The sequence below is a fragment of the Ciconia boyciana genome, chromosome 2 (assembly GCF_034638445.1).
Source record: "Ciconia boyciana chromosome 2, ASM3463844v1, whole genome shotgun sequence".
Classification (NCBI taxonomy): domain Eukaryota; kingdom Metazoa; phylum Chordata; class Aves; order Ciconiiformes; family Ciconiidae; genus Ciconia; species Ciconia boyciana.
Window position 1 is genome coordinate 42,519,553 of NC_132935.1, and position 72,089 is coordinate 42,591,641.

The 72,089-nt window shown below is 41.3% G+C and overlaps 1 protein-coding gene and 1 long non-coding RNA gene across 2 annotated transcripts; both read left to right on the forward strand.

The window, feature by feature from the left end:
- Positions 1 to 32,556: 32,556 nt before the first annotated feature.
- On the forward strand, positions 32,557 to 52,110 carry BPNT2 (3'(2'), 5'-bisphosphate nucleotidase 2). Its single transcript, XM_072852451.1, has 5 exons — positions 32,557 to 33,136; positions 45,185 to 45,344; positions 46,277 to 46,372; positions 48,230 to 48,391; positions 49,842 to 52,110. Exons 1-5 carry the CDS (start codon positions 32,750 to 32,752, stop codon positions 50,111 to 50,113), a joined length of 1,077 nt encoding a protein of 358 aa, XP_072708552.1. The 5' UTR covers positions 32,557 to 32,749; the 3' UTR covers positions 50,114 to 52,110.
- LOC140647631 (uncharacterized) lies at positions 33,772 to 40,160 on the forward strand. The gene is made up of 4 exons (XR_012040879.1): positions 33,772 to 35,411; positions 36,116 to 36,229; positions 39,567 to 39,752; positions 39,925 to 40,160. It is a non-coding gene; the product is annotated as an uncharacterized lncRNA (long non-coding RNA).
- Positions 52,111 to 72,089: the final 19,979 nt, after the last annotated feature.

Below are 72,089 nucleotides of genomic sequence, written 5' to 3' on the forward strand. Positions count from 1 at the left end.
CATGGCTTTATCATCCCGTGTGAGCAGCAGCCCTTCACCACCACCAAGTAAAGGACACTCACTGCCGGCGCACTGCGCACGTGGAAATTGGACAGGGAACTTCATGTGTGACAGATGAGATGGGGTTTTCTCACCAGCACTACAAGCAAAGCCATGGATGTCTTTATCAGATCTGACCTTAGTCTCTCAGAAAAGGGAATGAGAATTGCAAGACATCTGGACAACAGATGTGAAATGCAACCCACCCTTGTCACCGCATTTGTACCGTTATAAACTGAGCAAAGCTCAGGGGCATAAATCATCATAGTAAATGACTACAGAAAGTGAAGGATAACCGGGACTCAGGCAATCCAGCTCCAGATGGGCAAGCAGACATACACGATCAGAGTAATCAGACAAGCAAGAGGAGGTAGGAGTGAATCTGAAAATTAACATACAAGAAGGAAAAATTTGTTACTGTAATAAGAAGTAAATTGCGATTAGTAATATCTATTTTAGTACCTTTGGACAAAAGTGGTAGTTATTCACACTGTTTGTACTTTTGTGTGTTTCTTGGCTTCTTGCTTCCCCTGGTGGCATAGGTGCAAAAATCTTGTGACATGAGCTTTCTTTGAGGATGCTCAGAAATTCATGCAGTGACATGGGTGGGAGGTAGAGCTGTTGCCTGTCGCACGGGGGTCGCTCGGAGTGAGGAGAGATTCACCAATGGAGCATGGGGAATTGTAGCAAATCAGCAAGCAAAACTGAACACAGAGTAAAACTTAGGACCTGAAATAGGAGGGCATTTCTAACCTCACTGGGTTGGAAATCCTGGCCTTTTGTTTCTTTTAGGTAGGCACACAAGCCACAGTAAGAAAACAATACCCCATCTTTCTAGCTGCTATTTAACCATGCATAGAGGGCTCTGCTTCAAAGAGATAACGATGGAAACAGGAGATAAAAGATGGATAACACAAAATGCATCAATGAACTCCAGCTGACTCAAATTTTCCACACAGCACTTTTTCACTGATTTAGAATGCTTTTATTTTTAATTTATCAGATTGGCTTGGCCTCCCAAGAACTGAAACAGAACTTCAAAACAAGTTAAAATGCTTCAGTTTGACACTTTGAATTTTTTTCACTTTTTTCATTCTGAAATACTTTGCTTAATTTTTTTTTTGCTTAGAATTGGGTAGACATCAAGATAATTTCAGGAAACACAAGCCCCTATTATTCCTGCCATTCTAAAGTGACCTGAAAATTCAGGGTTTGTTTTCAAAATTCAGAAACTGAATTTTGTTTTGTCTTGGGTGAGAACACTTTAAAAGCTTTCCTTTCAGTTAACTTCACTTTTTTTTTCTTTTTTTTTCTTTTTTTTTTAAATTTAAGTTAAGCTATGGAACTGAAAACTCAATTGCTTACAGAACCACAAACTAAGATGACCGTGCTTTAGTACCCTACAAATCAGCGGTAGCAGCCCATCAGTGTTGATTGCTTTGCAGGCATCACAGAAGAAATTAGCTTTCAGGAGAGCTTAGAAGGACAGCAATGCAGTGACTACCGGGATTTTGGCATGGGAAAGCATGAGAGAAATGGATGGAGGTTTTCATGGAGGGCAGGATCATCAGGAAATCAGAGAAAAGGCTGATTATTTTTACTCTGGAGAAAGGGATTGCATCAAGCTGAACTGCCACGGACTTGGTAACAGGAGATAAATGGATTATCGGGGCCTGTCTCTATACAGTATCTCTGTTCCCTAATAGCCTGTGTGTGTTGTCACTGATACCTGCCCTTCTGAGGAAGACAAGATCTTGAAAGGACTTGAAATTAATAAGTCCGTAGATACTATTTAAGAAGATGAATATAGTTTTGGTAACTCTTATAATAACTTGATGCAGGTATATGCAGGAAAATACACAGTTTAAGTACAACCACAGCTTTTGCAGCTGTGTGATCAAGTGTGGTTACTCACAGTGAAAAAGCAGCCAAGTCCTGTTGTATGACACCAGTGAAAGTAAAGCTTCATTCTTTGCACACAGGCTACTTCACAGGGTGATGGCTGAACATCCTAGTGAATTTGGCTTCTCCAGCTTCTCAGGAGACCTTCTGGCTGAGGTAGGAAGGGCTGCTGTAACTTGTAAAAACTGTTTTTTGTGCTGCCTGGCAGTTTATTTTGAAGCCTTTCCTAAGGACAGCTGGGTCCATCACAAATAGCTGCTGCAGTGGAAGAGGGCAGAGGTAGCTCCTCTCGCCGCTGTGCTTACTGCTGCCGCAAGTGCAGTGGCTGATCTGGCTGCAGCAAGTGGGGTTGTCTTCTCTTGAGAAGGAACAAACCACGAGGCAGAAATCAGAGAAAGCAAAAGTAATGACTGAGCAATGTGTTGTGCTAGAATAGCCTAGAGCTGAGCTCCATCACCATCGATGCCTTCACTAAGTGCCCTTGGAGCCTCCAACTGAAAATGTATGAACATAGACCGTGTGAAATGTGGTATTTTTATGATTCTTCAGGAGGAGATGGTGTGGAAATTAAGAAATAGGAATTAGTGAAGGAAGGATAATTTAATCTGCCCATCATCTGAAAATGCAGCATCAGTTAAATATTACTAATATTTTAGATTGTTCTCTGGGTTGAAAGGCAATCATTTATGGATTATCACTTGTGCACTAAAAGACTATTCTGAAGAAAATAAGACTACACGTAAGATAGTAAGGAGGAGGACTGGTCTTACAGGCTATATTCTTACTTAATAGCGTTTAGGTCTGGGAAACACTGAAAATATTATTTTTAAAAAACTGCATCCCACACCTGTTTCTGAATTCTGTGGTCTGTGATCCTGGATCCTCAGGTGATGCAAAGGACACCATAGAACTGGACACAGGTGTTGTAGGATGTGGTAAGGTACTAAAATCCTATTGTACTGCCTGAAATCAATGCTCCCTGAGAGAGAGGGGCTGTACAACATCACACCTTTGCTCTGCTCCAGTTAGGATTAAAAGCATTTTCATTATGGGTACTTCTTCCCTTAGAATGACAGGTAGCAGAGCATGAAATACCACCTGGGACAAATATGCTGCCCTGGACAGTGACAGTAAGCAGACAGACTGTGTATTTCTATAACATTAAGAAATATGTTGAAGAACAGCTTCAGGACGGGAATCTTGGTGAAGCTGTCCAGGGACTTCAGCAGATATCGGCTCACACACCGGCAGACGTAGCTTTGTGCTGTGCGTTCTCTTGATCACCTAAAATAGAGGCTACATTCTATAATGGATCTTTTCTTGAACAAACCTCCGATTTCTAAAACAATGGCCTAACCAGCTTGAAAAGAGCCCAGTACAGAAATAAGATTCATCGTCTTAAAGATCATTTTCAAGAAGAGAGTTACTGAGTTTATAAGTATAGTCTGGTTAGAGTCACTAGATGTATCTACCTTTATTTTCTTTTGTGAGGCTGGATTTTTGTTAGAGCTGTTTTAGACCAAGTCCATGTGATACAACACTGACTCTGGTCGAGACCATGACATGTGCCTGTCTATAGGCTGCTGCTCACTTTTTGCAGGGGAGAGGGAAGCCTGAAAGTTCCTTTTTTATCACACAGTTGAATTTTTGTTGATAACCTGAAATATTATTGTTATGATCCTCTCCAAATAGAAAAATCACTTACAGAAACCATTTCATCTTTAGCTGGGACCACATTAATAGCCCTCTCAGTCCTCTCCTTTAGGATTGTATTACAGATACAAGCATGTGGCAGGCAAAAAGTAGTTCCTGGGATGGGGACACGGATTACAGGAAGAACAGTGTACATGAGTGTGCGTGGGAAGAATTGGGTAAAAGAGCTGCACTGCAGCTCAAGGAGGTGTGTACTGAAGTTAAATTCAGCTGGTAACTCAAAGACTTGTTTGACAAGACAGCTCTGGACGTGTTCCTCGCTTTGGGGCTAATCACTGCAGAGAGTTTAGCAATGTTTGTGGCCATATCCTATAAGGTACCTATTTACAAAACTTTATAAATAGAAGATTTATGGGGCAGGGTTACAGGGACCATTGCTCCTTCATTAGCACTAATGCAGAGCGTGCTCCCCATCCATTCGGGAAGGAGCAGCTGTGATCCTCTGCGGCCTTGTTCATCCCCATTCTGTGGCCATGTGCCCGGTCCTGACCCCCTGGCAGAGCTTCAGGGCAAATGGTCTCACAGATCAACTGCTGAAAGAGAGAATGCAGGACCAACACCATAATCTGGACTTGGACCAGATCCTGGTCTCGTGATGTCCATGCAGTTACTTCAGACTTACTCATGAAGGAGAAGTTCCCGGAGGTGTGCAGTTGTACTGTTAGCTGCAAAATGGACAACACATACAGCAATCTCTTGGACAGAAGTGTCTCGCATAAGCATGTGTGATCCTGGAAGGGCTGTATGGAGGGTAGAGCAGTGGGGGGGAAGAGAGAGAAGAATTGGCAACAAATACTGATTTATTAACAGCTGATTTATTAACCTCATTGTGCTTTTCAGTTTGCCAAGCAGGAACATGTTTCTATCTTTATGCTTTCATTTACAAACCTATTGTTGAATAATTAATATCTTAAAGGAGTGCCATATTAAAAATATTACATTTGTATAAAGTCTTCAAGATAAGTCTGTTGTGTTTTGGATGTCAGAATATGGTAGTCAGCAATTCTGCAACTGCTGTAGCTACAAATGTATGCAATTGAAACAATTACTGTTTTTTATTACAGTAACAGAAGCTTAGACTTATTTTAGCAGGCATACTTTTGGTTTTAATTTTAATTAGTCTGGAAAAATTATCATTAGCGTACTAGGATTTCTTGCTGTTTATTAAATGTAAATAAATTATCAGGTATATAGAAAGAATCTCTTCCTCCTCACAAACAATGCTAAAATGATGAGCAAATCTGAAATGCAAGCTAAATAAGGCCCTAATGCAAAAAAGCCTAGGCTTCAAAGTTCTGCTTCTCAGAGAATTACTAACAGCATTTTATCCTCCTTGTCACACGCAGTTCTGTATTTCTGTTGTCTTTAACCCATGAGTTGGATTATTGAAGCCCTTCCATGTGCAAGCAAATGTTTACACTCATTGCTAATCAAAAAAGCACTTCAACATGTTCCAAGATCCCACAGAAGAGATGAGGTTTCAAGGTTCCTATGTCTGCAGAGTTCAATGCACTGGAAATAAATCCTACATCAGTTGGGTGTATATCCCCTGAAACAGCTGTATGCATTTATTTTACAGAAGAACCTTTGATTGACCCAAGTTATGGACACAATTACAAGGTAGGTAGTAGGGACCAATTCAGATAAACTACTGAATATATCAGCCTCTTTGATGACCTGGTCAAGAAATGCTGTTTCAACTCTTTCAAAAGCTATGGAATCAACAATATAATGACTAGAATCAATCCTGAAATGGAAAATATGTCCAGGTCCTAATCACTTTAGTCCTTGCTTTGAAGGAGGCTAACAAATAATTTTTAAAATGTGATCCAGCACTGAAGAACTGAGCTCCCCAGTGTTCTCCATGGGTCATGGAGCCACCTCTCAGCTCTGCCAGCTGGTGGGCATGTGCTCGTGGCGCTGAAGAAACAGATAGCAAAGCCTCCTGTCAGGGCAGATGCCTCTTGCACCCACTGCTCCCCCGTAGGAGGTGGAGGACTGGACTCAGTGCCTCCCTTGCACCCGCAGTGTCCTCCAAGAGACTTTTTCCCTTTCGCAGGGGGGTGGATCTGAGGGTGGTGCAGGGATGCCCTGGAGCAGTGGGAGCAGCAGGAGTTGCTCGGCCCTGGCTCCCGGTGGGCAGACACCCCACGGTGCCCTTTATTGATCCATCTCAGTCCTGTTCGAATGTAATCCACTGGCAAGAGCAGCAGGGCACACGCTCCTCTTCTCTCCTCGCCTTGTCTCAACTCCCCTCGCCTCTACCATGAAGGCACTGGGGCTGCATTGCACCTCTGGCAACCCAGGAGTCACAGCTCAGCCGCCCACCGGTAAAAATAAATCTGCACCTACAACAACAGAGTCACAAAGGACTGACAGGATCACAAAGGCAGGAACAGGCGTGATTTTGTTCTCCTTTCTTTGGGAAATACAATGTAAAAGGAATTGTTCATCGCACAGAAGAGAGAAGTCTTGCTGGCGGTGACTACGAGATTGCTTTGGCCCCTTCTAAACACGTGTGATAACCTCAGAGGGCTGCAGGTTCAGAGAGATTTACAGGGCCCCTTTGCAGGGCTCGAGAGGCAGCTCCGGGGTAGCTATCACGTAGCCATTTCCAAAACCTGAGCAGCAGCATCCCCCACTGTCCCTTTCCGGCAACCCAGGTTTAGAGGCAAAACACGCTCCCTTGGGCAGAGCCGCCGAGCCGGCCGGGACCGAGCTGCTTCCAGGACTCGCATCCCTCTTTCTGCAAAACACCACACTGAGCCGTCTGCTTTGATCCCTTTGCACTGAGCCAGCCCGGACTGCTTTGCTCTCTAGTGGGCAGTGCAGGGAAAAAAATACAAAGGCACAAGACTAAATCCTGTCTGCACAGGGCCTAGGTGGTTTCCTCTTTTCTTTTTTTTTTTTTTTCCCCTCCCCTCTCTAAATTATGTCAGGGAAATATGACCTTTTTTAAGAAGTGCCGATATCTTTGTGTCCAAAGCTACTCGGAAGAAATCCTTGCTGCGTATTTGGGATTCAGATAATACAAGACAGCGTTAGGATTGCCAACTGACACGAACAAAAAAGGGGGACTTTGCCTCTTTATTAAGGGATCAGGTCAAAGACCTAAAAATTGTGATCCTTGTGACCTTGCCAGGGTGTCTGCTTACCTTTGTAGAAGCAGAGCTTCAACAAGTGCACAATTAAGACTGCAAAATTTGGAGTGGTATTTTCCTCCAGACACACATTTTCTCCCAAACACAGGTGCATGTTTCCTATCTGGGGCCATCCTTGTGCATCATGGAAACATTTCATCTAGTTAGAGTAGTGTTCAAAGTGTTGAAAGGTGAGCAGCAGAGTCTGTTACACACCTGAGCTTCTTGTCTTCTCAGCCTTCGTGGATTTTTTTCAATTGCCAAGCCCTGAAAACCCTTTTTCTGTCTTTCTCCTTTTCTTGTCTGGTTGGCTTTCACTCCCCTCTTCATAGGTCTGTTTTCTCTTTCTGTTTGGTTGGTTTTTGTTTCCCTGAGAAGGGCCTGCAAACCTTTCCATGCAATAGTATTATTAGTTAGGCAAAGCCATGATAAACCTGAATCAACTCTTCTTTTAATCAAAGCTAAAAGAAGCTTTGATTAAAAGCTCATTCTACCTTCTTGCCTCTGACAAGCTCTCCAGTTGTTCAAGGCATAGGAGTGAGTCTACCTTGCTTTCTGGAGTGACTGCAGGCAAAGCTACAGGCACCTACAATGAAAATGTAGAAGCTAACAGGTGGCAAGGGACTACCTGGAGTAGTAAGCTACTGTTTGCCAGATTTCTACCTTAGCTCTTAAAAGCAGAGCACTTGGATTGGTTTGCATTATCCACATTTTCATAGAATCATAGAATCATTAAGGTTGGAAAAGACCTCTAAGATCATCTAGTCCAACCGTCAACCCAACACCTCCATGCCTACTAAACCACGTCCCGAGGTGCCACGTTTCCCACCCCAAATTAGACTCCGTGAAGCTCTGATGAACTAGGATCTCAGCTAAACTTTTCTGAAGGTGACAGCTACTGACAGGACAGCCCAGCTGAGCAATTTTTAAGGGGATCATCACACAAAGTGCGATGGCAAACTTGCACCAGCCTTACTCTGAACTTTTGCAGAGCTGCAGACTGATGGGTGACCTTGCTTGCCCTTTCAGAGGATTTTAGTCCACAGACAGAATGAAGTCCTTTCTTAAAAGATGCAAATGCACAGGACCTTCTCTGAAAAGGACCAACTGTTTCTTGCTTCTCAACACAATTTTCACGTGAGGGTGTGACACAGTTAATTGGAGGAGGCTATTCAGCCTGGAGCATGAGCTCCAAGGGATGCTGGGAAAGGAGAGCAAGGAAAGGCTTGCCAACTTCTTTCTGCCAGGATTTCTTCTGCTCTCCTGAGAAATACTTCTGTGGATATCCCTTTGGCAGCAGTACCACCTTCTGAGGTGGGAGGCTTTTCTTTTGAAATCTGTCTTTTCCTATGTGATGTCTCGTAGGTATTTTGTTTGATTCAGCACATGCCTAATGCACTTGACAAAAAATATTTAATTTTTTCCTCATAATGTATCATTCTGGGGGAAAAGAACCCACAAACACACAACAGATCTAATGCCAGGAAGAGGCACTATTTGGAATCTGTTTCTGCTGGATCCTGTGTCTACAGTGGAGAGGGTTATGTCTCAGCATGGGAATTTCCAGCTGAGAGAAGGAAAGCCACTGCTTATGCAGAAGCAAGCACTGGCCTGCTTTTTGCAGACATAGTAGACACTGCAGCAGATTTTTTTTCTACTCCCGGTGAGGAGAAGACCCTATACATTCCAGCCTCAGCTTTACATCAGAAACTACCCTCATGCACGAGACAAGTTGTCACAGTGTTTGTGGACCTGACATAACTCTGCTGTTTTGGCTTCCACCATTGTATCTCCCCCTGCTCCCTGGAGGAGGACGAACAGAGAGAGTGCTGCATCCTGAAGTGCTTCAGCCTAACACTCCCTATCTGCTTCTCCTGCATGGCCACTTTGCTCTTCCAAATGCAGCTCTAGAAAGCAAAAGCATGTGCCGCAAAGTGACTTCTTGGAGGTGAAAAACAAGCAATGTAATGAGTTGTAATGTCATGTTTTGTTGACTTCTGTATGTCAACAGCTTTAGCTGAATTTTCACATAGACAATACATGGAGATAAAGGCCAGAACTTTTATATGACATTGCTTGTCACGGAAGTTTTAGAAATGTAGGGGGAAAAATCCCTATTTTTTATTTTATATACTGCACTTACTCTTTTTATTCTTACAAGCTATTGAAAGATGTTCAAACAGTCTCATTTTTCATTTGAACAACACACCTCTTCATAGTGCTGTTATGTGTAACATCAGATCAGGTTTTACTCTCACATAGATTATTATAGTAGATAGCATAGATCATCAGAGAGTAGATAGTAGATTATCTGCATTAATTGTGTTAAGACCTGTGAAAGGAATTTGCATTTAGTACTTCAGCCGAAGGATAAAGATCAAATCTATCTATTGAACTCAGTGGTCAGCAGATTTAATTCACCATGTTCAAAAAAGAAAAGGTATATGAGAAAGGCATATTCTATCTTGTCTACTACAATGCATATTTTAGGAGGTGAAAAGATAAATAATCCATCCCCGCCCCAAAAAAATAAGAGATTAGAGAAAAAAAGATTCAACTTCTAGAGCAATGGGGCTTTTAATAGCCAAATAAATTTCCCTATATTATTCCCATTCAATAAGCCACTTTGTCTGACACTCTGCCTCTACCCAGTACAAATATGGGATTCTTCCAGGGAAAATTAAACAAACCAAAAACTTGTTGTGCAGCTGTGTTTGCTATGCTTCCCATGTTGTGCTATGGAAGATGTAGAATTCCTCTCTAATCCAGAACTTTCCACTTACATCCAAAAACATACAGAGTATTGTTACCTGACAATCTACAGGAGCTTCTCTCATGCACAGAAAAACCTGTGACAACAGACAGAGTGGTTGGCAACTCTGCTTCAAAGTCAAGAAAGACTACGATTAAGATTCCCTGTGCAGCCTTCATGAAGCTTTTTTCTGTGCACTTTTTATGACATTGTCTGTCATTACATGCTCATATACACTTCTTTTCACAGGGCATGAGTGCACTCTGTGCCTCGGATGAGCAGTGATCACTGACAGAGGAGTTACTTCGTGTTTTGCACTTCCCACATTGCTCAGCATGCATCCCACATTTACTGCATCACAGCAAATCAGGTGGCATCTCTTCTCTAAATATTTGTTGTGGCTTAGCCCCAGTCGGCAATCAAGCACCATGCAGCCGCTTGCTGACCCTCTCCCCCGGTGGGATGGGGGAGAGAATCCGAAGAGCAAAAGTAAGAAAACTCATGGGTTGAGATAAGAACAGTTTAATAATTGAAACAACAACAAAATAATAATAATAATAAATTGTAATGAGAAGGAAAACAACAAGAGAGCGAGAGAGGAACAAAACCTAAGGGGAAAAAAAAAAACAGTGATACAACTGCTCACCACCCGCCGACCGACCCCCAGCCAGTCCCCGAGCAGCAACCACTGCCCCCCGGCCAACTCCCCCCAGTTTCTATACTGAGCATGACAGCATATAGTATGGAATAGCCCTTTGGCCAGTTGGGGTCAGCTGTCCTGGCTGTGCCCCTCCCAGTTTCTTGTGCACCTGGCAGAGCACAGGAAGCTGAAAAGTCCTTGACCAGTGTAAACACAGCTTAGCAACAGCCAAAACATCAGCCTGTTATCAATAGTATTCTCATACTAAAATCCAAAACACAGCACTATACCAGCTACTAGGGAGAAAATTAACTCTACCCCAGCCGAAACCAGGACAACATTCCAGTCTGATCTCTGCACCAGGTTTCTTATCTCCTCCGTCCTCAGCCCCACCTTCTAGTCTTAGTCTTCTAGCCCCACCTTCTAGTCTCACCTTAGTCTCAGTTTTCTCGGCCAGGCTCAGCCTTAACTGGTCTCCAACTCCCATAAGCCCATTCCAAGTTGATCGACATTGCAGTTGCTTCTTCAGATGGAGCCTTTGTTAATATAGCCAAGCTAGCTTTAAAGTAATTAACATAGGTAGCATCAAGAGTGAAACTGGGACTGAAAACCTGCTAAGACACTGAGTAAACACTTAGTAGCCACCTTGGGCTGAACCCCATGACACCACAGCATTCAGTGCTGATATGGCACTGCAATGTCTGCGTGCTACCTCTCCCATTTCCAGTGCCAACTGCTCCCAGCCTCCCTCTCCATGTTTATTTTCTCTTTGAATGATCAAATCAGCTTCGGTCTCCTTCCTATACAAACTGGGGATTTCTTTTTCCTCAGTGCTGTCTGGATGTCGTCATGGAAGGTCCTGAGATATCCTTTTCTAGACAGCAGCAAAAATGGCAGTAATATTGCTATTCACCTCTGTGCCTCTGAAACAGCTCTGCTTTCCTTTACAGCAGGGTTTCCATTTTGTCTAAAGAGCAGAAACTTTGACCTGTTCAGTGTAGGTAATATTCACATGTGCTGGGCCCCAGACATTAGCTAAAAGTCAAAACCCAAGCTGTTGTGTGACCTTGCCTTAACATTTTGTGGGATGCCAACGCAGAAAGCAGATGCTTGCAGGAGCCCATCCATCAGAGAAGAAGAGCTCTATCTCACACTGGTTCCAGCAGCTCTGAGCAGCTCTGAGCATTGCCCAGCTAACAAACATGTGCAGGGGCCTTCTGCAAAAAAATGCAGTGCAAATGGGAAAGCTCAGTGCAAATGAATACATGATAATCAATATCACTGCAGTAAATGCTTGTATTCAAGATGACATAAGCTCATTTTACTTTTGCTAACCCAGGATTTACTGTGTCAAAAATAATACCAAAATACAAGATTTTCTTCAGCTTTTTCATAAAGTTTCATTTCAGTCTCCAGCTTTTATACTTTGCAATTAGTCATGCGTGTTGCTTTCATAAAAGCTATATCCAGGGAGAAAAACTCCCTGAATAATCCCTAATTTAGTCCCTCAGAAGGAATTTGGCAACCACCTCAGATGATTAAACAGTGATTAAGTAGCTGCCTAAAACCGAGAAGCAAGATGCTGCTCTGTGGCCTCTGAAGTTTTCTGGTAAAGAGCTGAGACTTGTTATCCCTATTACCCAAGGAGGATGTCAATCCACTGCATGGTGCATGTTGGAAATAAGGTTCCAGGCTTTCCTTATCTTCCTGTCTTGCAAATGCGAAGTTTGTCTGGCTCCATGTTTTATTGCTTTCACTCTCACCCTGTAAGGAGCCCTCAGGCCTTATGCCCCTTCCCTGCCATGTGTTACGGCACAGCCAGGGCCAACACAGTTCAAGGAGAAGCTACTACCCTGGTGGGTTACCTGAGCCCATTCTCACCAGAAGACTTACCTGAAAAGTTTCCATCAATCTGTTTATCAGATTTGGGATTCAATTAGCACTTTGATTTGAAGTATCTGCTTCACTCAAAACTGGGTTTTGTTTGTTTATGTTTTTCTTGTGGTTAGAAAAGTTTTTGGCAGGTTTCAGCCAAGCTTTGGAAGAAATTTTTCAGAAGCCTCTAGCCAGATATACATACATATGTCTAAACCTGCTGTTTGGGGCTTTTTTCAGGAGGAAACTGATAACGATTTTTGCATTCAGCAAGACACTGAGTGGGTCGAGGGTATGGGGCTTTCCCACGGATTTTTATTCCCACAAACTATATGTTTCCCCATCTCTAATTTGCAAGTTGATATGCTCTTAACTGTATTGACATTGCTGTTCGCTCCAATTTGTGCTTGACGTGATGTACGCAGCTAGGCCTCCTGGTTTCCCCCTGTCAAACCCATCAGGACTCTGTCAGGGACTGTTGGCATGGGTTCCAGCTGCATGGATAAGGCAATGAGTGAGATCAGAAACTTCTTCACAAATGAAATGCAGGGTCTACCTAATGACTAACCTACCCATACTTAATGAATGGCATGATACAAAACCTCCTCTGCCTCATGAAACCATGTTTCTTCCTTTCCAAATTTTGGGGGTCCAGCTGACAAAAAGAACCCCCACCAGACATAAAAAGATGAGAAAAGTATCTAGAGCCAGCTGTGTGCATGCAGTCATGATATCCCAGGGAGCCCGGGAGCTATCTGCAAATACTTTTTTAGTATGATGTAGTTAGTATTGATGTTTCATCAGCTCTGTGATACATATGAGGAAGTTTTAACTTACTACTGAAAGTGTATTAAATGCTATGATGTAATAGTTATTTAATAACTGCATGATGTGAGAGGTTATTTATGATATCAGGCACAAGGCAATACAGACAGAATTATATGCTTACCCAGAAAAGGAATTCTGCTAACAGTTAAATGCTCAAGTATCTGTTTATGATTTTCAAAGTTTGGTCTATTTACTCACAATTAGTTCTTTAACTGGTAAACATTAGCTACCTGTTTTCACACTATGAACTCCCTCTGCAGGGAGATAAAGGTTTCACATACAATAGGACAGAAAATCGAAACACAAAGTATAATGAGGACACCATTCATTTATAGCAATTTCAGACTCAGTTTCTTTAATTCTCTATGCATGAACCTTATCTATGCAGGTTGTTCCTGTCTTTAAATAAGCAAAACATTGATCTGAGAAGGGAGCAATAAAAGAAGAAGTAATCACATTTCAATGGCTATGGAATATGAAAGATTTACATATGCTCCGTAATCAGACATCAAGCACCTAAAAGCCAAACAAATAAGCTTCCTGCACCACTTTGGCTGATCGTTCTGTTTTTAATCTGGATGGACTTCATGAGGAAAATCCTTGTGGCCTTGGTTTCTCTGCTGAACTCAGGAACAAAGATGCTATACTGAAGCCAGTTATAACTGTGACTTTTTCCATGGCTACCAAACCTGCCAGGCCACTAGACACAGGTTAGCAACATCTACTAGATAGCATTTAAGTGAGTGTAATCGATAGGAAAATATTCTCAGGCAGGTATGGTAGCTGTCTCAAGGAATCTTATTCCTTTATTGTCATCTGGGATGAGAATGATGCTTGTTTGCTGTGGTGCCTTCTGCGCCCTGGGCTGGGTGGGCCAGTGAGCAGACACATCCAGTGGGCAGGGAGAGGCAGGTAGGCTACGAGAAAGGCAGCAAGCAGGGAGGCTGGTGTCAGGGGCATGGCCAGGGACTGTCACTTCAGCAGTGACTTCTACGGGTTTCATGGGAGAAAGGGGCTCCGGGGTTTCCAGGCAGGTTGAATGAATTAGCCTGAGTTTAGTTCAGTTCCTTTTTGGAAACTACCTTCAAAGATAAGTTGTTTTGCTCTTTCTTTGGGGGTTGCAGATGTAGAAAAGAGAAAGCAAAACTGGAGGAAATGGACTCAGCCTTCAAAAATTTGTGGAGGAAGGGTGACTTTATTTTTACATCTTTTTCACTTAGCATGCCTCACCAAGCAGATGGGAGGTTTTTTGTTCTGGTTTAGACTTTGTGTCCCAAAACTCAGCCTGTGGAGACTGAGAACCTTTTGGCCAATCCCTTCACAGAAGAGGTGGTGCAGTTCTACCTCAAAGTTCTGGCTGATGCAGGATCCCTCACAAACAGTTTAAATACTTCTTGCATAATAATGTGAAGGAAAGATATTGAGGCAGCAGGCGGGTAAATTTTTCCTTAGGGATGTGGTATAGTGTGAGTAGAATACATTTCAACTGACATTGTAAAAGCTAGCTTGTCCTCTGGGTTGCCTGTACAGTCAATAGAGAAAAACAAGTTGCTTATGAGAACAATTCACTTTATCTTATGAGCAGATAAATGCAGTCCAAAGGTTTCACCCTGCTTCCACTAACTATAGATAGAGCCTAATTACTGGGAATTACAAAGGTAGGTGAGATGAATCCCACACAAGCTGTCTCAACTTGAAAAATATACATGGAATTGATACAGCTCTCCAAAATACAAGTTGCATCATGAAGTGCGTTGAAATCAGGCTGCCGGGTGGTGAATGCAGTCCTGTTACTGCACTTTTTAAAAATACACAGTCATGCTTCCTGGATAACTGAGTGCAAGATCCTTGCCCATTATAAAACATATATGCTTATAAAACAAGACGCCTCTGTAATATATGAAGCTCTCAGTCCTGACTGTCTCTTGCTATCCACAAAACGCTTGGCTTTAGGGTAAAGCCATTTGTCTCTGAAATAGTCTTCCATTCCCACAAAGCAGTGATGGCCCTTGGAATTACTGCTAGGCAATTTGGGCGATGTGTGAAAGGGAGCAAAGAAAAACACTCTTACAGCTGCAATCAGCCACGATGCTTTCAAGCAGCTCAACCCAACAGCAACTTTCAGCCCAGCTCTTCCCATCCCCCTAATAATATCTACACCCTTCTGCTGTGCGCTTTTCTCATCCCCCGGCTCTCCCACTGCAATTTTCATCTGCTATTACTTAGTGGCAGTGCTGGCAAAGCCCTGTGCCGAACAACTCCCTCTTGGCATGGGGGACCCTCCTCCCAATGCTCTGCTCCCCAGCTGCTTTGAAATGACAAAAATTAGAGACTTGGCTGAACCACACACAAAGAATTCCAGCAGTTTGAGGGCCTCAAAGTAGAAAATATTTCAACAAGACTGTGCTACATCTCAAAAGCATATTAAACACAAATTACTTTCCATAACGTAACAGCACTCATAGTCTTGCCTGAGTTGGTCTTCTCTGCCTGAGACACATCAGCATCACTTAATATGAATGAGAAAGTTACCTGACATCAAAATCACACTTTTCAAACTTAGATTCTGTTCTGATTGAAGGTAGCATAAATCTGAAGTAATTTCATTGCTATAATTATTCTAGGTTCAAGGCAGTGTAATAGGGAATAAAATATATTCCAGCAAGCACTGCTAGTCCTCATTTTAACAACACATTTTAATTTTATGGAGAATTTCAACTAATGTAATTTAAAGAGGAAGATGGAAGTAGAATGTAGAAACAAGTCACTTTCAAATGAATGCATATATAATGGCTCCCTGTTAAGCAGATTGCAAGCAATGCAATCCCTCATCCAGAACAGGGTTATTTTTTTAATTTTAGCTAATGCTGGTTTAAATACCACTTTAGTGACTCTGAAAGAGATTTAACACTTGATTCATTTTTATTGTGATTAATTATTCCAATATTTCTTAAGCTTGTTTTGTTAGATTCTGATTTCACTTACATTTTGTTTTCCACTACTTTAATTTCATTAGCCCCAAAGAAATTATTCCAGATTTTTGTCAGGATAACTTGGAACAAAAATAGGCCTTATATAATTTTAAAAAGTCATTTAAAAGTGCATAATACAACTGTTATTCACACCTCCTTTTATTTATTCTGAAAACAGGGAAAACCTAGCAACTCCAAGGAGATGAACAGCATGCAAAGCGTGATTTAAACACTACTAAAATGCAGGTCTAAATAGGTGACTTTAATGTGATTCATTTTCTCCGTTATTGGGTAAACTGTTGAATAGCCAGCCCAAGAGAAGCCATTAGGACAAGTCCGTTCAAAAGAGGCTTCCAGGAGGCTGGGTTAAGGCTTGACCTTCAACCCTGGAATTACATAATTCCATTGGAATCTTAAAAATAAAAGGTTAAGTCACAAAAATTTATAAACAAGGACTGAGCATAGTGAGTGCTTTGAGATGTGCCTGATTCTGCAGCCTGCATTTACAGCTCTGAGACATATCAGCTACTGAGCTAGGGACCTCCCTCGCCGCAGCAAAGACGCGGAGCTGAGCTTCCACAAGTAAGACTTGTTTTCTCAGGAGTGAGTAAGTGTCTCCAAAATGTCCAGATGGCAACATTACCTAAGTAACATTCTAGAGTGATGCTAAATTTGCAAGGTGCCCACGGCAAGGGATATGCAGAGGGACATCTGTGTTTCAATGATACTTCACCAATAGTTAGAATTATCAGCAATAACAATACAGGAAAAATAACGCTCCCTCATGGATCTAGCTTATCACATCTCTCACTGATAATATATTGCCATCCAGACCTCACTAAATGCATATTCTAGATGCAATCTGAACATCCCTATACCTCTCACAAATTAGTGATGTCCTGTAAGGGCTCAGGAAGCGAAGCATGATTAAGTCAGATACAGTCAAGGAATGCAAAGAGCTCAGTTATGATCACAAAGCTCCAGTGACTGATTTCAGACCTCTGAAACACACCTGACAGACAAGAACACAGTGAGAACTTGGGCTGGACCACAGGAGGAGACTTTCTCAAAGAGCCGGGGAAATGTCCAGCCACACTTGAACTTGCCCAGTAAAGCATATAACACAATTTCTAAGCTCATGGTCTCTATATTAGCAGTTTAGAGCTCTGTGATTTTTCAGTGTATTGGTTAACAGCCACAGGACATTCTGGATTTGTAAACCCCAAAAGGTTTTGCTGCCATATTATTTCATAATATATATATTTATCAATATATACACATAGAGATATTTCTCTGACTCAGAGCATATAAAGTAAGACTGAAATTATGCATTACTGTAAGACAGGTGAAGAACCGAGTAAGCGAGCCACACAATTGGTTGTGCAGGCTCACTAAAGCAACTCAAGTAACCTAAGCAAAGAGGGGAGTAATGGTGATGTGGCAGCTGTCTGTACCAGCTCAGTGAATTCAGGACAGGCAGGCAGCGGAAGGTGGTTTGCACCTTGTAGGTACAATCACCAGAAAGAAACATGTCACCATTGCTAGAAAGTGAATTGTTCAAATATGACCAGCTGTTAACATACATTATTTAAAATACTTATTTCTGCAGCTAGAAGCTATACCATGCATGCTCCAAGGTTTGCAAAGTGTCTGTACCCACTAATGGGCATAGCTGCAAAAAAAGGGAAGACTTCTGCTTCCACCAGCAGAGTTTCTCTATGCAAGAGGCAATTCTCTGGTAGCCCCCCTGGCAGGATACAGTTCCTTAGTGCCAGGAGAACAGGAAAGGACTGGACCTCAAGGAACAAGTTCATGCATAGGATCAGTCTGCCTTCGCGTGTGAACATCTGGGATGTTCCAGCAATCGCTAACACAGAACCACTCCAATGCATAAACTAATCTGTTCTACTTCTCTGACAGGTAGTTTTCAAAAACACTGAACTTTTGTAGGTATTTGAAGTTCAGCCTATTCTTGGAAGTAATATTAAATTTTGTCTGGTTCAGCATAGTGTCTTCACTGCACAACACTCTTTGTAGCAGGTTTAATGATACTGCTACTACAAATAGTTGATTGATTAAATAATTGGCATGGGTCCCCTTTTCTTTACATTTGTTTTCTGGTCTGACCTCCAGTTCTACAACTTAGATTTATTTCTGTTACTGGATTTCTCTAGCAATTCCATTTCCCATCAAATAGAGCTCTTACACACACCATTAACAACAGAGGGCTAGTTAAGTTGCATGAGGAAAGTACATTTATTGAACTATGGTAACAAAAATATATTCAGTTTACCTCTTCAGTCATTTTAGCATCGGTCTTTACTGAAGTCTCATTAATTCACAGCCTGTGATTCTTTTATTTTTGCTAATCCTTCTGCTCCTTGTGAAGGGTTTTAGCATTCACCACAGTACCGGATTGTTAATGGACCCATCTTTTCACTGTTTTCAATCCACCTCAACTACCAGATGCTTCAGAGGATACTTCCACTAACGGATTCCATTAGTATTGACTGTTTCCCACATCAAATGTTTAATGTGCACTGTCAGATTTAATAATGTGTTTGCTTGAACAAGATCCATTATTGTCTTTGCTTGTATTGCAAAAAGCCAGATTAGTAAGATTCCTCACTTCACAGATTATTGAATATTTTTGATGAACTGTGCTGTTTGTAGTCTCATAACTATAAGCTTTTAATTATTAAGAATCTTGGAGAATTATGAATGGTACAAGGTAAGGGGTTTTCAGCCAGCACTTTGGACTCTGACTTGTTCCAGCATCTCTTGTCTGCCCTGTGGAGCAAGTCTAAATACACAGCGAACGGAAGCATCAGTTACTGTCTGTGTAATACATACATACATACTAGAGAGAGAGAGAGATCCCTGAAGCACCAGCTAAAACAGTTTTGGCTTAGGCAATGTAGTGTGACAAATTTACACATGGACATTTGCTTTAAACACTTTCTGGACAAATTCACCTCTGTTGAGCTCCATCACCAGTATGTTAAAGTGCTTGTTAAGATTGCATGTAGCCCTCTGGTGATTGTGTTGACGGATGATAGCTTTCTAGTGTGTGAAGAGATCGAGTGCCTAGGGCTGATTCTTTCACATGTGTTAGCTTTTTTTTTTTGACCATGAAGTTTTGTTCATATGCCAGTATCTTAGCAACAGCAGACAGTCTGATTCAAGTAAGTTCACTGTTTCCTCCCTGGGAAATTAATACAATGATGACATCCCAGTTTAATCTTCTATTCCACTGCCTTTTGGGGTATAGAAGATCAATTTATTTAGTGCTGTGCACTACAAGGCAACAGTTCTGGGAGCAATCAGCCCAGAAAGGGTCTGAATAATGTTGCTGTGATAGGGTAAGCAATCATTAAACCAGAAATATAGTGTCAGTAACACATAGCTCTCTGGCAGACTGGTAAGTTTGCAAACTAGGGGTTTTAATGTCTAAAATTCAGGACCAACAATAACAAGTAACCTACAACTTGATGAAATACAGCCCAATATCTTAAAGTGCATCTGAAATAAATTAAAAGTTCATGGAATTATTTATTACTTAGGCTACAGTGGAAGAGAAATAAACTCTGTGGGAGATTATACCTGTACAGCAGGAGGACTGCAGTCACATTTGGCAAAGTACTATTTGAAATGTTTGGAAGACAGCATTCATATATATATATATATCTCCACATATTTTGTGCTTAAGCAAAGATTAGAAACCAAGCATAAGGCTCCATTTCCTTCTGACACTGCTGGCTCTTCCATTTAAGCGTATCTCTTACTGTGTGGGAAGGCACTGCTAAAGTTGAATGGAAGAATAACATGACCTATTTTAACTGCCTTTTCCTAGATGTCAGTCTAAATGTTTAGCATTAAAAAAAAGTGAGAGTTGAGTGGTATAGCTAGATAAGCTTGTCTTTAGGGTCCTGCTTTATCCAGGTGGTTAGAGACTTGCAGAGTACGTGCTAACCGACCACAGCAAACTTGTATAGGAACCTGAGTAGGATCAGCCACATGAAAACTAGTCTCTCTCCTTCTGAAACTACAACACACATTTCACAGCTCCCTGGCTGTTAATTTGCTTCAAAACTCAACATTTGCACACCGTGATTGAAGAGCAATCACAAGAGGCCTTCCTAGTGCACTGGCAACATTTTAAAATTGGAAATCTGAAGAATTAAATGTGTTCTTGGTCATGAGACCACACACTGAAGAAGGATTAGCATGAGATGCAAAGTGTTTTAACAGGGGTGGTTGTATATAGATTTTAACTTTCAGAAAAGTGTCTTGCTCTCCAGGAAACATTCACTTACAAGAAAAAAGGAGGCAAAAGGTGGGATTTGTGGGGAAATCCTTACTGCATTGGATTCAATGTGCTTGAGGCCTTGGCTCTCTAAGTGCCTTGGAAGATTTCCAATTTGTTCCAGAGAAGCATTGTCATTTGCAGAAATAGAGAAATAACTAAGACAATTGCAAAAAAAGGAATAAATTTTTATGAGGAATTAAAAAAAAATTTTTTTTAATATACTTTAAAGCTCTTTAATGTCAAAATACATGTATCAATCAACAGCGTTTTCTTTGCCTTACCAGGAAAAAGTGTTTAAGAAATCAAATTTTAGTCTATCTAAAAAATATTTGTACTCTTATTGCTCACAAGAATATTAATAATAAAAATCCATATTCCTATTCTAGAATATTTTGTGAGGATCATAACTACACATAAAGACAAAATGCCAGACTGCAACGTTCAAACAAAACATAGTTGTTTTGGAACAATTTTTCAAGTAATATCTAAAGGTACTTTGAAAAAAGATCCACTTGACTGATGCAATCCCTGCATGTAGTTCTACTCTGCTTAACAGAATATTTTATTTGAATACATAAATATGTTTTTTCATGGGCATGAGAACATTGCCTCATGTCTGAGAGCACATTTTTTGCTTCTGCGGGGAATGAGACTGAGTTTGTGCCGCTCCTATCCTCAGTCTACTATTTCCAAAAATCTCCATGGAACATGTTCACGTCCAAAAAACGACAAAGGAAGGCAGTTTGACTCTTTTTGAGGCAAAGGATAGACAAACAAGAACCCCTTTCTTTACGGACGTTTCATTGATGTGAAGATACCATGATAGTGCACAGTTTTCTTTTAGAAATGGGGAGCAAGGCACTGCCTACACAATACTAGTAAAAACCAAAAGGACACCTTTCTTAACAGAGCTCCATAAGTAGGCATGCATTATAATAACAATATTAGTATGAGCAGAAGTATGGCATTTTTAACAGAGTGGCCATTACTTACTTAGGAATGTTTCAGCAAAAATATCACAACTTCTAATGATATCTACAGAGACAAAAAGTTTCACATAAATACTTGAGAACAGCACGCACTGCTACTTTACACTCTTCATCCTTCAACTAACATCCTCCTCTCTTCCCACCGCTTCTTTTCATCTGCCTAGTCTTACACCTAGCAAAGTATTAAAAGGACAAAACAGCAATTATTCTTTCAGTTATGTCTTCCTGGGTAGTCTTTAAATCTCACCTGTAATCTCCTAATTTTCCTAATTAAAGTCATAAAACTTTATGATTTTAAAAACATATCTTGCAAATTGAGTATTCTAATCAGGATCATATTAGAAAAAAGTCAGAGATAGATAAACATAAATATTTCACACAGTCAGAAACAAAACTAGCATTATTAATATTATTAACAAGGTAAACCAGTGAGGACTTGATTAGGGGAGTTAGAATATAAGAAAAGAGATACAGGCATGGCTGAAGGGTAAAGCCAAAAGCAACTAATTACCATGGGTTTCAAGAAGAGAATTATAATGTGATTAAGCTCATGATCATTTAATCTCACTTCTTCCTTTGTAAATATACCCTTGCAACTCTTTATAAAGAGTATGAAACTCATTGTGGAATACAGGGAAGAACAGAATGGAAACTTTAACTAGAGCCTCCTCTTTAACCATTAACTGTCATAATGATCTCTGTCATAATGATCATCTTCAATTCACATCAAAAGAGATGGGCAATGTCAGAGCTATGGAGACATGTTGTGTAATCAGGCCTTCTGCGGGGAACAGGGACAGGTATTTCTAATAGGCACTGCAAACAGAGTCAAAGACATGCATTTGATGATGGTCACATATTACCACCTAAAGTGCTGTCAGCTGTCCATGGAAACAGAGTGAAACCCAAACCCAGGTGTGAGCTCTGGATACTGAGCTGCTGGACCTACAGCAGGTCTTCCAGTTCATAATTGCTGTAAGTCCTGTGGGCCATTTGCACTGGAAATCCCAGTTACTATAGAAGATCTGGGGCCATCCCACATGGAGGAGTGCTCCAAACTACATGGAACGAGAACAGAGAACTTTGCTAGTGCAAGCAAAGTATTCACTCAACCCCTGTGCAATTCTTATAAAAGACACTTCATGTGTAACTAGTAAATGAGCAAGTAAAAACAGAGATATCTCGCAGGCTAAAGAAATCTTTATGATGAGCAAAGAGAGCAGCCAGTAGCCATCAGGCCTATTGCTATTGGCAAGTTAAGAAAGAAACACTGGCATTTCCCCTTTGAAAAGTATGTGGTGCAGATTCTGGCTGCAAACAAGTCTTCCTTTGTGTTTCTCCTGGCATTAGCCTACCTCAGCAGTCATATTAAGAAAGAGTAAACTAGAGTCAGTGAAGTCATCAAGCCAGTTCCTCTCTCGCTCCTTCTCAGATATCCCTATAGTTATTTCTGAATGTGGACTTCTGTTTGCTGCACCACACGATTCACGGTGGCTGTCCTCACACTGCCCAAATCCTCCTTGTGCCTGAATTTCTTTATGTGGTGAGCCAGTGTTTGCTCCAGACTTAAGCCAATCGCAACTGACGTGGAGGCTGCATGAAGACCTGGAGAGCATGCACTCAAATGCAGAGCTGATGTCTGTGCTAACCTGATACACCTAATTTGAGACTGATGCCAGACCACTAGGGAAGTGGAATTCAGGCTCAGGAAAGAATTAAATCCATTGTCAATATTTAGAATGAAACTTCTGCATAATGGGGGTAGACTTGCTCATAGAAAATATTATCAACATAATAGAAACTGCTGTACACAAACTATACATCATTGGATCAGTTTAATGTAAGAGTTATGTTTAAGTCATTGTTGCTTACATAAAAGTGAAAAGAACAAAATTTTCTCAAATAGTTGTCAAGCTAGTACCTGTAGAAATACCATCTCCCCCAAACTAATCTCACAAATACTTGTCTCATTCATTTTCACAGAGCACAAGAATGGAAATTAAGTAATATCGATTCATCTGCTTTTCCAATGGGAAGGCAATCCCTTCTTAAAAACAAGATCCTCTCACATAAAATTTTGTTTCCAACAGCCCTGATGCTACTTTCCAGTTGGCAGAATTGCAGCACCAGCAGCAGAGTGAAGATAGAAGCAATGAGATATTCAAAGGAACCAAAGGAAATACAGCGCGTAGTTTCTATCAAATCACAGTGCCAGCTGGCTGTCTATTGTCTCTAGGCACACAAAAATTCAAGGTGAACACAGACAGCAGCCAAGGGAAGCAATTTTGTGCAAACTAGTTTAACAATCCTACACTTAATGACCTTCTCATTAAAGCCAGGACTATTAAGTTTATTACTTAGTTAAAAACAGTCCACAGAATAAAAAAATAAACCTTAGAAGTAGTAGATGGCATATTAACTGTTATACTATTATCCCCGTCTACAGCCTCATGCAATATTGTTAGATTTTTTACTCGTGGAAACTGGATTGCAAATTACTTAAGAAATTAACTTAATTTTAACTGATGTATACCGGATAGACACTTGTCCTCAGCTTTTGACTGAGAACATATATAAAAATAAGCATCTTCTACTTAATACGTGTGCTTGATATTGTTCTGTAATGTTCACTACTAGATCATTGATTGGATGATGAATGTTACTGAGATCAGTGAAACTGAGTAATTATCAGTAACATCTGGGTTCCCCCAAAACAGTCTAGTAAGGTCTCCATTTCAGTTTCCTCTAAATCCCCAAACTAGACTGTTGGCCAGTTACAGGTTATAGGTTATAAAAGTTTGTAAGTATTAAGTACTAAAATTATTACAGCATTAAGTATTAAAAGTTATAGGTTGAGAATAATTTTGAAACAACTACCATAAAATCATAAACTTGTCAACAGTGTCCTCCACAATCAAAGATAAAAATACTCACTTTATTTCAACATTCATTATCCAAATAAAGCCAGCACCTCAGTATACCAGAGTAAACTTCCCTGAAGGTAGTGTTGTAAAGCAAGCTTAAAAGAAAAAAAAAAAAAAAGGCTAGAGTAGAGGACCCAAAGAATTGCTCATTGCCACAAACTAGAGAGCTGCTTCAGGGAATAATGGAGTTTGTCCAAGCTCCTGAACTTTCAAAGCAAAATCTTCCCTAAATTCTGTTATATTACCCCTTCATAAAAAGTCCCTAGGCAAAGTCTGCTGGGAGGCTTTGGGACAGTATCCTCTCCCCTTCTCTGCAGAGGAGTATCCACAACCAGGAGGCACTTGCCACTCAGGTGTTTCTCATCAAGCACAAAGCATGAGTATCCTGAAACCCGATGTTAATTTTGAGGGCTGAGGCCAGGAGTGCTGAACTAGCCTAGACTTCAAGACTGTCTTCTTCAAATGGATTAACTGTGGGAAGACCTAGGTTTTACTACTTCCTTTTGAGGTAACCTCAGATGTTCAAAGAAGAGCACAGGCACTTTTATTAAGGGTATTAGCACTCTTTTTCAAAGTCGTTTTGAAGCTGTGATAGGAAGCGCAGGAGGCAGTTTCACAACATAAGACTTCAGAGGCAATACTTAGGAGCCTTAAAGTGCTCTTGACGCTCACTCCCAGCCCATGGCATGATATCCAGTTCCTCAGGACATCGCAGCTTCCATCGGAAAAAATCAATTTTGCCATCCAAAAGAGCAGTGTAACACTTGATCTCCATGCCATGCCCCATGCTTTCTGTTTGCTTTGCCTTGTTAGTTTTCAGATGGATGAGTTCCCTGGCCTAGCTCCCTGCATGGCTTCACTTACAGGAGCCTGCACAGAGGTGGTGGGAACACACAGGTGGGGACAGCATGTTGTGGCATGTTTAGGGCAGTTTGGGGCTTGCACCAAGTTAAAGAGCTCAGCTGGGCAGCACCACACAGGGACTTAAAACTGCTTTAACTCTGGCTCAGTTCACGGTTGCAGTTTGCAGGAGAGCTCCATGAATAGCTGTGCTGGTACAACTGGGGGAAGAAGAAGAGTGTGGGGCCCAGAAATGAGCAGGCGTGGGTGGAAACTGAGGAGCAAAAACCCCTTCAGCTGTGATTGCCACTGAACTACTGAGCAATTGATAGTATTCAGTGTCATTTCTGAAGCTTTCTGCAGTGCTGGAAGAAGAGAATATGCTATCTTCTTTTGGGTGGACAGGAAATCTGTGAATTATCGTGACAGCTCTGAAAGGTGCCTCTGTAAACCAGCACGGTGTTAAAATGAAGTTCTGCCTACCTGAGGGGATTTTACCACCACAACCCTCTCTAGAAGAGACTGTTAGAATCCATCAGCAATTAAACCTCTCAGGCAATATATAATAGAGTTTTAAAGGAGACTCTCCACAAAGCTCTGAAATATTGTATTCCACTGCCTTGTACTTATGTAGTCATCTATTCCTTTATGAATTGAATGGGTATTTCACTCTAATGGATATTTCCAATTCATATGTAAATGCTGTTCTAATTTGATAGCATTTTCACTCACTTTACAGACTTAAAGATTTTGCATTTAAGAACAGAAATTACTATCAGGTCATTTAATATCATCTCTTTATCTTGGACCCCTAAACTTTACTCCATGCTAAGCTAAGCAATTTATTTGATCAAAGTGTAGGTTGTGCTTGACAGCTGACACTAACTCCCCTAATATTCCTGCAGTTAAGTGTCTCCCCTACTGTTTTGTCATTGTCACAGCAGTTTCCTTATGGTCACCAGCAGGTTCTTCTGCTTTTCCTGATTTTTGTAACACTCTCTCTCAGACTGCTCTGTACAGCTTCAATGCACTTCACCTGTGTTGCAGTGCTGGGCATTTCCTAAGCTGAAATGCCAGTGCACTGTGGTTCAGATTCTCCACAGCCTTGGAGTTCAGTTACCACTGAAATCACATTTAACTCTCAAGCTGTTTACAATCCAAACAAAAGGATTTCTCTGTACAGCATCCAAAACCAACAAAGTTACAAGTGCTTAAGCTTTTTGCACCAAGATCAAATATCAAAAGAAATCTCTCCTCATATTTCCTGTGGTTGCAGTCTTCTGCATACCATATAGCTTAGGCTGTATCTACAGAGCCTCTTTTTATGTATCACATAAGCTTTTACAGATAAGCTCATTCTTCTAATCCTCTAAGGGTTCCGTACAAATTCAGTCTTTTCCCTTCTAAACTTCTTAATTTCTTACTTATTCAGAAGATATTTCTATACTTGACTTCTTAAAGACTTTTTCATTTCCTTGGAGATATAATAATTTTTTTGCAGAATAGCTGTTAATCTGTACCTAACTGGCCTATTAACAAATTTGTCACTCAACAAGGTAGTAAAATTCTACCCTTTCCCATTATCCTAAACCAGGTTTGACTGTACCCGTAAGATGGCATAAGGTCTTGAAGGAGCACATTAATCCTTTTGCAGTCAGATGAGTGCTGATCTGATTTATAAACACCGTGTCCATTAAAATTTGTTCCAAACATTTTGGCAAACCAGCTTTGTATCAGATCAAGCAGCAGGTGCCCATATCGGAATTCCCCAGACCACCCACAGGTCCTTTCAGGCCCCTTCTCATTCCCTTCCCACTCCTTGACTCCTGAGCTCACAGCACCTGGCTGGGGCTGCTCTTCCACAAATGCAGGCTTGGACCATGCTCTTTCTTCCTGGAGCCTCATCATAGTCAGCTCTCTCTCTGTCACACTTTGCATGCCACTTTGCATCTGTCTTTCACCTTGGATGCCCTCTCTTGGACCAGGCTCTTCTGCTTTCCCTTAGGCTTTTTCCTGAATCACAGGTATTGCATTTAATAATCTTGGCATTGCCAGTAAGCCAGAACCAAGCCCTAGAGCAGAGCCAGACTTGCTGTAAGTAGCATTCCCTGGATGCAGCTCAGTGCACTGAGATGCTCATGGGAGCGAGCAGGCAGGAAGGCAAAGCAATCTCTCCTGGCAATCAGACAGCGAGGAGCTTTGCTGCATCACTGCTGGCTGAACATCTCAGTATCAGCGCTAAGCGGACCTGGACCAATGCAGGAGACAGGCTCTGAACAGCACATACCAGGGGACCATGAATGCCCATGACAGCTCTAGTTCTGGCAGTGTGACCTGCTGCAAGCTCCAGGAGCCGGATTGTATCCTGGTGAGGAATACAGACATAATCCCCACATGCACCGCAGATTATGGCCCCTTCCCATATTTGGATCTGGATCCATTTCTTCTCCACTAAGGAAAAGGAAGTATCCATAGCCAAGGAGCACACTACTATGGGGAGGAAACCTTTGAGAAAATCTGGGCTACAGGTACAGGTACCTAGGGACTCTTCAGTTCTGACAGGACCTCAAGACAGATCCAGGATCAAGACCAGGTAAGAAATTCACTGTGTGGGACCTTTCCTAACATAGTTGTTTTCCCTTCTTCTCTTCTGGGGATGCAGAAGACACTGGAAGGGGCCAGCATCAGAAAAAGCCAGCCGTAGGCATTTAACCTAGTTAAACAGAGTTATCAGAGATAACAGAGTGATCTAACACAACAACCAGGATGCCTCACCTCCCGCAGTGCCCAGGCCTGTGGCCTTCACCATGCTCCAGACCCATCCTGCAGCTGGTCTCATGCTTTTAACAACTGTCCCATTTAACCTGTACCACATACGCTTCGGCATGGATCCTACTAGTTGACATTTTGTTGCCAACTACGAAAAACTGAGCTCCAGTGCCCACAGAGAGAGGTAAAGGTGTAGCCCATCTGTTCCACAGGAGACCATGCTGGATGAAATTGAGCACGATTTCACACAGCCTGTCTCTCTCTGAGTTCCAAAGCTGCCCCAAGAATGAATATTACTTCAGATGGCGAATCCACAGCAGTGTGAGGGCAGGGAAGACACTGCAGTAGCGCTGAGAAGAAATGGAGAAGTGGATTTTCATGCTTTTACTGGGGGTGGGTTTTTCTATGGTAGCCATGGGAAGTCATGTGGTGAGTACACAATTTTCGTTTCTTACAAATAAACATAAAGTTGGTCTGGGAAGGTGAACAGATACCAGAAGTCATCTAATCAAGGTCCTGCAGCAGCCACGGAGTCCTTCTGTACATATCTTACTACTTCACTGTTGTCTTCAACACAACACATGGAGCACCTACAGCTGCAGCTTTACATGCCTCTCCCATACAAACCTCTGAGTACTCACTTCATGCTCTGGTTGAGGAAGAGTGGGTAGTAAAAAGCATGGTAGAAGCCTTAGCCCACCCCTATTTGGGATAGACTCTAAAATATAGACATCAATCCATCTTCTTTGCCCTGTTTAGTCCACCTTTATGTTTCACACATCTTGTAGTATTCTGCTTTTATTTTACATCCTAACTTAAATAAAGCTCTTTAAAAATATCCTCGAGTTCAATACGTCTCTGCATAACACTCCCGAGGCTCTCAGCCCTGCACAGCCAGCCAGGATATAAGAAAGAGCTAGCTATAACTGGGACAGCTGCTGCAAATAAGATTGGGTGAGGTGGTGTTACAAGCAAAATTACCAGGCAAGAACAGGAAATATAAGGAGAAAAGCAAGGAGAGGCAAAGAAGGAAGAACCCAATTATAAAAACCCAACAGTGACTATTCATAGCTCCCCATACACACACTGCACCTACCAAATACTTAATGCAAGGGAAAGTTACCCCACACTACAAAAGACTTTACACTCAAATAGTAAGTACAGGCCTCCCTCATGGACTACCTTCCTAGCTCTGACAGGCAAGTGAAGTGGCTGCAGCTGGTGCTGGCACTTGCACAGCAGGTTCCCCTCGGGTACTTTGGTCCCATCCGACAGCCATCTGCTCTTTCTTCGCCTCTCAGAAGCACAGGCGCTGCAGATCAAACTCAGCTCTGACCCTGAGGGACTCCCCGTCTTTTCCACAGACACATTGCAGCTGCAGTCACAAAAACCAAATACTCAGGGAGGCTGTCAGTGAGTGGCTTCATAAACCATCAGGATTAGGCAGGAATCACAGAGAAACAACCAGCAACATAGCACTTCTGTTGCTGCCGACAGACCCCGTCAACCTGCTCGCATGGCTGGAGCTGTGGAAGATGCAGGCATCTCCTGCTTTTCCATATGAGTCACCACTGACGCTGGCAAAGCAGCTATGGCGATATACTACACTGTAAAGTACTGTTGACAAAAAACTACCTGCCTGGACAAGGATGGAAGCTTACTAGGTTATACATTCTTGCTACAGACTCTACAAGTCAGAGACACCAAACTGCCTGTGCTCAGGCATGCTTCCCACACAGCCATAGCATAAACACGGGCTTTCTGTATGGCCATGGCTCTCTCCTCTCCAGCACTGACTCCCCTGGCAATGGTTACCAGTCCCCACACAGCCTTCCTCACTGTGCTCCCTGAGAATCCCCACCCGGTGCTCAGGACATCTCTGTTAATGCCTTTTCCCTACCAGCAAGCGGCCCCTTCATCTGGCGACTTCCTGAACTCAAAGTACAACCCTTCTGCCAAAGTCACCACCAGTTTCATCAACATCGCGGTGAACAGACTGCAATATCACATTGCTGCTCTGTCATGTACAGCCTCCGGTAGATGAATCTAACAAAGTGCATTTCACTCCCAGCACCCTGCACCCCATTCAAGAAGCTCTGCCAAGCCCTTCTACAGCGACTGTTTCTGTGGGAGGCTGAAGAGGGACATCACTTTTAGCACATCAGTGTGTTGTTTGGGTTCTCAAGGTCAAATGAAGTTGACGCCTAAGATGGCAGCTGACCCAGCTCCCATAGGGATGTATGTAACATCAGATTTGCATCCAGGTTGGAGCACTGTTTTTTCACTCAGTTAAGGAACACTTCAGTATTAGAGATGGATGTAATTTTCCTGCCAAAAACACAAGTATGTTTGTTTAAAAACTTGGTTTGATTCAGGCAAAACTACTTCTTTTTTTTCAAATGTATCAAATTATTTGGCCCACAATTATTTAAAGTGTACAAAAGAATAATTTTATATTTTCAAAAGGAGCATCTCCATTATATTTTTACCTCGCTCCTCATGCAAAGAGATAAATCTCCTTTTGCTAGAATTAACCGAGACAACTTTTTTTTTTTTCAAAGTTTATTTACATTTTGTGTCTACATCATGGTCTCTGGAAACGCATCTTACAGGTCAAAGCCATAAAGAAAACCTTGCCTAAACTCCCTTTATGCCATCTGCCAGGAGCACTTTGCAAAGATCTCTGTGGTGTTCCGGAGCTCAGATGAAGTCAACAGCAGCCTGGATAAACATGAGGAACCCAATCTAGGGATTTTGGGAAAATGGCATGGGAGGTGCCAGACTGAGACCTTAAAAAAATTATATTGGTAATTACAGAATAAGATTATTACAGAGAAAAAGGATTCCAGCATATCGTCTACAGGTTATGCGACTGTATTCAGTAATAAACACTGCTTATTCTCAAACCTGGCACAGATGGTACATACAGTATCACTGAAATAAAGAGCCCTCTGTGCACTGTCCTCTTTGCAGTTTACATTACTGTTAATATTTACTGCAGGCATACAAATGTTAGCAGCAAGTAATAAATCCATCATTTTTCTATGCCTCTGTAAGGTCTTTGCAAACTTCAGTGGGATGAAAAGCCTAGTATTTTACTTACTTTCCATTAAGAAACCAGTTCAGAAAACTGCAGGTTTTCTTCCCTCTCCTGGGTTTCCTCCACCAGTAGTTTAAAATTCCTGTTTACTGAACACACATAAACTGTTACTGATAGCATCAGGCAGCCCAGCTGTTGATTATTTTGCCCAGCGTTTTTTAAAAGGGGACACATTACAAGCACGCCTGATTGTTAGTCTTACGTTCATTGCTCATTACAGACACAAATTTACTCTTTTTCCAACACCAACCCTGTATTACTGCATAGCTTTTTATCATTAATTATTACTATATGAAATGCTGAATTGTGAAATTTGTATTAAGGAAAGTGATCAGTGTATCCTTTCAAGCCCCCTTTTTGCCAGAGAAGCAACTGCATAGAAAAAAAACTTGTACCTTAAAGGGAATGGCAAGCTGGAAAGCATGGACATTCTAGTTGTTGCCTACTAGCCTATCAAGTTAAATCCCAGCATAGCTAAAAGTAAAATCTAACTCTTTTGAAACCCATTTCAAATGCAATGCTTTCTCTTCCTACAGTCCTTTCTTTCAATTGCAGTCCCTGCACATACACATACACTTCGGAGATGGTGTGATCCCGCAGGACACTTGGTATGCAACCATGTAGTTGAAGATGCCATTAAAATGGAGAAGCAGAGATGATATGACAACTTCAGTTTGCAAGGGCAATCTTAATTTTGGTCTTTCTAGTTTTTACATTCTTGATTACATAAGTCTAACACTTTAAAAAAAAAAACCAACAAAACACAAGATCCCAGGAAAATTGTTATATTGTGTGATCCCTAGTAATTACTTCTTTCCAGACTTATTAGCAAGGTCTGTTTCTAGAACATTAATATCAACAGACAAGAATATTGCTTGCATAAAAAAAACATGTAATTAATTCAAACAATGCTGAATTAATTTCAGTCTTCTGTTTCTGATATAACTTACTCAAAACTACTAGAAAGAATTAGAAAAGAGAACAGAAAAAAAAAAAAAATCAGTGACTCCTCCTGGTTTCCACCCCAGATGTCCATCCTGGTCATAAACATGCAGTTTCACACTCCCCCAAACCAACTGAGGTGCAAAGAAAAATAATAAATTAAGACAGGTAGGCCTTTAGCACATCACTTGGCTGGGAAAACAGTTGGATTTGCTTCATTTTACTGAATGAAAGGAAATCTTAACTTCAAGCCCCTCTCCTGCAGGCTGTGGCCCAAAGGGGCTTAGAGTCCCAAAGTTCCCTGAGCACTATGTGAAAAACGAGAGATGCTCAGCACTTATGCTCAGAGCCATTAGCAACAAATCCTCAGAAATTAAGTGGCAATTCACACAAACAGCAATTTCCTGCGGAAAACTCCTTCCCAGCCTGTCGAGCCGGCTTCCGAGCGGCCTCCGGCTCCCGGCCCAGGAGGCGCGGGCGGTGCAGGCCTCGCAGGCAGCAGGTGGTCGCGCTGGCGGGAGCAGGCAGGGGCTGCTCCACCGGACCCGCCGCTGCCCGGTGCTGCGTGCTCCTCACGCACCTGCTGCCTAGGAGGAGATGAAGCAAAAAAAACCCAAAACAACCCAAACCCACACATTTCGGGAAAACCAGCAGGCGAAGAGCGGTGTGTGCTATCAGGCATGCCCACGGCAGGAAGCGAAGGGATCGCCCAGCCTCTCGCCAGGACAGCCGCAGCGGCACACCGCGCCCAGGGCCGCTCCACCACCCGAGGCAGCGCGCCGAGGGGGCGGTGGGACATGCTCAGTGCGAGCGGCGGCCCCGCCTCCACCTGACCCGGATACAGACTGCGCTGCCTGCCCGCCGGCCCGCTGGAGAGCGTGGAGCCGGGCCGGCCCCGCCGCCGCAGCCACAGAGGGAAGGGAGCGGAGCGGAGCGCCCCGGCGGCGCCATGGGGCTGTGGTGAGCGCCCGGCACCGCTGCTCGCCCGCCCTGCCGTGCCTCCCCCCCTGCGGCCATGGCCCCCATGGGGATCCGCCTCTCGCCGCTCGGCATGGCCGTGTTCTGCCTGCTGGGGCTGGGCGTCCTCTACCACCTCTACTCCGGCTTCCTGGCCGGCCGCTTCGCCTTCTTCATGCTGAGCGAGCCGGCGGCCGGCGGGCCCGAGACTCCGCACGGCTCCGCGCCCGCCGGCGCCGTGGACCTGCGGGAGCTGCTGGCCGTGTCCGTGCTGGCTGCCGCCAGGGGCGGGGAGGAGGTGAAGCGGGTCCGCGAGGGCAACGTCCTCAACGCCAAGGCGAAGGGGAAGACGCGGGAGGGGGCCGAGGAGCAGCTGACGAGCGGCGACCTCCTCTCCAACCGCAGGATGTTCTACCTGCTGAAGGGCGCCTTTCCCGCCGTGCAGGTGGGTGCCGGCCTCCCGCCCGTGAGGTGGGGCGCGGGCGGGCTGCGGGGGGCCGGGCCCGGGCCCCCCCCCCAGTGCGGAGCTCCGGCGCTAGGCTGCTCGTTACCGGCCGCCTAACGCCCTGAGGCGAACCGCCGGGCTCCCGCGCCTCAAGGGCTCGGCCCGTTGCGGGGCGACACGTGTCACCGCTGCGTTTTGTAACCGCCAACGGCAAACAGTGCCCTTATTTTGCATTTTTCCTTCCCGTCTAGCTGAGTTTGTGGCAGCGCCACCTCATAGTTGTTGCCGTGGGTGTTGGGTTGCAGGGGAAGGAGTTGGATCATGTCGAAGCGAAGCCATGCGGGGTGAAGCTGTACGTTTGAAATTATGTGGACGTGAGGGGGTAAAAACACCGAGTCTAAACAGTGTGAATTATGCTCTCGCTGCTTAAGGGTAAAGGTAACTTCGTAGCGCCAATTCTGCATATGTTTATGATGCTAAGATTAGCAATGCTGTTATTTTCTTAAATTGTCCTTCCTGCCTTAAGTTATAGGGAGAGCCAGGAGCGAGGAGAAGGGATTGAGAATTTGAGATTTAGGAATGTAGTCTTACAATATCTGAGTTTTTAGCTCTTGTGACTTTGGGACAGCAGGTAAGCTAACAGCTGTGTCACATTATGGATCACTGCCTACGTGGGCAATATGAGTTTACTTTTCTTTCAGAGGTGTACACCTCCCTCTGCTCTCATTTGCCTCTGCAATCTGTATCTAACACTTGAGGTTGCACCCAAACCAGAATCAGACTTTGAGGCTTTTTGGTTGTTGTCAGCTTTGTTTCCACTTTCTCTTTAGTAAATGGGAACTTCTCTTCAGTCTCTTGATGTTAAATTCAAGCTTTTTACAGTCATTTGAAATGGATAAGAAAACCCTAAGTTTGGATTTCAAAGGTGATGATTGCATGTTTTTCCTGGACAGGTTGAGAGAAAAAGTAATGTAGTTAAGTTTATTTTTTGGTTAAGTTTAGTTACTACTCAATGAGTGGCTGTTCTGGAAGTTCCTCACGGTAGTGTGGGGTTTTCTTGATTTTGTTGGCTTGTTTTTGTTTGTTGTTTTTTTTTTTAAAGTGGTGTAGAAAATCCATTGAATATGAAATCTAAAGGAAACACCAAATTCTTCAATATCTGAAATAAATTTGATATGTCATTAATCTTCCTGTATAGAAAGATTATGAAGGTTATGTTCTGAAGATTGCCGGATTGTCTGTCAGTGGCAAGCCACCTTTGTGGGCCCTATGTTAAAAAAAGAAAAAGTATTGTCCCCTGTTCTCTTTCGCTTTTCAGTGTCCGCACAGAGCTTGGCATTACAGCATACCTGTATCACTGCCTGAAACCTGTATACTTTCTCCCCTTCCGCAGATGGAGGGACTTCATTATTTTACATATAAGAGTTGTCCGTGCTTCTAGAGAAGGCTGGGGGTTCAGTTTGGGCTTGAACAGCTCAGGGAACTGTATTGCCTGTTCCTTGTCTGTGGTCACCTGTGTAAACTCTGCTCTGGTGCCTGGGATGCATAGCAGTGACAGTCTGACTTATGTGTCTTCATCTTGGAGGGCATTAACTTTGAACATCTACTTTGAAAAAACTTCGGTACTCCTTTTTATTTTCCTTACAGTCAACTTGTGCTGCTAGTCTTTAAAATTAGATGGTACTTTCTAAAGTGCAGATGTATTCTCAAACACAGTATGAAGACAAAAATGTGTGTATACATCTGTGGAACTGGAAAAAAATCAGGCATATGTCTTTTCTTTTCTTTTTTTCTTTTCTTTTTTTCCCTCTCCCACTGCCCTTAAATTGACTGAGTTTGAGCATTGAGGATGACTAGGAAAAGTTTGTTTGACAAATCTTTCAGCTGATTTAGAGTTATTCAATCTGACAGATGAGCTCTGGGATACTTAGTATTCTGAGTACATGATCTGGATAATAATAGCTTATATCATGCGGCATTTAAAAAATATCCACTAAGCTGTATTTGTTGATAAGACATGCTGTCTCTTAAAGTCTATACTCTGATGAAGATGTATTCATACACCTTTGTCCAAACAAAAATAAAAACTTTGTTTTACTATATACATGTGGCACTATACACTTCTCGGGTGTGAAGACAAGGTCTCATCTCATTCTGCAAATCCTTCATGTGTACCTTCAGCACAACACGTCTGAAACTGCTACTGTTTCATAGACCTGCTGCAGTCTTACTGTGAATATGAGGATTATAGAGGACTTCCTGAGACACCTTTCATGTGAGTCAGTATAAGACTGCATCTTGTAACAAGCATCATACTTTATACCTCTAGCCTTATCCCCCTGTGTAGAGGGATGCTCCAGAACAAAAAACATTGCTGAAGTTGAACAAAACCCCTCTTCTCTTCTTGCTAGAGAAGATGCTGCTAACAAAAGCTGTCAAACAAAAACTGAGAGAATTCCAAGAGTAAACTTATGCAAAATGCTGATTTACTCACATTGTGGAGTCCTTGAGCTGAACAGGCATACCTCAACTTCTAAATTGGTGCCAAACGCTGCAGCCAGGAAAAAAACAAACCAGCACAAAAACTGTGTGCCAAAATATGCCTATAATACAAGGGAAATGATCCATTAATTATCCTCTAAGAATAGCTATGGCTTTCTGATGTTTAAGTATAACAAGGGGGAGAAATCATTTGACTGAAATAAACTTAAGTCAGTGAGCAGCCTTGGATTCCCTGTATTGTGCTGCTGGACATAATAAGGGAAAGCGTGCAAACAGTCTGTTTGAAGCAGATCTTCTCTTAAGGTGTGATTATTAAGAAAAGATCAAGAGTTAGGCTTCTCACTTGTGGGAGCTGAAATAAATCTGGAAAGAGCCTTACAGGCCTGATGGTTGTGATTTATAAAAAACCTTTCAAATTCTGAAGGGAGGAAGGGACAAAAAAACCCCCACAGAAAATGTTTTGCCTTTGTCTTTTAGGTAAAGGTATTGTGTCTACAGAGGAAGAGGAACTCCACTGTTTACATCACCTGCTCTATTTGATATAAATAGATGCATTTTGCATCAGTTCAAGACTTCTCACAGCTAGGTTAGGTAAGACCGAAGAGGAGCAGATCAATTCTGTTTTATCACTATGTAGTAGATTGAATGATGTTGAGTATTGTTGTTATATCCCTCAGAAATAGGCGTGATAAGATAAAGATAGGGGAGGAAGGGGCAAGTCAGTTATTTCTAACTCAGGTATTACCCAGTATTGTCTGATCACACTCAACATCCAGCAATGAATATTTACATGCATCTTCTGTGAAGTATCTTTGTGCAGTTGATTTAAAAATACATTTCATGCTAAAATATATGCAGTGGTTTTTCTTGATAAAGTCCTCAACTGCAGTTACAGGCTTGAGGTGTTTACTGCTCCTGCGCTACCAGTGTGTTGTCCTCGTCTATTTGTCATGCTGAGAACAAGTTAAAGCTCTGATCTAGCTATAATCATCCCCTCTGCTCCTTTTCATTTTTTTATTTATCTCTTCTGGGTTGCTTCATTGCTTTCCTGGTTGGTTCTCTGTGCAGCCCTTTATTCCTTGTGCTAGCACAGCGGTGGTATGATAAGAAGGACAGGGATGGGAATCAGGTGAGGGGATTAAGGAGGTGCTCGAGCCAGCCCTACTGCTGGGGGTAGAGGGGACTGGGGAAGCAGTGTTTCCAAATCCAGTTAGAAACTGGCCAGAAACAGTGGTCTGTTCTGCCCAGAAGAGCTTCTCTGTTTGAAGAGATGATCTCATGATACCGGGGCTTCAGCAGCATTACCTGGTAAAAGAGCTTCTCTCTCAGAGCCACTCATCAGGGTCTTCCATTTTTCTAACGCTGTTTGTCCAGAGGTCGCTGTCAGGAGCTTGATATCTGAATTTATCCAAGGTAAAATGTAAAATAAAGATGATTTAGGAATACCGTTGTTCACTTCACATTATGGCCCTACCAACAGCCTGTGTCAGCACGTCTGAAGGAGCAGCCCTACTTGCTCACAAAGGCAGGAGTGATTGAGAGAGGAAGATGTGTTCCTTAAACTAGCACTTTGGCCAAAGTCCCTTTTGCCTCCAACTATGAAAAAGCCAATTTTAAAGTGACTCACACAATTCTGCTATTTTGCTTCTGCACCATACTAACATTATTTTCACAGGATGCAGACTTCAGCCTTATGTTCCAGAATGAATTCTGCCCTATACTCTCATTTTCAGCTGTTTGGGCTTATTTTTGACCAGTGCATTGATTTATGTTCTATAGTTGCACCAGCTGTATGTCCTGTTTTCTAGTGTAAATACTGAATAGAGAAATATCCTTTTTTTCTTCTTTTTTTTTTTTATTGTGTCTGTGATGGAAATCAAGTCTTCCTCTGTCCCACTCTTTCCCTTGAAGCATCTTTTTATCGGTCTTGCCACTGCCCTGAATCCAAACACTATTCTATCTCTTTCCCAGTTAAGATGGATGATAAATACCTCATTTCAAGTTTGTGCATAATAATGCTGGAATCAGGTGTCAGTGTTTGAAATGGAAAATCAAGAACATGTCAGTTCTACTTTAAATGAGATTTTCTTCTAAATTAATTCCACATTTGGAAGATTAATGTCTCCAAGCACTCCTTTTTATCAAGCTACCTGAAGTACTTTCTAGGTTTAAACCTGCTGTTTACAAGCTTCTGACCACAGTGCCAACTATCATACTTAGAAAACTGGAATTTCATCTGAGATGGCAAGCTCTGCATCTGATACCGATTCTGTGGAAAAGATAGATATATTGAAGAAATAGGTTTAAAAACCAAAATGCTACTTAAACTTCAGTGCTTTGCTGAGTAAGTTCAGTAATTTGTCTCTTCATGTTGGGAGGATGGCATCCTCAGCTCTTAGGTTTTTTAACAGAATTAACGTTCTTCTGACCTGGATGATCTTAGCAACTGCCAACAGGTTTAGAAGTAAAGCAAGAAGTGTGAATGTTAATTGAAATCTCATTAATAGGTATTGTCTGGAGATGTGTCTCTTTAACATGGGTTTTAACTGTTGCTAGATGACTTATGCTGGCGCTCTCCCTAAAATGAAGTTAAAGCCTGTAACTTTATGGTAATGAGTTCTGTGATTATCTTTTCAGATGTAATTACAAGTAGTTCATTTGGCTTGTGTGTATACCGGGGGTGTTTAATCTGTCAGCTGAGCATCTGAAGATTTGGGTTTCTTAGTAGTGTAGCCACTCACAGTGAAAGTTTTCTCGGTATTATTGTTGCATTTGTGGACTTCTAATGCAACAGTTCATTGCAGTGCAACAGTTCTTCAATGCAACAGTTGCATTAGTAGACTTCTAATCTGGCCTTATTCTTAAAGTGAGAAGTAGTGTTGCAACTCTTGTGACAAGCTAGTCATCCTTTTCTCTTTGGTAGACTTGCATCTGTACAAAACTGTAATGGAGAATTTTGCCATCTACTGAAACAACTTGTGAGCTAATGATTTTTTTACTTTTACTGGTTTTAAATTCTAGTCGTTTCAAGAGATTACTAGTGTAAACTGTGTGAATTCTGTGATCCATGCTGATTCTCTCTTGCATTTTTTGTTGTTTTCACTAACTTCTATTCATCATAACAACTCTGCTTCTACTGACTTATCTGATACGTCTTTACCATTTATGAAATCTGTTTATTTCACTCTGCTTCCTGCTGGCTTAATGACCGAAGCCATGTAATGAGTTTTGAAAAGCACTAAGCGAGCTTTTTGACATTTAGGCTTGTCCATATTCTTTGCACATCCTGTCATCTTGCTCCTGCATGAAGTGACTTCTCGTTGTTTTTAAAAATAAATTATGTAGTTGATGGTAGAGAAGAACTTCTGTGCCTTGAAAAATGCATACCTTCTTTATCTGTGTTGTGGCACTATTATAAAAGTATTTGTTGGTTTCATTTCAAATGAATTGCAACATGAGACCAGCATGTTTTATACCTTCTATTATTTTATATATTAATATATTTTTATACCTCACACATTTGTATACAAATATATTTTACATTTTTATTATACTTTATTACTTTTTAACAAGCTATTTATATAGAGAACCATGTGATTCAGCAAGGTCGTCTCTATCCTTTCATAACAAAATCTACCATGCTAAAACTCTTTCTAAATGGGACCCTAGCAAGAGGAACCTTTTTGAAAGGCATGAAGAAGATGAGCCGTAAAAGCTCATTTTTCCCTTTCTAATATGTTTTGGTAATCTAAGGAGGAAAATAACCCTTTCAAAAGGAAGCAGCTGGCTTTAAAAATGTCAGTGTATGGAATAAAACTAGAATTTTTTACTCTGCTGGCAAGGCTACTATCCAAATTGTTTCAAGAATAAAGGCATTTTAAACTTAAAGGAAGTGATATTTTGATTTCTGAGTTTGCATTCTTTTCAGTGTGAAGTAACATAAGCTTTCAGGAAGCAGCTTCTGTTCATGGTGAAAACTGCTACTCACCGCCCCAAATTCAAAAGTTGGAAGGGAAGGATCATGAGTGGTCCTGGCTGCAGGTGAACTAAGTCTTGGTGTGAATGTGAGTCCTTCCTTCTGTAGCAGATTTTGGAGCCCTGTTTCATAACCAGGGTAAGTTAGATACTTTCCTCGCTTATTGGAAATAAGGTGCTTTGACTGCTTCTTGCTCTCCTGGAGAGTGCTTTCCTGTTGTGCATATTTATACATCCTGACTTGTCAAGTGGGTGTTTACGTTCAGAGGTTTTGGCATCTAATCTCCTTCACATAATTTGTGTATGTACAGATGCTGTGAGAAGATAAGACAGCTTTCACCTCTGATACATTTGAGGGAAGAAACAGAGAGAAGCTGAGCAAATGGAGGGTAAAACAGTCTGGCTTGTAATGTAGTGGGTGTAAGGGCACGTTGCTCTTTGGAGCAGCGCAATGGCTGTGGTTGGAGGGGCGAGGTGTGAGGCTTGGCCCGTAAGCGGGGGAAAGCCCAAAGGCTGCTAGTTGAACTGCTCTCCCCTGACCTGTGACATATCTGAAGCACAGTCAAATAACAGCAAATCAAGTACAGTCCTGTGCAGCCACCTAGTAGGTCAGTACACCTTTCAAGGTGTGTAGTTGTGGGTATCCTCTTACTGGTTGCTCTGGACATTAGTCCAAAGGGTGCATATAATGATAAAATATCTTCCACTGTCCACAGGGGACATCTCTCAGTCAGCCAGTAAGAAGATATCAGAATCATTGTTGGTTTAGTGTTTGTAAATGTTTGCATTTACTTATTTACTTCTGTCTCACCACTCCTTTCCTCCATCTCCTGTCACATGCATACAAATGGCAAGGTTAAGTTTGAATCTTGGGTATGCGTAATGCTTACATTGCATAATCACAAGTGGCTGTGTATGTCATGCAGAGTTAGTGCCCTAACAAAACAGAAAAACAAAGTCAAAAATCTGTTAATATTTTACTAACGTTCCCCTGTGCATGCTATTTTGTCCAGGCCTCCAGGCTTTTCATTTTCATGGTCCCATTCAAATCAATAGACTTATCCATTGAATCATAGAATAGTTTGGGTTGGAAGGGACCTGTAAAGGTCATCTAGTCCCACCCCCCTGCAACGAGCAGGGACATCTTCAGCTAGATCAGGTTGGTCAGAGCCCCGTCCAACGTGACCTTGAATGTTTCCAGGACCGGGGCATCTACCACCTCTCTGGGCAACCTGTTCCAGTCTCTGTTCTTGAAGTGTAGTACATGGAATACTCTTATATTCATATTCTGACTAGTGAATATTGTCTTTTGTTGTTACATAAACTGTGGGGGGTTTTGTTTTGTTTTTACCTTGAGTAGCTTGATTAGTATTTCTTCTTTATAATTCAGATGCGATAGTATTTGTGGTGTTCTCGGTTTGTTTTCTATTCTAATAAAACAGCAGTGAGATTTGGATTTGAGAGGACCTAATTGTCAGATGGGGATATTGACATTCTCAGGAATAAAGAGCTGTGCTACCTCATCTTTTTTCAAGATATTGGATTATTTGCATATTAAAATACAAAGTAAGTATTGGAATGGATAAGGATGTGGGGAAGGAGAGGGAGTAATAAATTTAAATAAAATTCACATACTACCAAACACTTTCTAAGAAAAACATTGCATTTTCATGTACTGATGTTTGTTTAAAAAAAAAATAATGTATTTGAACAGAAACTTATATTTAATTTTTTTAGCATATATTTTTTTCAGTTTAATTTATCTTTAATGGGTGAATTCAAAGGCAAAACTACAGCTGTGTCCTACTCTTTCAAACCAGGAAAAAGCCTGAGTTTGTTCACCTCGCCACGGACAGCTATCTAGTATTCAAGTAGGTTTGTTGGGTGATGAGCTGCCACATAGACATCGTGAAGTGCTGGTAGGGAGTAGCCCAACACAGGACAATGAGCCACTGTGAGGTTCCCTGAAGTCTTTACATGGTCAGGACTGTTGGCTGTTTGTTCAGAGCACTGCATTTATCCACACGTGTTTGTAGTACGCTCCTGAGTTGCTTCCCGTGTCCCTGAGCAGATCTATATTCCAATCACCAATATGCCGGGACAGAGTGTTTTCTGTCCAATGGGTTTCCAAAGGCTGGGAATGCCTGGGTGTTTTGGATGGCACACCATGGGCTGATCCCAGGGTGTTGCTGTTTGACCTCTGCTGCTAGCTCCCGTGAGCAGCATCCCTTGTCCATGACAGGATTCCTGCACCTCGCAGATTTATTTTGAGGAAGCTGTGTACTGGCGAGATGCAGCCAGACTGCCTCATTTATAAATTAATTTTTTTTGTTGACCTTTCAGCAGTAATCTGTTCACTGATTTACATATCTTTTATTAAATCTTTGTGTTTGATGCAGTTATTCTTTGTGAGGAGGACTTTCCCCTCAAGCATAACTGGGGAATATTGCTGAAATGTAGTTAAGCTCTGTGTTGGTGGGCAGCTTACAGAACTTCCTGAGATGGTCTGTTACAGCTTACAGCTATTAGGTGGCTAACCCCAAATAACTATTTATTTCTGTTTTCTGCTTGTTGTCTCAAGTTCTTGCATTATGAGTTGCTATCTAAATCTGACTCTTAGGAGTAGGCAAAGTTATGTATATGACAGCAAACATGCAAACTTTATAATTATTTACACTAACATAGCAGTTTAACTGACTCAGTGTCTTGCTGGAACAAACTCTGTTGTCTGAAATATTTGGTGTTGTGATTGTCTTTCTACTATAGCTACTCCTAATTTCTGAGTGAAGACTTGGGAATTCAGTCAACTACATACACATATCACTACAGAAAAGCTTGAAATGTAAGGTCATGGCCTCTGGAGGCTTCCAGCAAATGAGAATGACATGTAGGAATGGAGCATCGTATTAACACAAAGGCACATCCTCTGGCTATATTCTCATGCTTTTTTTTTTTTTTTTTTAAAAAGGTGGGGGGAGGCAGTTCCCAGTGTTAACAGGTTGGTGATCCTCTTTCAGACAACTATGTCTTGCAAAACCTATAATGTAGCTTCCTAACAATAAATAAATTTAATAACTGCATGTGGTGGACTGGCTATGAATTTCTACTTGAACTATGACTTGTGGAGTATTCAGCCAAGGCTACAGAGTAAATGGTCATATGAATGGAAGAACGAGTGACCCAATTGATCCCTACCCCCTCGATGGCTCTGCAACCTCATCACTATATACCTTCTTTCCCCCCCTTTTTTCTTTTTTTTTCTAGCAGAGTAATCACAGCTGTTGGGAGAGACTTCTCACAAGCATTATAAATGCTGCAGTGTCTTGGCCACCACTACAAAATTTGAACTAGTAGAGGGAGGTCTTTCTCTGAAAACAATACCTTTCAGATAGTTTCAGTCGTTTAATTTTGGTGTACTGTAACAGCAGGTTTAACAAGATATTCTTCCTTTTGAGGATTGGTTCCAACCCTTTAACTTTTTGGAGGCCTCTTCCTTCTGTTGAGGAAATGTCTTTTTTATGGTGGTGTGTAATATGCTGTAGTGGAACTTAAACTGCCCTGGGGCTGTGTTGAGGCTGCCAAGTCTGTGGGACTAGTCATCTTGACTTTGCAGGACTGTTTTCCCTAGGGGAAAACACATTCATCAGGTTTATTGTACAGTGACAGATGTTTAATTTGTAAATGTCACGGCAACTTCAAGAACTCTGTATTTGGCATACAATGCTTCAAATACTGGTTTTACGTGAGAAGACAGCTATGATGTATGGCTGGAGTTGCTGCACTTCTGCTTGCTTGCTTTCTTTTTTTGATTTCTCTTGGAGAAGGTGGCCCTTAACCCTTTGCTAATAATCTGTTACAGTTGAGATGTGTGATGTCTTTTCTTGTCATGATGTGAATTATGTAAAAATCCCAGTGATACAAGGTCTGCAACATTCAAATGTAGTCTGATCATTTCTTTATTTTCATTGTCTTTCAATGTTACTTGCCTACAACATCTGTAATAACAAGTTGTTTTAGTCAGCGGGGATTTATCGGCTCTAGCAGTCAGATATCTGAATCTGAGCTAGTATTCTCGTCTCCATGTGTAGCAACTAAAGGGAAATCAGTGGTTCTAGGTTGTAGACACATTGCATCCCAAGTGCACCTACTATTTTGCCTTGACTGCATATCAGAGCTAGTCAGTTTGGCATCCCTTTAGAATTACATTAGAGGAAGCCACCTTTAAAGTTAGGAAGAATAAAAAAAGCTCATGTTCCTAACATTCTGAAATGCCCTAAAAGTCCAGACTGGTTACACTCAACTTCAGACATATAACTGACACATCTAAGCCATAAGTATCATTGTCCTACTGAGCAATTAGTGGAGTGATGCATTCTGAAGGGTTCACACAGGCTGAAGCTTGAAAGGTACAGTAGCAATGATTTGCTTTTTATTGGCAGTAGAAGGAGCATAGAAATACTAGTCTCCTAATGTAACTGAGGTGCTAAAAGTAAATGGGATTTATTTGTCTAAATTCCTGTTAGCACTGCTTATGTCCAGGTGCATTACAGCTCTTCTATAAACCATGTTTGCAGTGGTAGTAAGCTGGTATGGATGGGTTAAAGCAGGTTGATCCATATTTCCCCAGTAGTTCTTCCTGCCAGGTTATGTGATGTTTTGTAACAAGAGATAGTTAATGTACGGTGTTTTGTGATAACTGCATCTCTTGTGATCCAAAAATATCTTGCTACTGCAGTCACAATGACATTGTATTGGGTTTTGCAGAACGTTCTTCCATTCAGCAGATTGGGGCTGTGTGCTCCGCTACTGGACCAAACTCTGTTTGGCATACTGAAATGGCCTCTGGTCCAGAATAAAATTAAGCTAGGCAGCAAGTGACAATAGGCTTAAATGTGACCTTTGACTGCTGTTTATAAATGTTCTTCATGGGCCACCTTAGGTCCTTAGCCCAACCTACTATAGAGACCGATATGGAATGTTATTAATTTGTTTATAAAATAACATTCATCTGACAGTTGTGTAATGATTACATCCAGTTGAGCTGCTTAAATTGCTAATTGTAACTCAATGCCCGAAGCAGGAATATGTACTAGGATTCCTGCTCCCCCAAGTCATACCACAGTCTGCAAAATATTTGTTGATAAAATATCTGTACATTTCAATCTGCATCTAGTGATCTGTATAAATGGAATATTAGACCCCTATTATATCTGTACACCACATGATTCTCCAAAGTCAAATGTTCTGCTTGTAGTCTTTGAAGCAACTGCATTTAACTTTTGATGTAAAAACCCTGCCATTCATACTGTGAGAACGTTCAGTAGGAAGAGCTGCAGCCAAAGAAAGTGTCCAGCTGTGGTGTGGTTCGCAGTAAAATTTTGGATTGTGGTTTTCCATTGCTTGTTGCGTGACAGTAATAGCTTGTGAGTTGCTGAAAAATGACAAATTCATGCCCTTCTAGCTGGAGGTGAGGGGAGAAAGAAAAGGTATGAGTAAACTTGTAATCTTCCTTGAGTACCACAGTTACTGTATCTGATAAGTTAATGCAACTACTTTGTTGTCTTATCACAGATAAACTCTGAAGAACGTGTTGATACAGCTGATCAGGAGACAGTCTCTTGGGATCGCAGTATTCCTGAAGACATAAAACAAAAAATACAGCCTAAAGAGGTTCCAGCAGAAAGTGTTACTGTCTGGATCGATCCGTTAGATGCTACACAAGAATACACAGGTAGCTGATTCTTCTTGACAAATCATGTGTGTAATTCTGATGTCTGCCTTTTATACTGGAGACAAAATAGTAAGTATTTAAAATGGCATCTTTTGTTAAAGTGTGTTATGTCAAAGCTAGTGTGATTTAATTGAACAAATTGCATAATTAAATCTCTATAGTTATCAGACCGTAGCATTTACTTTTATGTATAGCAACTCTGAAATGACTTTGGTATTCCTTGCAACTAATTAATTGCTAAAATAAATGGTAACAGTCCTTCATGAATTCTGCTGGAATTACACATTTCTTTATTTCAGTTATTACTGTGGCAACACTAAATATTTCAGAGTACTTTTTGTTTATTTATTTAAAGGGAATACTAAGTGAATATCCTATTTAACTTGATATAAAACATTTTTGTTACAGTTTTTCAAAAAAGCATGCATAATTCAACCTTCCCCTTTTTCAAATGCTTTAAGATGTCACATAAGCAGTTCAAGGCAATCCAACTAAAATTCTTCCTGATAAGTACTGCAGAACAAACAGAAAAATGGGGATTTTTTTTTTTCTTCCCAATATTCCATTGATACAATCACCTTTTCAGGTGAATGTTCTTTGGTACTTGAATTATGAGCTTTGAACCAATAGAGAGTAGGAGGTCAGATGGAGAAGGGAGAATATAGGGGCACAGATTTCCATGAAGATACATGCTGCATAAGACACAGCTGTTAGCATCTACTGAACAGGAAAATTGCTGGAAAACTGAAAAGTCTTTAAAGTCTTTTGAAAACTGCAAGGTTATTTGAAGATACCACAAAGTTACATAATTGTAAGAGGCAGAATGTAGACTAGTCTTCAAAGAACAACATTTCTATAATGTCAGGTCTGCCTTCTTTTTGTGTTCTTGGCATCTGGCTGTAAACTTGCTCATTTTCTCGTTTTGCCCACAGAGGATCTTCGACAGTATGTCACAACAATGGTTTGCGTGGCTGTAAATGGTAAACCAGTAATAGGAGTGATACACAAGCCGTTCTCAGCATATACAGGTACCTTTATGCATTCACATATTTCCAGTATCTTCAGTTATGGTGTTAATTAAAATTTGTTGTTTGAGAGAACATCTGTAGGTATAAATGAGAAAATAGTACCTGGGGCAAAGGAGCACTGCTGTAAACCTCAGAATTAGAGCTGCAAATGTGTTCTGTGCTATAAAACCACAAAGGAAAATGCAGCCCTTGTTTAACATAAAAATGATGCATTTAAAACTAACTGAGAATATGTTTAAGAATTAACATCCCTTCAATAGGAGTGCTTATAGCAAACCAAAGAAAGTGAAACCTACCCATACTGACCAGTCTTATGTATGCTGTTAGTCTTTAGCAGAAGAGTACTTTGCTCATTCAGCAGAACAACTTGGGTCCATGATATTATACCCAGGAGCTGGTGTTTATTCAGTATGAATAACAAAGATAGATTAAAGATCTTAATGGCAACTGTTTGTATGTAACAGGTAAGGCTGTCTAGCATAGGCATAGCCTCATTGATTATCTGACATGCTTTTAATGCCACAACCCTGAACTAATTAATTCTTTAGTATTAATGATATATCAGTGAGGATGGCTGCAGGTTTGTCAATGTGTATGCACTTCTGAAAGCTTCAAAGTAGTTTTAGTATTTGCATCTTGCATACTATATATTTGAAACAAGAATTTCTGTTCTCATTTTTCCTTAGGCAATACTGACATCTAGAGTTGTGAAGTTATGCAGTAGCTCTGGCACAGAAACTAAGGCTGAATAAATGTATTTTTTTATTTGTTCTGGTTTTTTTACCACTGAATGCTCAATATTTTGTGCTAAATATTTTACTGTCTTTAAATATAAACTTAATTTTCATTCATTTAAGTATGTGCTATATTCCAATATGCTTTAAAAGTCTTGGGGTTTTTTGGAACATACTTTTCTAAGTATCAACATCTATCTGAATAAATTTTTTTTAGCACTGTAATTTTGAGAATTTATCTCCTTTAATAATAGCAAAGTGTGAAATGTTCAGATGTGGCATCAGATGAGATACAATGAGTTCTGTCATTCTGCGTGAAGAGTATTCATTTCCCAAGCTGGAAATACCAATATGTTGTGAGTAGGATTGTTCCTAATACTACCACACAAGTACAAAGCAATAAAGGGCAGTCAGCGTTGTTATTACACATTACTCGGTCTGTTGCCATACAGTCTGGCCCTCTACTGAGATGAAATTGCTGGTTAGTCTGCTAAGTAAATGTCAAATTAATGGTTAGGGGATGCCACCTACCAAGCTTGGCTTTGAACCTCACGATGAAACAAGTGGGAGGTTGTGTATTCTGAATCCAGTCCTCCAAAACACACCATCAAATGTTTTCCTTAGTATTACTATCCTGCTGAGCTGTTTCCTTCCTTAGCATTACTATCCTTCTGAACAAAATGGTTCAATAACATTTTTGCTATCAGCTTTGAAGGGTAGTGTGGCTTTTTGTTCTTATAAAAATGTTGTTTGAGGAAATATTGGATCTATTTCTGACTCAGTCATCCTTTTAACTTTGGTGGCTCTCCAATTGCAAGTTCTAAATATTACTACTTGGGATTTTTCCCTCTTACTTTGTTTTTTTGGAAGTATCGCACAAGAATAGTCAGGCATGGGATAATGCCATATGCACAAAAGTGTATGTCTGGGGGGCGGCTTTCTCTTCCACTTGTGTGCACGTGTGGGCATGCACCCCTTCTGTCAGCCCTAACTTTCTCTTTTACAGTAGGGAGGGAAATTGTCAGACACATCAATTCCATTTTCTCAGATAAGTATCCTTTTATCTTTACACTTCAGAGATTGTCTTTTTTAAATCTTAGCAGAATTTGTGTTTCTCTTGTAGCCTGGGCAATGGTGGATGGCGGGTCAAATGTAAAACCTCGTTCCTCCTATAATGAGAAAACTCCAAGGATTATTGTATCCCGCTCCCATGCAGGAAAAGTTGAGCAGGTTGCACGGCAGACGTTTGGAAATAAGACTGTGATAATCCCCGCTGGTGGAGCAGGTTTGGTTCCTTAAGCATCCTATCCATTTTATTGCTTCCGAATGATTGAACGGGATAGCTGTTATTAGACAAAAGGATATAACTGAGGCATCTCCTCTTTTTTTCCTCTTACTTTTGTTCTTCACATCCCTAAAAGCAAGCACTTGACAATAGGGACACAGTTTTTCCTGTGTGTAGAAACCTACATGCAAACTTAGTATAGGCTTCAGGCTATTCACAAGTTAGTATACTGGTGAATCTAAGCCTGGACCAGCAATGTTGTTGTGGTCCTTTCATTGAACGCACTGATGTGCGTTCACTGAAGGCACCGATGCCTCTGTGGAGGAAAAAGGGTTGTGTGACCAAACACAGAATCGTGGAAGAGAATCTGTTGGTTGTTAGTTAACTAGTAGTACATTTAATTAAACAATGTTTTAAGAAAAAGCCATTAAAATTTGGTACTATTTCTTGCATTTATGTCAAAAGAGAAAACCAGTGTCACTAAAGTCCATTTTTATCTGCCTCATATTCAGTCCAAAGAGGTTTTAGCTTACTTTTTGTGATCTTACACAATATCCTTGTGCATGTTACCAACAGAATGCAAATATGTGGGGCACTACTGTGAAGCAAAAGCTGTTTTAAAGTCTCAGAAAAGCTGTGCAAAATTTGAATTTTATGGAAATGTATCTTTCTGTGTCTTTAATATGGAAAGCTAGAGCTCCCTTACAGGTTGTTTAGTCAAGAAGATCTTGCATAGGTTCTTGACAATGAATCTAAACGAGTTTTCTTATGATAAAGGAAGTGAAAGTGTAACTGATTATAGTAGATCTTCTCCAGGGCTTGACTCTATATAAGAGGATAAAGAAAGGAACCGTTTAATGAAACAAGGATATCGGTTGAACGGTTGAAAAATTGAAAAAATTCCATAAAAGAAAGAATACTATTTTGAGCAATAACTTTGTACTGCATAATGTATGATGCCCTGGGCTGAGCTGCTTTATTAAAGAGTGGTATATGCATCTTCTGTGGTAATAAAAAGCAAGGAAAAAAAAAAAAGGTCGACTTCAGCATAATACAGAGATTGAGAAATAAATGAGCGAACGTAAGAGCAAAACTATATTCGAGTTTCTGGTCTTGTTCTTTTAATGTGTCTCTAGATAAGTCTATGTAGCATATTGGTAAAGGCTGCCTAAAAGTAATGTGTCCCAAATACCCAAGGCTTTAACTGGGGTGCAGTGGAAAAATCTTGGGACAGAGGGTGTTCCTTTTTCAAATTTTCTCTACAGGTCAGGGGGCAGACAAAGTTTATTGGTGCCTCCGCCGTTATACTGGATGGCATGATATAATTAATTACATCACTTTCTTACATCTTGCATGTGCATATTAACACTTACTCATAGATTTATCCTTTGTGATGAATAGGAAAACTTAGTTTAACTTTTTTTTTTTTGCTTCTGCCCATTTCTTCTAGGTTATAAAGTGTTGGCCCTCCTTGATGTGGCTGAAAAGAATCAAGAAGAAGCTGATGTGTATATCCATGTCACCTACATTAAGAAGTGGGACATATGTGCTGGAAATGCAGTGTTGAGAGCATTGGGTGGCCATATGACTACCCTGACTGGTGAAGAAATTAGTTACACTGGCTCAGATGGCAATGAGGGGGGACTTATAGCCAGTATCAACATGAACCATAAAGCACTAATTGAAAAACTTCCAGATCTGGAAAAAACATCACACAAATAAACTTGATTGATGGAGAAGTACAAGTCATGCTTTTGTAGCCTCCAAATGCTCTGTCTGAAGAAAGAGGTGTGAAAACCTGCTGGGAAAGATGCACAGCAAAGCAAAGCAGTTTGGTGTGGATTTGGGGACTATATCATGCATTGGGTTTCTTCAGTGGTGGTATTTAAAAAAAAAAAAAAAAATCGAAGTAGGAAGGGGACTGACTGCCTCACACCTCAGTTTCCATGGTTTTTATTTTTCAGACTGTTTTCATGCAGTTCTTATACTCAAGGTGCACATACAGTATATATTTGTGAACATAGGTGAACTAAAGAAAAATCCAAATTGATTCATGAAATAACCTAAGTAGTTCTCACAGGAACTTCTTGGAATCTTTTACATCTTGTTACTGTAGTTGTAGCAACTCCATAATGAATTAGGTAGGAAAAAAGGTTGATTTGTGTAGGCATCTGATAACTCTCTAAACAGTTTAGCAGGAAACATGACTCTGTGTTCTGTATCCCCTGAACAGAAAGCACAAGGCTGACACAAATTTATATGCAGCAACCGTTTATCTTTGACAGTGTGGCACTCCTTCTGCTTTTTAAGAGAAAAAAAAGAAATGTTCTGTACTATTTTGACTTTTTTCCTGAAGATGTAAACCAGTTTAGTTCAGATAGGTTGTGAATATCAGTGTTTTATTAATCAGTGTAATTATTTCTATATACCTTTTTAAAAGAAGGCAACGTTTCCTTGTATAGTTTTTAACAGTTACTTCTTGTCCTTGATTTCTGCGTACAGTGTTGAAGATGCATGCTAGATTTTTCTCTAATGTAGGACTTGTTCATCATTTGGTGTTTGTGCCTATAGAAGCAGCCTCTTCCTTCAGTACCTGTTTTTTTGTTTGTTTGTTGTTTTTTTTTCTGTTGGACAGAGTCATATGGAATGAGTTTAACAGAAATAGTAAGTTGATTGGTTGTTTCCATTTACAACATGATGTAAACCAGCAATTTTTCTACAACCCCAGAAATAACTTTCTGTCTTTTTAGGTTAAGGCGCGCTCTTTTCTGCAGAAAGCTCTTGAGCCATCCCAAACAGCTTGTGGTTACTTAGTTTGTGGAAATTTACATAGAAAGAGACCATTTGAACTGCAATCTGTTTAAGCAAGTTTGAAGAACATGTGGCGCTTGAAGTACAGCAGGGTCTGCAAAACTTTACCGAAAAATGTGCTTTGCCAATCCAGTATACACAGAACAGGACATGGGTCCTTTGATATCAAATGACAATTTGTTGCACCTCTAAAATAGGTGGACTTTATCTGCAAAAATGTACCCATCTGTATTGTTGTTCTCTGCACCCCTCTGAAGGATTTCAGAAGGTTAAAATGTACCTGTTGTTATTTGAATTATCAGTAGATAAGCTTCCCATCTTGCCTCAAGAAAGCTAAAATTCTTAGTTAATACAGGTGTGTTCTGTTCAAAGTTGATTCAGTATAAGCTTAGGCTGTTTAAACCAAATTCTTAATTACTTTCATTTTAAATTTTCATCATACTGCTGTTCTGATTAAAAAGAGGTTTTTCTCCTTATGTCAGTAGTGGAGCATGTCTAGATACCTCTTTTGACTTCTAGCCAATGTTCACATTTCCAAAAGACCTCCTCAGATGTTGCATAACTACAGATACAGACTTTTATTTTGTAAACTTACTGGCAAAGTAGACTGAAGCTTAGTCCTACTAGCCTTTTGGTACGGGTAGTTTTTTTAGATAACTGTTTTTCCAAAAGTGACACTATTGCTGCTGTTTGAAAATAGCTTTTACACATGTAGATAATACACAAAGCAACTTCACTTCCAATTTTTAAATCCAATAAACTACTATATGCTATGACAAATAAGTGAATATGCCCTTTTTGAAAACAGGCTGATCTATTTTGAAAAACTTGTTGAGCTTCCAAACCTCAGTGAAGAATAAAAATCCAGATATTTATCAAGGTTTTAGTAATATTTTACAAGAAGACTGCACCTTTTTTTCCTTCAGGCTGATTTAAATGATATCAAGCCTAATAAAAAATGCCGCTCTTTTGTTTATTAGGTAAAGAACACATTAAAACTTAAATATGAGAAATAGCCATAGTTAGCCTAGTATGAAAACCTTAATTGTGTCACAGAGGTTGAATGCACAGTATTTAAATAGGCAAAAGTCTGTGGCAGGTTGTGGTTTTAGATTCAGGTTGAAATAATGTGTAAACTTACCTTGTGAAAATGTACCTGCTTTTATTTTGGGTACGATTTTATCACTTCCTTGCATGAGCTGTGATCAAACTTAGCTTCTGTATGAGAAATGAAAAATAAGATGTTACATACTTACTAGCATCTTAGTTGAAGGTATGGAGCAGTAAACAGAAATATTTGCCTAAATTATTTTTGCTTAGGAAGATAAGATACAAAGAAGAGCTTCAGCCATCCTTTCCTTCCTCCCGTATGCTGGCTGAAATACCTAGTCTTTCATTAGGAAGACACTTGCTTGTTTAGACCCGCTTATATCCTAAATTGCTTTGTTGCAATGGATCACAGTGTTCGGTACCTTTCACAGTGGACCTTTATTGGCCTAATCTCACTACTTGCGAAATGAAGAAAAGGTGAGAGTGAGATGCCCAGTTAATGACTTCTGGTATAGTCTGAGCTCGTACAGCCTTACCACAGCTAAGGCCTAAGGTGGTGCTTGGCATCTCCCAGTCCAGTTTAAAGAGGAGCTGCTTTGATATGAAAATAGGTAAGCACCTGGTTAATACCAGTTTCTGATGCCATTTTACAATAAATGCAACTCTTGCGCAGACCAGCAAGAACTCAAAAGTGCTTGCTTAGTGCACATGTGCCAGTCCACTTCAATATTTGTTTGTATAGTGTTAACACTCAGTATATCCTATTTCTTTGACTATGTTTACACTCCATTCTAAAACATTTTGCTATTCTGGCTTAAATATTTGTTTGGTCTCAGCTGTGTGGGTGTGACTTAAGCTTATGCCCAGAGTGGTAGGAAATCATACCGTACCCATGTCTCACTGCTAGGCTAAAACTTTGTTCTTTAAATTCTAGCCTTTTCCACATGAAACTGTCATACCATTTTTAGGAATGCTATTTAAAACAATTGCACAGTTTAGGTGGGTCCTACAAAAGTATGTCTTTTCTAAAGATTTTAATTAAAAGAAATTCACAGTATCATTCTAGCTCCAAACAAGTGAAGTAAGAGAATGTATTGCTTTAGCCTTGGTTTTCCAATTGTGGATTTTTTGAGTGGCTATTATGATTAAGGTAATTGCAAGTGAAATTATTCTAAAGCTGTATATATTTTCTCTTTTCATTCTGCTAAAAAGAGTGGATGGTAGCATAGATGATACCTCGTTACTCTACCAAGAGTCCTAACTTTAATTCCTTGAATGAATGTTTTCTAAATAAATGGACACAGAAATAAAAGGATTGGATATTGTACTTAATTGTTTTCAAGTTTAACCTTGAGCTTCAAGTTTAGCCAGACTTTTACAGATGGACTTGTATAAGAGCTGTTTGTTCTGATCTACAGAGCACATAATAACTAAAATATTTAGCAGAGATGGCTTACTTGGATGGTGAATTAACCATATAGGTGAAGCTGCAAAGTCATCTAGTGATGTTATTTCATGTATTTGCTTTTACTTTGTGGTCATTAGAGTGGACAGATTTTCTAATTGGCTTCAAGTGTCAGGTTTTGTTTTTGGTTTTTTTTAAATGGCCAGTGGTTGGAGATGAGGGGCATGGAGGGGAGTCAGCACTGGAGTTCATCTCTGCTTTTTTGTTTATAAACAAATGTACCCCAACATCTATGTAGCATCCTCTCCTCTGTTGGAGTTGTACAACAGCGGTGCAATACTGTATACTCTTGGTTTAATAGTGTAAAACAAGGAGCCCGCATGCCCGGAGCAGTGCAGTGAGAAGTGACTGAGTGTTGTGCTGGGCCTTGTCTGTGTTATGCCAGCTGAGGCTGGCTGCTTCGTTGTCTCATGGATGTTGTTCCAGTTGCAGTTTCTCTGATGGCAAAACTGCTTTTGTAGGCTACTGTCTCCCCAGTTATGCCCAACCCCTTTGTGAATCTGTTTTCTAAAGTAAACTAGAGAAGTGGAGAGGAAAGAAGCAGATGGCTGTGCTGGAGAAATTGTAACAGAGAACACTTATTTCCATTTATTGATTTAAATTACATTGATGGTTTTATTTCTCTTGTCCTTCAGGGGTTAGATAATCATACAGTAAAGATTTAATGGATCACAGATAAATAAATGCCTGCGTGATTTTAAGCCCAAGCAGGATGTGGGTGGGGAGACTGCCTCTAACCAAGGAGAGCCTGGATGGATGGCTTCCTGTCAGGCCATTTGCACTGAGCCTCTTTTCAATGCTTTGTTGTAGAGATTTAGGCCCTTTCACACAAACAATTACAGATTTGACTTTGCCAAAATATCATTCATAGTCTGTCTTCTGACCTGCTATCCTCAATGATAAAACTGTGCTATATCCACTTCACTGTAATGCAACTTGCTGAGACGACTGTAGTAACTCTGAGGACTCAAAAGATTGCTTGACTTTTGAACCAAACCTTCTGTATGGCAGCTCTTATAATGAAGTGCTAGCACCTGCTGTGAGTGTCTTCCCACCCCACAAGCAGGTCGTGCCGCTCACAGGTCGTATCAAGAAGCTGTTGAAGCCTTATACTTCATGGTTTGCAGATGCCACACCAGCTGTTTCAGCTCTTCTGAGAGGGGTTCAGAAGTGCTCATCCAATTTTCTTCTGAGGCTCCCTCTGGAGCCAGCAATTAGCAGCCACTTTTCCCTCTGCTGTTCCTCATTTTTCTGTTCCTTCGTGATCCTTTTTCCTTTCTTAGTCCATGTGGACAAGAAAAATGAGAGATTGGAGGTGGAAACAGTCCCAGAACAAAAGAGCTGCAGCAGTAAACTATCCAGTTTATCCTCAGGCTGTTAATGTTTGGGACCAAGGTCTAAGGTGCTGATCCTATCAAAAGTGTGATAGCTGCCCACAAAATAAAGGCATCTTGAAGAGAGATTCATGTGATAGGTGGCACTGGACATGCAGAAAAGATGCAAATGGACTAAGAAGTTAAACTGTTAAAAAGGAGAAGAAAACAGCTCTTCAGTGTAACGTTACAAGCATTCGACATTTCTGTTCCTCTGGGTGCAGAGCTTCGTTGCTTATGAAAGAGGCTCCATTGGCCCTCTGTGAAAGGCCTGATTTTGCTGAAGTCAGTAGCAGCATTCCCACTGAATTCAATGTGAGCAGAAGCAAGCCAGATAAAACACGAACAGTAAATTAAGCTAAGTTCTGAAGAGCTCAGCTTCTGCCAGTAGAGCAAACAACCTGGGTTATGTTAAACTCGCCTCTGGCAGCTTCAGTCTATGTTACTAGAGGACTTGGAAACATCATCCCAGTGTCTCGAGGTTCTAAGTCTTTCAGGTTTTTTTAAGGTCTACAGCTGATAGAGCCCACTTTCAGATAATATTGTTTTCAACCCTGATTGTTCTTTATTTGTAATTCACATTTCTTTTTTCTCCCCAAAGGGCCAGCAACACTCCGGCATTTTTCCTGTTGTCCCACCAAATTGCATTAGCATTTTCTGATTGTGTGCCAAATTGAAATAACAATTCTATAAATAAACTCTCTGAAAATACTGGTCTGTGAGGGTGTTTTCCTGTATCTTATCTTTCTGTTGGGTATTTATTGTTTCTTTGTGCACAAGATTTTTTTTTTTCTTTTCTTTTTCCAGAAATGCAAGTCAGGCTGCTTCAGCTGTGCTATGTCCATCATGTGTGCAGCACTTTCTGCCTGAGGAATTATCGTTATTGACAGGTCCAGCCAAGTTCATGATAAAAATAATTCAACATCTCCACTGCTTTCATATGTGTGTTTTATTCTGAAAGTTGGTGGATTTGTGTGATAGAAAATGATTGCTTAGAAATCCCCCATATAGTATTTTTCCTTGGATTGGAAGAAGCTTTCCTTCCAACATCATCTTCAAGACTCTTCCTAATTGTGTTACTTCATTCCACTTGAGTCTCTTGTTTCCATGATTTTCTAGTGTCCTGCCAAACTCTACGATTACTAGCCCTTTTTCTAATAATGTGCCACTCTTCATAAGTGAAGCCATGGAATAAGTTGAAAGATGCTCTAATATCCCACATCAGTATGGCATTTTGGGCTGTTCTTTGGTGCAGCTTCAAATACAGTTGTTGTCACCCCTACCAATATGTGCAAGACTGGATGTACAATGAGGCAATGGTGACAATGAGGCAATCAAGGCAATGGTGGCCTTGATGTTTGCATTTATCAGTGACATTGATGTTTTCCCAACTGCCCTTGATGACACTGTCTGTGCAGCAACCTGGACAGCCCAAGCGGCAGACTTGCCTGAGGAAAGCATAGCGTGTGACTAGCTGATTCCTATGGCCAGTTTGGGAACTTTGCTGCACTGAAAATACTTTTTCAAGTACACCGGTTAGGAAAACCAAAATTGCACTTCACTGTGGGTTGTGTTAAGGCACGTGAAAGGCAAAAACACAAGTATGGTGACACTTGGACAACAAAGGAAATTTCAGAAGTTGAGGAAATATGTTAACGGTTGGTAGCTGGCTTGTTAGATGGATTGTATCCATGTTGGCTGGATTGTATCCTTTGGGAGGCCTGAGGATTGAGTTGTAGGCTAATGTCTACTCTATGCTCTCAGTCATTTACATGTGGCTCTCAAGCTTGCCTTTCTCCCACTTGAGCTATCACTGCAGTATGGCGTAAGAGCTGGGCTGCTAGCAGCGCTTCTTCCAGGCTCTGAGTGCTGCCATGTTATACTGGTATCACACCAAAGACTTGACCCGTGCTTGGACCTGGAGAAGGCATCCACTGGCCACCAACACTGGTCCCAGTGGCAGCCTCCAGCCTCACCTCTGACCAGGGCTCAGCTTTGGGCCGCAGAACCTGCCCCAGGGCCGGCATTTTTGCAGGTTTCCTTATTCAGAGCAGTGTGATAGGTAACAAGCGTAACACTGTGTACAAAAACTAAACAGCCCACAGTGGCATCCTGCTCCTCAACAACATAAACCCAATTTATGGCTCCCTTTTGTCTGTTGGATCAGCTCCTCACATATGTTGTGTTCTACACGTTCTTGTTTTCATTTTCTTCTTTCAGGTGGTCATGTTGTCCATATGCTGTTCATAAATGCAAGCTGAAATTGTTAAAAATACCATAAGTTCAGTTCAAGTTGTGCACACCTAAGAGCCATTTGCACATTTCTTTTGTTGTACAATAGTAACACTGTCCTGAGTAGACTTCTCGTCTGTTGACACACAGACATCCCACATACTAGTCTAATGTCTGAGGGATTTTCGGTCATGGTCTCCAACTCCAAACGTCAGTTCACTTGTTGTGCTACGATAATTAAACTTTTTTCAGGAGAACAATGCACAGCACTGTTTTAACTTGGTCTGGACCCTAACTCGGTTGCTTAATGGCATTCTAGGAGTCTCTATCAGCCAGAGGAGAATTTCTCATCCCCAGGGAAAGGGCTGAATTCCCACTGCAGAGGATGGAAGTTTGACCTGGGGCCACGGGTGGGTACAGAAGCGGTGAAAGAACAGTCAGGGAGGCAGGAAGGGGCTGTGGGAGGGCTTTGCACTCGGGTCGGATGAACTGGAGTGGGTACCCATCACCTCTGCTGTGGGCCTAGACTTGGTGACCCTTTACTCGTCACACATCTTAAGTAAAATGACTCCAAGTTACAGGAATTCTTCTAAATTAAGTGGTATGACCTAAATGAAAGCACAACAAGCATTGTGCTAATCTGTAATAATTCTGTTCGGGCAATAGACTGACGTGAAACTACACAGACTTGGCTTTTACGTTGTAAAACCACACATGCTTCTTCCGAAGAGATATACTTCTTGGTAGAGTTAAGAATGCATCAAGTTTGCATTCCTCTCATCTGAACACCACCCAGGCTGGGTGGGTCTGGTGTCTTTGTTTTTGCAGAGAGCAAATAACACAATGCACACTCTATTTTTGCAAGGGGATAGTGTTCAACTAAAATAAATAAAGGGGATCAAATACGTATGAATTCTGTACTAGGGAAAAGGCAAGTGCTTTAACCTGCTTCCCATAATTTTCTGAAATCTTAGTACCTGAATCTGTTGGAAATATTTACATCAACAGCAAAGATTTTCAATTATTTTAGCAAAAGAAAAGTATCTCTTGTATGTGATGTTTTCTACAGGACTGAACTGACACAGATCTGCTTGCTATTCTGATAAGATCTTAATCTTCTCTTACAGGAATAGTTTTATGCAGGTGTAACAATGGCTTTTGGAACCTAAATTGCACTCCATCCTAACAGATTTAGACCAAGAAATCTTCGTATGACAGAATAAGTTTTATCACTGACACTTGGATCTCTAATGCTAAAAGGACTTGGGGGGGAAAAAAAAAGCAGAGGCCAGTAGAGGGCTCTGTCTTTTCATGAATGTCCTGAAGAGACAGAAGGATTTTGGGGACTATGAATTTACATGCCCATTTCATTTTTTACCAAGGAAAGTCTTTCACCGTTTTTTCTCAGTTGTGGCACATGTTTTTGGTTAAGAGGGCACCCACAGGGTTCTAGGGTCTGATCCAGAGGGCTGCACTGAATTGTCACTGTGCAATTCGACAGCTTGTTGTTATTTCTAATATATGCTTTCTCTTGTATTTTTAATTTGATTTAATATTGCAGTAAAAGTGCACACTTTTGTACAGTGGGTTTAAGCTACCAGCAATATACTTTCTGTTAAGTAGCTCTTTTCAGGCTCCTTAAAATTTATCCCATGATTTCAGACATCCGTAACTAGAGCCTGAAAGTCATGGTGTGAACTTCCCATGAAGATGTCTGTGTGCGTGCTCATTTCCTAGAAGTTTTGCTTCTGTAAGTCATGAGAATAAGGTCAATTATGACAATTGTACATCCAAGCTTTGTGCGGTTTTAAGTATATAACCGCTTCACCTGCTGCTTCAAGTTAATTGCTCACGTCTGATATTATTGTTAGAGGAGTGACTCCTCCACTTCCATCAGCTCAACAACTTCTACATTTCAGTCTCATGGAAATAATATCTTTATTCTCACCCACCATTTTTGGTGCGTGAGAGCCCACCAAAGCCCCCCCCCCCCCTTTTTTCTACTTCTTTCTTAAAATCTGTGTGTTCTCCGACCAGACAAATTTTTATCAGTTTAGTTTAACAAATAAAAAGGCCTATTCTGTTGCTTAAGCAATTGAAACACCTCATCTTAGTACCATTAAAATACCAAGACTTGGTTCTCTAGCTAATATAAATTGCCATGTATTTTGATATCATTTGAACTTCTTCCAGCTAGCAAAGAATAGGCTTCTGGTTTGGCCTTTCTTGCATGAGAGCTATCGTACCCATCTTTATCTGGAAATGTTAAGTCTTGCAGCAGCAAGTTGGAGCCTCTTGAAGCAACTCCATCATACCTTTCCAGGTTCTTTCTGGCCACTGTGCCAGCAAGAACAGAGAGCGCACTGATATTTTATCAGCTACTTGCTACTGAAATTGTTTGGAGTTTTTTTGTATTTCTGTCACTGGCATTTGTTGTCCTTTTTGTTAATTTCTCACATGGGACAAAAAAAAAAAGTCATTTTCTCTTTCAGCCTTTTACAGGAAGCTTGCAGTCCTTTTCTCCACAACTGTCTTCCAGTACTGTATTAACAACATGAAAAAGTAATATTATTGCTTTCTTTGCATTGCCTTTTATTCAGACCACATGGCTTTCTAGTGACTTCCTGCCTGTGGAACCAAGAAAAAGAAAGGGCCCATGTGCCCCACGCTCCATCTGCACAGACAAAGCAAGTATGTGCTGCTCTCCGCCTCTGAAGCCTCTTGCTTAGTCAAACCTGAGGCAAGACGAAAGAGAGGAGTTTTGAAGAACATCCATTTGCTACAACCCAAACTTCAGTCTTCAGCTGCAGGGATTGTTGCTCCCATGGTGAAAGCTAACGTAAATGGGTCCTTGCCTGCCAGAGGTATGGTATGGATACCAGAAAGTCTAACAACGACGACGAAAAGAAGAGCTGGAGAAAAATAGGCATCCTAATTTTAGAGAGAGAGCTGACAGTGAGGAAAATAGTTTGGGACTTCTATGGGTACATTTGTGTCCAAATATGATGCTAATTTGGGAGTTGTCATTTGTGTGTGCAAGTAATTCCTTCTGTTAATTATATATAGCTACATGTTTTAGTGCAATACTTAAAAATAAGATGAGAACTAAGTTCCTTAGCTACTTTGGGACATGAAAGAGAATTAAAAAAGAAAGCTAGTGTTATGTTGTCTTTTTTTTTTTAAAAAGAAAATAAAGCATTTTCTGTTTGTTTGGACAGCCATCTTCAGTATAAATTGAAATGCTTTGAATCACTGAATCTTTCTTGGTCCATGTTCATCACAGGCACTTTCTGCAATGCTGACTGTCTGAACTGGGACTAGGCTGAGCTTTGCTATGTGTCTGTCTTCTGAGTGTGGGGGTGGGCTAGGGGTGGTGGTTCATCATTCTACGCACTAATTTGGGTCATCAGAGACAAATCCTTACTGAGTAATACCCTCTGGGTTTCTGTTTCCATGTCTAACGCTGTCACCTGTGGAAATTGCATTAGGGCAAACAAAGTCCTATGGAAATAATCTCCCCGGTGAGGACCCTGATGGGACAATGCCTGTTGCTGCCTCCAGTCTGGCACCATTTCTGTTGGGAAGAGAGGAGCAATTTTCCTCAAGCCAAATCTGCTGAGTCACTTGAAAAAGGAAAATAAGAACAGTTACTACCCATTTTTGAAACTCCACATCTGCGATTCATCCTTCTTATTAAAATTGCAGTTGAGGGGGAAAAAGTATGTGAATAATTCCTAAATTCTATCACCCTGATCACTTCTGGGAATGTGATTTGAATTTCTGTGGCTTGAGTCACATGTCCAGGACACTGGGATGAGGAAAGGGACAGAGGAGGATCTAACTGGAAATAAAATTGAGGTTACTTTATATCACAGAATAGTTTGGGTTGGAAGGGACCTTTAAAGGTCATCTAGTCCAACCCCCCCCTGCAATAAGCAGGGACATCTTCAACTAGATCAGGTTGCTCAGAGCCCCGTCCAACCTGACCTTGAATGTTTCCAGGGATGGGGCATCTACCACCTCTCTGGGCAACTTGTTCCAGTGTTTCACCACCCTCACTGTAAAAAATTTCTTCCTTATATCTAGTCTAAATCTACCCTCTTTTAGTTTCAAACCATTACCCCTTGTCCTATTGCAACAGGCCCTACCAAAAAGTCTGTCCCCATCTTTCTTATAAGCCCACTTTAAGTACTGAAAGGCTGCAGTAAGGTCTCCCCGGAGCCTTCTCTTCTCCAGGCTGAACAACCCCAACTCTCTCAGCCTGTCCTCATAGGAGAGGTGCTCCAGCCCTCTGATCATTCTCATGGCCCTGCTCTGGATCCGCTCCAACACATCCATGTCCTTCTTGTGCTGATGACTCCAGAGCTGGATGCAGTACTCCAGGTGGGTTCTCACCAGAGTGGAGTACAGGGGCAGAATCACCTCCCTCGACCTGCTGGCCACGCTTCTTTTGATGCAGCCCAGGATATGGTTGGCCTTCTGGGCTGCGAGTGCACTTTGTTGGCTCATGTCCAGTTTTTCATCCATCATTACCCCCAGGTCCCTCTCCACAGGGCTGCTGTATTGATACATCCCCCAGCCTGTGTTGATACCAGGGTTTGCCCTGACCCAGGTTCAGGACCTTGCACTTGGCCTTGTTGAACCTCATGAGGTTCACATGGGCCCACTTCTCAAGCTTGTCCAGGTCACTCTAGATGACATCCTGTCCCTCAGGTCCCCAACTGCACCACTCAGCTTGGTGCCATCTGCAAACTTGCTGAGGTTGCACTCGATCCCACTGTCTATGTCACTGATGAAGATGTTAAACAGTACCGGTCCCAATACGGACCGCTGAGGGACACCACTCATCACTGATCTCCAACCGGACATTGAACTGTTGACCACTACCCTCTGGATGCAACCATCCAAACAATTCTTCATCCACTGAACAGTCCACGCATCAAATCCATATCTCTCCAATTTAGAGAGAAGGATGTTGTGGGCTTTACAGAAGTCCAGATAGACGGCATCCATAGCTCTTCCCTTGTCCACTGATGTAGTCATACATCATAGATCACTTGGATCAAATATTCAGACTGCAAATTTCTCATAAAAATGAGGTGAAAAATCATGATGATGACATATTGACAGCCAAGAAGAAAATTTCCGTCACTGGTATTTCATAAAACTTAACTTTTAAGCCAAAACAGAAAAATGGCATAGCTGAGATATTTAGGTTTTGGTTTGGGTTGGATTTTTTTTCACTTGAACTAACATCCATTAGCACAGATATTAATTAAAAATACAAAGTTCATTCTTGTACACTTCCATATTTCAGTGTCATATTGTAAATATATAATAGACAAAGCACAGGGAGTTCGCTTGAAATGATAATGAACAATCAATGTTTCAAAAATGTTTTCAGTGTTGGAGGACCCACTCATCTGTATTTGTCTGCCCTGCACTAGTTTGTGAGTGACGCTATCAAAAAATGGGACAAATAATATAAAATAAAGATTTTCAGGATCAGCAGTGGAGTCCTTGCAGCATCTCTAGAAATGTTTTTCTCTTCATGGAAAAATCTTATATTTCACTGTATTAAATATTATAATTCTTGACAATAACAGACTATTCCCATGTCTTCCCTTTTTCAGCCATCAAGGGGTTTGGTTGGTTTTTTTTTTACCTTTTCAAAGGCAAAGATCTGAACAATATTAGAAATATCATATTCCGTGCCTTTTGTTAACGCTTCTGCCTTCAACAAGTGTGGAATAAAAATGGGCAAGGGACTACCTAAAATCAATGTCATCACATGCTTCTTGTTTTAAGTGGTTCATTGTAGTAATCCTTTAAAATGGCTGCCTTGCCAATAAATAATTTAAAATATAGAGACTCAGCATCTTGGTGTTGGCAATCATCTGCCCAGAGAGTAAGGACAGAGAGACTTGAGCTTCTATGTCACCAGTATGGTGCCCTTGGTTATGGAGTGGATGGAACATCTCAGGTCTGAGGCACTTGAGATGATGGATTACATCCGTTTCCCACTGCCTCAGTACAGCCATTTTTCTGTAAAAAATTTTGAGCACTAGCCAAAGGTCATAACTATGTTGTATTAGGTAGAAATTCAGGTCATCCTCTGTGTAAGGACACGAGGTGGGCTCAGACCCTGTTTCCTCTTTGTACCCCTAAGTGGAAACCCTTGCCGTTTATGCCAGTGACAGTAGTTTTGTCTTAGGATTTTTTCATGTCTTGAAGAGTCTCCAAAGTATTTTATGATGGGGGCTGATTTAAATCTAGACTGTGATATTCAGCTGATTGCTACAGTGGAAGTGTTTGTGAGTCTTTAGTGAGAACTGCAAATAATTGAGCCCTTTGAAAACCCTTCCCACAGATTCCCACAGAAATCCCTCAAAAGAAAATTCGGGATGGGAATTTAAAGGAAAACTAAATCATGAAGTTCCAGTTTTTGTCTCAGAGGTATGACTGTGTTTTTGGCAAGAGTAATTTTTGAGTTTCCCTTCTTTGTGTGGGTGGTAGAATAGGTATATTTCTGAGCATTTTTATCAATAAAGCTGATATCTGAAACTTCAGAAACAATGCTGCTTTTCTATTTTCTCTTAGAGCCCTTGGGGACTCCAAATACTTTCCACATAAAAAGGAAAGGGCACAAGTCTGTGGAACAATTTCTGTGATGTGAAAGCAGATTTGAAGACAAAATCTGTTTGCAATTTCTCTCTTGTTGTGAGGCATTAAATGATTTATATCTGATCTAAAAATCAAAACCTTTCCAAATTGCCACTTCCTCTCTTTTCTTCTAAGTTCATGATACATGCGTGCATCCTAGTAAGCAGAAAGTTGTGCTGGGAGAGGATTAACTGGGAAAGGATTGGGCTGATGTTAGGTGAACTTGAACAGTCTCAGCTCCTTCCTCCTGTGCTATAGACAGTAGAAGCAGAGGCAGGAGTGCATTTATCGAGAAGTACAGCATGTCCTCCACTTTGCACTGAAAGGACTAAATTGCAGGGAATTAGCAGCTCTTCCTCTTTCTGGATATATGTCTGGAGTCTGGGACTGACTTGGCTTGTGTTCTCAGAGAGCAATTGGTTCTCCCCTGCCTGCATTTTGATTTAGAAAATTTTGAATTACATTTAGAAAATTCCTTTTAGAGCACGGTATAATGGCAACTTTAAAAATGAGCATTAATTTATACCTATGTCGATATTACTAAGCTCATTGCTGTGCCCTGGCAATGAGGTGTAAGCTTTACCTGCATTTTTACTGTTGCAATTCACTCTTTTTGAGAGTGCTAAGGTATCACACAGTCACTCAATAAGTGCTAAAGAGAAGTGTCAAAAAAATTATGTTCCAATGCCTTTTTTTCTTGTGAGGTGAAGGAATGATCCTTTTTATAGAAGAGTAAGCTTGTGATGGGCACCATAATGTGAGCCAGTAACACCGTCTCATTGCAAAAAAGGGCAAAACACATGCCAGGTGTTTCAGGGACAGTAGATCAAGGGAAATGATTACTGTTCTTGGTGACAGTGAGACCATACCCAAACACTTTGCCCAGGCTTGCCCCCCACCTTCCTGCAAGAGAGCTGTGGAGAAACTGGAGAGTCTCCAGCAGGAGACTGCTAAGAAAGTGGGGACCCTGGAGCACACAATGTACCAGGGAAGTCTGAGGGGGAGGGTGGGCTCATTTAGCTTGGAGAAGGCAAGGCTGAGGGGCAATTTAATAGCAGCTTGAAGCATAGCTACAAAGATATCAGGGTTACATTCTTCTTGGCAGTGGCAGATGGTGTAACAAAGGGTGTTTGCAAAATCTTCTTCACTATGAGGGTAGTATGTGCTGGGAGAGGTTGTGGAATCTCCAGAGTTGAAGGTTTTCAAGATTTGGCTAGACAAAGCCACAAGCAACCAGATCTAGACCTGGTGACAATTGCACTTGAGCAACCTCCTAGGAGGTTGGATGAGTGACCTTTAGAAACCCCTTCCTCCCAATATTTCTTGAGCATGTGAGATTAAGCTTAAAAAGTTCCAACTAGTTGTGGGGAAAGCCCTCTGGCAGGGCTTTTGGATCCCCTAGTGTTATAGAAGGTTTCACGTGGTTAGAGCACAGGTCTCACTGCCTTCTTTAAAGCCATGAGCGTTCAGCATTTCTGCAAATCATGAGTCAGACGTGTCTACTGTGGAAGTAGACACCTGTAGCTTAATGCAAGGGAAAAAGAGGTCTGAATTAAAACTTCACAGGAGACCTGAATTCCAGAACTTTTTAGTGATTTTCCATTGGATGACTATTTGCGTTGTTTGCTCTTTTTTTTAATGCAAATTTCTCATCACTTATTTAAACAGTGCCTAGTAGTACAGAACATGGGTAGGAACAGTATACGTGAACTTCAGCCTTTTACAGAAATAGGCCCTTTACTGACAGTCTCTGTATAGCTGAGTTACTTCCATAAACTGTACCTAAGCCAAGACAAGCAGGGCAAACAAATTAGTGAGAAAGGAGAACAGGCAAAACTGGGACTATTTCCAAATTCAGCTTGTTCCTCAGCAGAAAAGAATGGAATTTAATAGACCTTTTTGTGCTATGCAGAGTATATGTCCCTGGCAGAATAGCTCCAGTTGTTCAGGCACAGGCTTAAGAAGGAAAATGTGGTTTATCCCTGCAGTTGAGAGGCTGCAAGGCTAACTTTCATTGGGGTATTTGCTTTGTTTATTCTTTCTCCACTTCTATGAGGCAGATGTAACAGAGAAAACCTGCAGGAAAATGCCCTCAGAAATAGCCCCAAAGGCTTCAGGTCAACTCCTAGCCACTTAGAGGAAAGGACGGCTTCAGACCTCTCCTTTTCCTTTCACTCGTTACATCTTCTTCCCTCTATCCCTTACCCTAACCTTGGCACCAGGCGCTGCTCTGCTGTGGATTCAGCTGTTATTGCCACAGCAAACCAAACCCACCTGACCACATCTGCTGCTGCTGCCCTTCTCTGACTTCTGGCTGCCTTGAGCACTCGCCTGACCCTGTGCAGAGCTGTTTAAGCTCTCTAAGGCAACACAACAATTCGCCTGACAAAAAATAGGGAAATGTTTCAGGTCAGGGCCAGGCAATCACTCGGAAGGAGGATGCAGGAGGCAGCAGCTGAAATTGCTCTTGCTTGCCACGAAACTGCCTGCACGACTTTGACCTGCTGTTGCTTTGTACTTGTAGCTCCTGAAATGCAATTGTACAATCATATTCTTTTTCTATTTCCAGTGAAGTGAAGCAGCAATGTATAGCTCTTCTGGCACCTATCTTATGTCAGTCTTGGAAAATGTTTCACCTTCATATTGCTTGACAGAAGAGTTCAATATACTAACAATTAGGAAACGACCGTAGATCATCTTTATAGCTTCATAACTAGTCTCATAAAAAGACTTATGGAAGATGCTTGTGTGAGGAGGCTTCTGCAACTCTCACACAGTGCTGCTCTTGAAAAATCCCAGGCTGGCTGTCTGCTCCTTGAAGATGTTGTTCTGTTGTTTCAAGTTTTGGATTGTGATCTGGCAGCATCGGTGTCCAAAGGATCAGAAAAAGGAGCTTGGACTGCCCATCTCTCAGCTTCATCTGTAACATTGATGTATATGATCCTGGGTACTGACGAAATGTTAAGTTCTGACTTTCATAGTGAAGTCAAAACATGAATGCAATGGGTTGCAATTCTAGAGATTCAAATTCCTGCCTCTGCTTTGTCTGTGACTTTGGGCAAGTTTGCTACCCCATACAACCAGTAGTAGTTTCCCGTTCACCTCTCCCAACTCTGCCACAATCAGGGTGCCCACATTTTGTCAGAATATTTTCTCCATTTTACTATTGCTGATGAGTTCAAATCCTTATCCCTCTGTCCTGTGACAGTCACTTTTAAGTGCTAGTTTTAAATCGATCCATATACTGTCAGTGTGCAGAGTACTTTCCTGACCAACTCCTTATACACAGATCAGACCAAAAAGGAACTTTTCTATAGGACAGCTAGCCAGGAATCTCCTAAAATGACTGCCTTTCAGTTAAGAGATCATTAAAACAGAGTATTTCTGATGTCCCAGGTTTGTTAATTTCTGATTAGGGTGTACAAAGATGTCCACTGTATTTTCTCAATCTCATTTCCCACCGTGCAGTGTTAAAAAGCAAGCCTCTTCTCCTCCCCTTTTGCACCAGTTAATGATTTCTTTAGACAACTGCCTCGCCTGTTGCAATGGCAATGCAAATCTCTGACGGGCCCATTCTGGGTTTTCAGGATATCATTCCACCTGTTCAGGATTGGTAACTGCACCACGTTCTTCTCCATCTGCCTCAGATCTGTGTCCATACTGGGGCTTAAGCAAGAAAGGAAGATTGTGAGCAACAACAGCTGAAACAGCACATCTGATTCTGTAAGTACTGTGTCTAGTGCAGATAAGAAAAAAAAACACCAAACGTGAAAATGGAAGATGTAGAAGAGTAAGACATTAAGAAATGGTCTATAGAGTGACAAAAACATTCTATAAATCACTGTAATAAAGGCAATAAAATTTTAGAGATTCACTGGTCAATAGTTTTAAAACTGATGCAGCTCCATTTTTAATTATGTACTTACTTGCATTATTAACAAACCAATATATTATGTTTCCTGAGATACAGTAATAATTAACTTTTAGGCTATGGTCATATGCATTGTCTGGAGACATAAAATACCTTCAGATTAATAAGAGAAATTTGATTTAATAAATTATAGAGAATCTGCCCTGCCAAAAAAAAATTGCAGAGTCAGAGTCAGAAAAGAGCAATGAAATTAAAATACCATTTTTTACATTTAAAGGAAATAAATAGAGGTTATACAAATGCATCATTGAATTACCTAAAATTTAACACTGTCTGCTAGCAACAACATAAAATAAGCAGACGGTGGTTGCAAATGTGTATATTTGGAGTTGTGTTTAATTAAAGTATTTTTAGTCATCAGGTTTTATTCTGCCTTCTGTCTGTGGGTTGTTGGGGTTCTTCCTATAGAGAAGAGTTAGTTGTTTGAATGATTTAACTGTGTGTGACTTTCTGCCCCTGGAAAACATTGACTTGTAATCCTGGGATCTGGTTTCCTTATACGAAAAGGAAATTGCACACCTGGATGGACCTCCTGTTAAGCACTTCAGCGTAGACCCTGGAAAAGGCTCTCTGGGGCTGCCTCCCTTTTTTTTTTCTGCTTCCAGCTTCGACACAGAGCTGAGCCAAGGAGCATATCTGCTGCACCCAGCAGCACCAGGGCAGAGAGCCCCGAGCGGCTGTCCCACCATGCTGGTCCGGCTGTCCCACCACGCTGGTCCAGCTGTCCCACCATGCCGGCACAGCAACATTCCGCAGCAGGATGTCGCATGGATGTATTTGATTGGGCTCCGCAGCAGCGGCACGCAGGTATGGCAGTGCCCAAATCAACAAGCCCCACAATGTCAATGGTGCTGCTTTCAGACCCATATGTGCCTGGGTGCAAGGCGGAGGGTGCTGAAGACCCCCACCTGCAGTGCAAACCCTCCTCCCCACCTTTCTCCCTCTTCCACACAGCTGGGAGCCTGAAGTCTGGAAGAACAGTAACAGGAAGATTTTTAAAAACCTGCCTTGAAGTGCAATATACGGTGACAGAAACAGTTTTGAAACAGGTAGAAGATGGGAATAAAAATGAATGACTGTAATGAAATGCTGAATACCATTGAAACTGTTCTTGATAATCATTCCTAATTTCTTTTTTTTCTCATTAAAGTTCTTTGATAAGCAGAAGTACAAACCTCCTCCCTTCCTTGCTATATAGCTGCATGCCTGGTGAGCTATCACACTCTGCCACAGAGGGGAAGTAGAGTATTGTTGTAAATCCATGTCAGTGCAAGCAACAGCTCCTGCTTTCCGGTCGAGTTAAAGCCTTGTCAGTAAAAGCTGAAATACTGAACCTTTTCCTGCACCAAACTTTTTTTATTTAAAGAAATAAAATTAAAATCTTGCTTTTCTGTATTGTAATCCTCAAATTTTGCAGTTTTTCTCTTTTCTTAGCATTTGTTATGAATGAGGGCAAACTACCTGGAAACAGGATGCTCACAGGTTGGTTCTCCTTTCGGACTGTAACGTACCACTTGGCTTCAGAAGAATTTCCCTAGCCTTCTGCTGGGATGTCAGGATTATGACTTAAAATGAAGAAAGTTATTTTAAAAGTTCCTGATTAACTGCTAAGCAGGTGCCTTTTCACTGCAATGGCTGATGAGGAACACAGAAGTTTAATGTCAGTGGAACAGAAACATCATTAATATCTAAGGAGCATTTATTTGTATGTCACTCACACGAACAGGCTCACAAATGTGACTGCATTATTGCATGATGTTTCTTATAGTCAGACCTTTGGGTAAATGTTTTCTAGAACAGACATAGGTGAATGTGACCCTGACCAAGCTCCCTCCATATAGAACTTCTTTTACAGAAAACTTTGAGGTCTCAGGGGAATCTGAAAGTTCCTGTGGCTTGGGCCATGTGCAAAGGGGATGTAACGGTATTGGGCACTAGGTATGCACAAGCTTGTTGCTTTTGCTTTCTAATGTTTGCGTGTGCACGCTTCAGAGAGATTGAAAATCATCTGGGATGTTGACAGTCTGGAAGGCTGCAATGTACTTGCATGGAGCTGTTTTGCCTTTTGCGAAGAAGAGACTACAAACGCATGTATGGCAAGAGGGGTGAATAGTAAAGATAAAAATTGCATAACTTATTTCAAGCAGTCTCTGCTACAAAGAAGCTTAATTTGGAAACTAGGTCCTACTAACGCCATCAGATTTACTGACGCCATCAGATTAATATTCTTATTCTTTTAGAATTACAAGTGTATCGACATGGAAAGCTAATAATAGCCCTGCTGCCTCTGTAGGGACCATAGTGTGCTCTCAGATAAACATAACAAAATCAGTGCTGCAGCCCAAAGAAAATCTCATGTGGAAAACTGTCCCCACTGAAGTGAGTGGGAGGGATTGTTTTTTGCACAGATGTTAACATAGCAGGACACTGTCCTCTGATTCAGGCATGCTGCTTAGGGGTTTGCTAATAGGCAGCAAAAGCTTTCTTCGAAACTTCTGTTTCATAATTTGCTGTCTGGTGAAAGCTAATGCGAAAAGCCCAAATGTTGATCTGGGTAAGGCATTAATTACTTTGTTGCTTCCTGGCTCACAACAAATTGTGGAGAGCTTTGAGAGCCCAAGGAGCAAGAAATTCATCTTAAAAGAAAGAAAGGAGTTAGAACACAGCATCTGCAATAGTGAGCCAGCAGATGGATGGTAGTCCAGCCCTCGAGCCTCCTGGGGCTGTACCACCCGTGTTCCCGGTTTGAGCTGGATTCTCTTCCCAGTCAGGATACAGGACAGGGTCGGGTGGTAGATCTGAGCACCTGGTCAGGATTGAGGTCTTCCATCTCAGATGCAAGAAGCAGGATCTCTTCCTGTAATCCCCATAGTAGCTTAAGAGTGATTAATCACTGTAGCATTCAGTGAAAACCTACGGGCATCTTAGTTGCTGACCTGTAAGCCTCAGGGATATTAAGTCAACCTTCTTTGCTCCCATTAACTGGCTCTCTTTCCACTGCTATAACGAGTACATTTAGCCCATGTTCACACCTCTCTCAAGGGCATTTCCCAGGATGATGTGTATTTCTTCAGCAGGCTGCACTATAGCACTGATGTTGCGACTCCCTTTGGGTGTGGAAATTGGTCATCCGTGGCAATGCAAAGCTCAGCAAAAATGAGTTTCCCTGCCAGGATAGGATGCTCAGCACCATCTCCTTGTACAGGAAGAGCACTGGGGCCTGTGCCACTTGCATCACCAGTGCGTGTATCCACACCTGGCAAGCCCAGCCTGCCTCTGTTGGCTCTCCAGTTGCTTCCAGGAATTTCTGGGAGTCCATTTCATTCCCCATGTAACCTTGTAAGTGAACCAGACTGAACTGTCCTTACAGCTTGCCTGCTGCTGACAGCTGCATGTTGCCCATATTTCAGAAAAATTCTGTAGGATAAGGACTGCCTGCTAGAAGAGAAAGGGAAAAGCCTTCATCATCCATATTCTTCAGAGAAGAATCATGGGAACCTTTGTGCCAGGAGATATGCCTTATTCAGCCAGAGAAACTTATGTTCAGCTTATTTACTTTCCTGGAGGAGATGGATTAAGACAAGGAATCTCCATCCCAAAGCTTCTTTTCCTTTGCTAGGGTACAGAAGAAAACTCCCGAAAATACAGGTATTTACTACTGGAAAGGCTCCCAGAGTCACACCTAAGTTTTAATACCAGAAATGCTAAATACTCGCATAATGACCATTTGTAACTGAAAGGCAACCACAGGCTTCTGTAGTGATCAACACCACTTTCTTTATTTGGAAACCTAATTGTAGTAGTATACCAGACGCATGGTCCACCTAGAAGCCTACCTGTGACTATTAGTTCTCTGCTTTGGGACCAGGCTCAAATGACAGGGGAGATATTATAAGGTTCCTCTCATTCTCCATGACTTCTTTTTATTATCTGACATATATCCTGCAGAAAACTTGGAACTTACTTTATAATCACAAGGCCAGAGGCCAGTCTTCTGTGAAAAGGAAGTCCTGTCTCATTGACATCCTGCAACCTGTCCTTGCTCTAACCTCTTTCGTTATGGCTTCATTCAACAGGTGCCCATTTTGTGTGTGTGAGGGTGGGCGGCTTCATGGCACAGGCAGGAATAGTAGCCCCCTTTTTACTTTCATTCCCTTTCTGTCTTAATTTTCA

What these genes read in the sequence shown, in the direction of transcription:
- BPNT2 (XM_072852451.1), top strand. Translation starts at nt 32,750, where the DNA reads ATGGCCCCCATGGGGATCCGCCTCTCGCCGCTCGGCATGGCCGTGTTC. An exon ending in GCGCCTTTCCCGCCGTGCAG is followed by an intron (nt 33,137 to 45,184) that starts GTGGGTGCCGGC and finishes GTCTTATCACAG; the next exon opens with ATAAACTCTGAAGAACGTGT. An exon ending in AATCCCCGCTGGTGGAGCAG is followed by an intron (nt 48,392 to 49,841) that starts GTTTGGTTCCTT and finishes CATTTCTTCTAG; the next exon opens with GTTATAAAGTGTTGGCCCTC.